Raw genomic sequence first — 72,089 nt, 5'->3', positions numbered from 1 at the left:
GGCAGCCATGATGGCCCTCTTCGGTCTCTTCCTGATGGTCATGGGGGCCATATGCATCACCACAGCCCTCAGCAAAGGAGAATCGTTCTTCCTCAAGCCTGCTTCGGTTTGCTTCGTTCTGTCAGGTGAGCGGGTAGACATGTGACAGCCAAGGTATTATACAGTGTGTGGACATAACATTAAGAATGCCTGCTCTTTCCATGTCATAGACTGACCAGGTGAATCCAGGTGAAAAGCGATGATCCCTTATTGATCCCTTGTGGGAAGCATTAGAGTCAACAGAGATAGGAGATAGGATGCGAGGAGAACACCATTCAGACCGTACCCATGTTGCAGAGAGTTAGGACTTAACCTGTGCAGGCAGCAGAAACAAAACAAAGCTACTGGTACTCAACACAATTATTATTTTTTAAACGAAAAACATAGAGCCATTGTTCAAGAGTATCAAGGGAGCTAACTAATTAGATACAAAGGGCATTAGTCATGGCTCCTGTACAGTCCTGATATACTCTGAGGCTCTGAGAAGTGGATGATGAAAAGGTCATATACTGTATATCAATACCACCTCCACCATCCCATCAGTAAGGTGTATTTACCATCTCCACACACACCAAGACCCTAATATCTCTCTCTCCTTTGTTCTTCATCCCTCTCTTTCTCTCTCTTAGGCCTCCTGATGCTCCTATCTCTTACTGTTTTCAACCAATCGGTCCTCTCCTTCCTAGCCAGTGACCACTCGGTGCCTTTGCATCACGAGCTGTCTTGGTCAGTGTCCTGTATTGGGTGTGCAGGGGTCATGCTTATTTTGGGCGGAATCCTCTTTCTCTTGCTTGCACTGCCATTCAGCCCCTGGCAAAGGTGTTTTCCCCCCAAAAACGAAAGTGACAGCTAGTGAAGAGAAGGAAGTATTGCACTTTATCTGTATGTCTTATAACTGTTGTTGAGAAATGGTGTCTCTTGCAGTTTTACATTTTACGAAGATGTTCCTCGTCATAAATGTTTTTTTCTCTCCTTATTTTGCATAAATCAGTAGAGCTCATTAACGGGACATTATACTGCTCTTGACCTATGAAAGCTGAATAATTAACACTGAATAATTAACCAGGTTTCCATTCCACATTTTTATGTGAGTAAAATGCATGTTGTATAACAAAATGTCATGACAGGCGTGAAACATATTTTTTGGGGGGGTAAACTTTCCAAATGTCAACAAAACAAAATATGGTGGGATCTTTCTTTGTCGGTAAAATGAATTATGCGAGAAATGTCGGTGGAAACGATTTTAACAATCATATCGAGTAAACGTTGAGTCACGCATTAACATGTAGTGTGGTCCTCCCACTACGACTCGTCGGAAAACATGCAGTCTATTAGGCTACAGATTAAATCATTTATGACAAACTTCACAGGCTGGTGAAAGTGCAAGGTGATGAGCTTGATGCTCCTTTCCAATAAATATTGAGGGTCTTATTCTGGTGAACTGATAATCGATGCTTGGCTGCCGTTTGACAAATAAAAAATAATAATGGTAGGCAATAGGTGCGCTCTAGGCAACAGCGAAATGCGCGTGCGTGGCTTCAAGCTCAAGTGACAATACCAGTGTAGACGAACACGCTATATACGCAACCTTTTTGTTGTTGTTGTGAGAACCATCAGTAGAGTCTAAAATGCGATGGAAACCCATTTAATTTGTATTTTTTATTCGGTACAAGGGAATGTAACAGCAAAATTTATTTTATGTGCACTACTTTATCACGCACAGCCTTTTATCTTCAATAAGTACATTTGATGGAAACATGTCTGGTGGGAAAATGCACATATTTGTTTTTATGAACATTTTAGAATACTCACCTGAACATCTGTCACCAATTGGAAGGAAGCCTAGCTACTGACACATATCTTGGGAGAATCGAAGGTGTTAATTGACAGCAAAAATATCACATTGCTTGTGCAAAAATGTAATGTGCTGGTATATTCAAACATCTCCCCAAGTGTGAAATTCAAGTTATTCAAAATAATATTAAATTAATGTAACATGTTTTTTTTAAATGTGTAAACATTACTTCTTAATTATTTTTGCCAAAACTTTGATGATATTGTGATCAACAGTCTTATCAGAGAGTATACTTTTAAAGATAGTAATTGGAATTCAGATGTATTACACAGAAAGTACAGTACAAAAATTCTAGAGTTTCTATTAAATAAATACATACACAATCCCATGATATTGTAATGTTTTTACAACTGCCTTTAATATACAGATATATACATATACAGCATTCGGGAAGTATTCAGACCCCATGACTTTTTACACATTTTGTTACGTTAAAGCCTTATTCTAAAATGTATCACATTGTTTTTTCCCCCCTCATCAATCTATAAACAATACCCCATAATGACAAAGCAACAACAGTTTTTTAGATTTTTTTCTACATTTATAAAATAAAAAAAACTGAAATATCACATTTACTAAGTATTCAGACTCTTTATTCAGTATTTTGTTGAAGCACCTTTGCAGCGATTACAGCCTTGAATCTTTTTGGGTATGACGCTACAAGCTTGGCACACCTGTATTTAGGGTGTTTCTCCCATTCTTCTCTGCAGATCCTCTCAAGCTCTGTCAGGTAGGATGGGGAGCGTCACTGCACAGCTATTTTCTCAAGAGATGTTCGATCAGGTTCAAGTCTGGGCTCTGGCGGGGCCACTCAAGGACATTCAGAGACTTGTCCCGAAGCCACTCCTGCGTTGTCTTGCCTGTGTGCTTAGGGTCATTGTCCTGTTGGAAGGTGAACCTTTGTCCCAGTCAGAGGTTCGGAGCGCTCTGGAGCAGGTTTTCATCAAGGATCTCTCTGTACTTTGCTCCGTTCATCTTTCCCTTGATCCTGACTAGTCTCCCAATCCCTGCAACTGAAAAACATCTCCACCGCATGATGCTGCCACCACCATGCTTCACCGTAGGGATGGTGTCAGGTTTCCTCCAGACATGACTCTTGGCATTGAAGCCAAAGAGTTCAATCCTGGTTTCATCAGACCAGAGAATCTTGTTGCTCTTGTGTGAGTCCTTTAGGTACCTTTTGGCAAACTCCAAGCAGGCTGTCATGTGCCTTTTATTGAGGAGTGGCTTCCGTCTGACCACTCTAACATAAAGGCCTGATTGGTGGAGTGCTGCAGAGATGGTTGTCCTTCTGGAAGGTTCTCTCATCTCCACAGATGAACTCTGGAGCTGTGTCAGAGTGACCATTGAGTTCTTGGTCATCTCCCTGACCAAGGCCCTTCTCCTCCGATTGCTCAGTTTGTCCGGGCGGTGTGCTCTAGGACGAGTCTTGGTGGTTCCAAACTTCTTCCATTTAAGAATGATGGAGGCCACTGTGTTTTTGGAGACCTTCAATGCTGCAGACATTTTTTGGTACCCTTCCCCAGATCTGTGCCTCAACACAATCCTGTCTCGGAGCTCTACGGACAATTCCTTTGACCTCATGGCTTGGTTTTTGCTCTGACATGCACTGTCAACTCTGGGACCTTAATTAGACAGGTCTCTGCCTTTACAAATCATGTCTAATCAAATGAATTTAAGACAGGTGTACTCCAATCAAGTTGTAGAAACATCTCAAGGATGATCAATGGAAACAAGATGCTCCGTAGTTCAATTTCGTGTATCATAGTAAAGGGTCTGAATACTTATGTAAATAAGATATTTTTTTGTTTTTTGTTCAATACATTTCCTAAAATGTATAAAACCTCTTTCCGCCTTGTCGTTATGAGGTATTGTGTGTAGATTGATGAGTAAGAAAATGTTATTTAATACATTTTAAAATAAGGATGTAACGTAACAAAATGTGGAAAAAGACAAGGGGTCTGAATACTTTCCGAATGCACCGTATATATAAATATATCAAAGAGACATTACCCTCTGAAATTGAAATATTTTCAGAACTCAAAGGTAATGTCACGATTAGTCTACGTCCCAGGCCATCATGTCTTGTAGATTCAGTTATATTCCGCAATTTAAAAGTAATGTAAAAGACCATGTAAATTCCAGAGCTGCGGTGCTTACCTTTTTCATTTATTTGTGTAGCTTGATCTACATAACCAAATGGCGTGGGATGTGTCGACTCACACTGACATCAGACTACTTTTGAGGTCTTAAAAACATCTGACAAATGTTGATTTTGGAGTTCAATGTCCCTTTAAATGTTAGACGCGCCATCTGCTCCAGGTACGTGGGTGACCATATTATAGAAATGGCCATAAATTACTAAAGCGGGCACTGTCTAAAAACATCTCTGGCTGAAAGAACAGGCAATTTCATCGTCAATCATATTGAAGAGGTAAAGTGGCACAATTTACTGCAGCATTTAGGCTACTAACCAGGTGCAGTGCCTTCTGAAAGTCTTCACACCCCTTTACTTTTCCAGATCTTGTTGCGTTACAGTCTGAGTTTACAATGAATTAGATTGCAAAAAATGTTTGTCACTGGCCTAAGCAGAACACCCCATAATGTCAAAGTGGAATTATGTTTTTGAAATGTTTACAGATGAATTAAAAAAACGAAAAGCTGAAATGTCTTCAGTCAATGAACTCTTTGTTATGGCAAGCCTAAATGAGTTCAGGAGTAAAAATGGCCTTAACAAGTCACATAATAAGCTGCATGGATTCACTCTGTTTGCAATAATAGTGTTGAACATGATTTTGGAATGACTGCCTCATCTCTGCACCCCACACATACAGTTAGTTATATGTAAGGTCCCGCAGTTAAGCAGTGAATATCAAACACAGATTCAATCACAAAGACCAGCGATGTCTCGCAAAGTAGGCCACCTATTGGTAGATGGATAAAAAAATGTTATAAAAAAGCAGACATTGAATATCCCTTTGAGCATCGTGACGTTATTAATTACACTTTGGATGGCGTATCAATACACCCAGGCACCATAAAGACACAGGCGTCCTTCCCTACTCAGTTGCCGGAGAGAAAGGAAACCATTCAGGGATTTCACCATGAGGCCAATGGTGACTTAAAAACAGTTACGGAGTTTAATGTCTGTGATAGAAGAAAACTGAGGATGGATCAACAACATTGCAGTTAATCCACAATACTAACCTAATTATCGGAGTAAAAACGAAGGAAACCTATACAGAAAAAAAACATTCCGAAACATGCATCCTGTTTGCAACAAGGCACTAAAGTAAAACTTCAAGAAATGTGGCAACATTTTTATTTTTGTCCTGAATACAAACTATCATGTTTGGGGCAAATCAAATACAACATGTTATTGAGTATCACTCTCCATGTTTTCAAGCATAGTGGTGGCTGCAACATCTTATGGGTATGCTTGTCATCGTTAAGGGCTGAGTCGTTTTTCAGGATAAAGCAAACCTGAATGGAGCTAAGCACAGGCAAAATCCAAGAGGAAAGCCTGGTTCAGTCTGCTTTCCACCAGACACTGGGATATGAATACACCTTTCAAAGTACTGACTCGGGGGTGTGAATACTTATGTAAATGAGATATTTCTGTTTTTAATTTTCAATACATTTGAAAAAACGTTTCTAAAGACATGTTTTCACTTTGTCATTTAGGGGATTATTATGTGTTGATGGGTGAGAGAGAAAAAAACCTATTTAATCCATTTTGAATTCAGGCTGTAACACAACTACATGTGGATTATGTCAAGAGATATGAAAACGTTCTGAGGTCAACATGTGTAAGGTTGCTATTCAGAATCATACGAGCCTTCAGTGTTGTAAATCATTAACCCAAGGACATTTCATGTGTTCTGTGTAACCGTTCATAAATACCGTAAGACGTTTTATCTATTTGATCTTTTTGTAGTGAGAGTTCAACGGGTATTGGAAGGTGAATTGTTTCTGTGGTTTTTAATGAAAAACAATTGCGCATGTAAGACTGGATGTAACTATTAAATGTGAAGACGAGACATATCCCCATGTCTTGTGCCTTTTTTCTGTCCCCATCATTCAGCTCTCCGTCATCTTAAACACACATCTCAGTCACCATCTTGACCTCTTTCCAGCTCTGTTTCCACTGTCTGCCACATGTTATCACCTTCCGCTACAAAATGTAGAGCTTGGCGACTACTGCTGAAGTGGATAAGAAACACAAAACCCCCCAAATCTCCCCAACACCAACTCAGCCCGCTCTTCCCACAAGTTTTTAAAAAAAGTCATTCCGGGCTGGTCCTCGTGTAGGCCTATCATGTATCTCTATAAATGCCACACACACTGTTACTCATGTCTCACCCTGCCTCTAGTGGCTGCTCCTGTGGGACGGGGTCCAGACGATTAGTGGTGGGGGCTACGCTGTGTTAACCTCTACCCCCGTTCTCCACCCTCCTGACCTGGCATGTAGACCTGAAACACGAACCAACCGTCTCTAGACACCTGACTCTTGGCCAAAGCTGTATATATAACACGTTAATCATTTTTAGTGTGGGTAAGTGACGTGAATGTGTCTAATAGTTTACAATGCGTTTGCATTGTAAGTGTGTGTAGCCTGTATATGTGTGTGTGTGTGTGTGTGTGTGTGTGTGTGTGTGTGTGTGTGTGTGTGTGTGTGTGTGTGTGTGTGTGTGTGTGTGTGTGTGTGTGTGTGTGTGTGTGTGTGTGTGTGTGTGTGTGTGTGTGTGTGTGTGTGTGTGTGTGATGGTGATCATGGGTGTTATGACCTTTTGTGTGTGTGTGTGTCAGCAAGAATCAAGATGTATTAAGAAGAACTGGCCTCTCTTGACATTACCAAAATAAAGGAAGCCCCACCACCTCTTAACTTAACTTGTTATGAATGTCGCACTGAGCCAGCAGGGATCACAGGTCTCCTTTCCATGTCACTGGTCCCTATTCCTGTCGGGGTGATTTCTAGGGACCAGGGGCACATTACAAATGTTCACACTATCGTGCCAACCTGACCCAAGGTATTTTCTCTTCACATTTACATTTATAGCACTGTTCCAGGAACTATGGTTCAGAACGGGAAAAAGTTTTACCTGACTTTTTTCCAAGAAGAAACACTCAAATGTTTTCAAATGTTTTGCTACAGTGTACCCTACTGAACACAACCCAGGGCTCTCCAGAGAGAAAGGACTAATTAAACTCCCCAACTAAATCACACATGAACTGTGCACTCCATGCTGTTGAACAAATAGAGCATCCCTCTCCCTCCCTAGCTCCCTTCATCCTCCAAAGTCATTGCTTTAATGAGATTAAAACAGTCACTTTCATTTCCATCCCAAGAGTGAAGAGATTCAGTGTTATTCAATTATTATTCAATTAATCAACTGTACTTGTAGTCTTGTGTTAAGGAATTCTGCTGCTTTTCTGGGCCTGTGTCTTTCTTAGCCTCAGCGTTCATTTCTGTGACCTTTGACCCCAATATCAACTGGACAATCAAGGTTACCTGTTAAGGTATTGAACAAACTTTACACATGTTTTTGTCACCTCAAAAGGGTTCATCTGTTGAGATGAGTCAATGTCCCAGTCTGTTTTGTAGATGTCACACCCTGATCTGTTTCACCTGTCTTCGTGCTTTTCTCCACCCCCCTCCAGGTGTCACCCATCTTCCCCATTAAACCCTGTGCATTTATACCTGTGTTCTCTGTTTGTCTGTTGCCAGTTCGTCTCGTGAAGCCTACCAGCGTGTTTTTTCCGCATTCCTTTTTTTCCTAGTCTCTGTTTTCTAGCCCTCCCGGTTCCAACCTTTTCTGCCTGCCCTGACCTCGAGCCTGCCTGCCGCCCTGTACCTTTCAGACTCTGACCTGGTTAATGAACTTATGCCTGTCCTCGACCTGCCTATTGCCTGCCCTTTGTATTTTAATAAATGTCAGAGACTCGCACCATCTGCCTCCTGTGTATGCATCTGGGTCTCTCCCTGTGTCGTTATAGTAGATCCAGCTATATGAATGGAAAAAATTTGCACCATTTAATTTCCAAACATTTTTACATTCATTTGTACTATTACCATCTAGTTTAGATGTCAAATAATACACTCCACACAATACATTTTCATATATAACTTTATTGAATATATTTGTTTTATTTTGTATTTATTTTTGAGGCTCAGAATGTTGTATTGCTTACCCATCACAAATGTCCTTAGTTTGATGAATGTGTATTCGAGTAGAAATATAATTTATTATGATCACAGGAACATAGGCTCTCAGACCCCTAACCCCAAGGTAGGATCTTTAAAGCAGTGGTTCTCAACTGGTTTTTCCTCTGAACCCAAATTAAACCAGGTTGTTTTAGTAGTGACCCAGTATTTGCATTGTGATAATATTCAAGAAGTTACAATGGGTATACCAATTCAAAACCTCCCGTGAACCAAATTTGGGTCGCGACCCACGAGTTGAGAGTCACTGCTTTAAAGAAGAACAATAAGAATACAGTACATACCATCACTAAAATAAAGCCTATAATCTAATACACTTGTCATGAAGAATAAAAAACACAGATTAGGCTATGTTGGTTATACCTGTAATAACAAAAACAATAGCCTTAAAAATGGGATGATAACAATAATTATAACAATAATAATAATAATAGTAACAATTATTATTAATAATAATAAAATATATTTAAAATAAAATACAAATACAATATTACACTCATAATTTGGGCACATGCTTCCTGCATGACGCCCATAGATTTAATTGTGATGGAGCTAGAAATCAATGAAAACTTTAAAATACAAAAATCATAGTTCAAAATGTACAAATTTACCCTTCATTTACGATTACAAGAAACAACAGCAATGTGATCATATTCAAGAAGTTACCATCTTTACAGTCTTGTAACCTGGCTATGATAATCAAGCACTCGGAATGATAAGACAAACCAAAGTTTACAACTATAGACATATTGTGCATTTCAAAATGAATATATACTCAATACTGTTGTTAATAATACATTTGATATTCTCGTCAGTGGAATAGATATATTCATAGTAGTCAAAAACAGACTGAGATGGCCCTGCACCTCCATGGCTCTTGCTCCTATCTCCAAGGCTCACACTGGCGTGGTTCTCCTGTTCAGCGTGTCCGAGTCAGTGTCCCTGTTCCGTTTGCCCCCGAGGCGGTCCAGGGTGCCCATGCCCCTCTCTCTCTCCATGGTGCCAGTGGACAGAGGTGGCTGCTGGGGGGTAAGACCGGAGGATGACAAGGTATTCAGGGGCGCAATGGCAGTGCCGCCGACAGCGGCATTCTGACCCGCCGCAGAGAGGTTGGACTTGGAGAGAGAAGGCAGTGTACCGCTCATCATCACCCCCACTTCCTCATTGGGGAAGTAGCTGTGCAGCTGGTAGAGGGAGGCCCGGTCCACCGTGCCGTAGAGGGGGGGCCCGCCGCCACCAAGACTCCCCATCTTGGAGTCCCGGGTCAGGGTATACATGGAGATATCGCCCCCTACTCCTCCACCAGCATGGTGCGGGTTGGGCAGGGTGGCCACAGAGAAAGGCGGGGCAGACGGCGGTAATGCAAAACTCTTGGCGTCTGTGGGTGAGGTGTCACGGGGGGAGCGTGGCGGGTCGGTAGAGTGCGAGCTGGAGCGGGAGCGCCGGCGGAAGCGGTAGCTGGGCAGGCGGAGCATGGCGTGCGTGGTGCTCTTGAAGAGTTCGGTGCGTGAGCGGCAGCGCAGCTCCTTGTTCTTCTCGATGTAGATGTTGACGGCAAGGACGCCCACCATCTCAGCCAGGATGAAGGAGAGGCCTCCGAAGTAGAAGGACCAGCCGTACGAGTAATGCCACTTCTTGTCCTCGTCCTTCTTGGGCGAGATGTCGCTTAGCGCCGCAGAGATGTACACTATCACGCCGATGATGTTGCTCAGGCCTGGGGGACAGACAGAGGTGAGATATAGACTCGAATATACACTGAACAAAATACACGCACAACATGTAAAGTCTTGGTCCCATGTTTCATGAGATGAAATAAAAGATCCCAGAAATGTTTCAAACGTAAAAAAAGCTTATTTCTCTCAAATTTTGACCACAAATTTGTTTGCATGCTTTTTAAGTGAGCATTTCTCCTTTGCCAAGATAATCCATCCACCTGACCGGTGTGGCATATCAAGAAGCTGATTAAACAGAATGATGATTGCACAGGTGCACCACTCTAAAATGTGCAGTTTTGCCACACAACATAATGCCACAGAGTTTTGAGGGAGCGTGCAATTGGCATGCTGACTGCAGAAATGTCCACCAGAGCTGTTGCCAGAGTTAATTTCTCTACCATAAGCCGCCTCCAACGTCGTTTTAGAGAATCTGTCAGTACGTCCAACCGGCCTCACAACCACAGACCACATGCAACCATACCAGCCCAGCAAAGGACCACCACATCTGACTTCTTCACCTGTGGGATCGTCTGAGAGTATTTCTGTCTCTAATAAAGCCCCTTTGTGGGGAAAAACTCATTATAATTGGCTGGGCTTGGCTCCCCAGTGGGTGGGCTTGACTCCCAAGTGGGTGGGCCTATGCCCTCCTAGGCCTACCCAAATCTGTGCGCCTGCCCAGTCATGTGAAATCCATAGATTAGGACCTAATAAATGTAGTTCAATTGACTGATTTCCTTATATGAACTGGAACCTCAGTATCATCTTTTAAATTGTTGCCTGCTGCGTTCTTTTTACATTTTTGTTCAGTATAATATGCCATTGATTTTCTCTGAGCTTTTCCATAGGGGGGTGAGGGAATGGCTCTAAACGAACCGTCTCAACTTGATTACTTCTCTTGTGTTATGTCTCATTGACCCATATCTCCACTTAGGAGGTAATATATGGCATATTACTAAATAAACAATATGTATTACTTCTGTTGTGTTGTGCCTCATTGACCTGAGTCTCCACTCAAGGGATGATATACTGTATGTGGTGGCAGGTAGCCGAGTGGTTAGAGCGTTGGGCATAACCGAAAGGTGGCTGGATCAAATCCTCGAGCTGACAAGGTAAAAATCTGTCGTTCTGCCCCTAAACAAGACAGTTAACCCACTGTTCCCCGGTAAGCCGTCATTGTAAATAAGAATTTGTTCTTAACTGACTTGCCAAATTAAATGTAGAAAAATCTCATTTACATTTACATGGGAAATCTAAGCCGCAACCAACATCATTAACATGAAACGAGTTATAGGGAGGGAAAAACAACACAAAAGTGAATATCATGGATGGATGAAATGATGGGGATAATTATATTAGCCTTAACAACAACACTCGTTTCCGAGTTCAGAGACCATTGAGAACATTTAAGGCAGAGTAGGGCATTCCATCATAACAAGAGGAAAAGGAGTATGAGACACCATCGAGCATGATTTGAACTCCAGAACTAGGCTTCATCTGTGTCCAGGAAACCAGCCCCATGTGTACTGAGTAATAGAGAAACTGTCAAGAACAAGACGCCGGCGCCTTACCAGCAGCCACAAACAGGATGCCTCCTCCTAGGATGATGTTCCTCTTGCTCTTGTAGAAGCTGCTGGATGCAACACATATCGCTCCCATCAGGAGCAGTATAGCACTCAGGATGGGGAAGATACTGGAGGCTCGGACAACACCTGCAGACGGAAGGTGGTGAAATGTTCCTTAGTTGCTGATCTAAGGTCAGCTTCTTGTTGACAGTGGTTAATGGTTATAGTTGTGATTTGGGAAGGGTAATTTGAGCCTAGATCTATGCCTATGGGTATCTTCTACCTGGACCTTTGCTTAGATAGGAGATCCTATCCTCTGATAATATTGGAAGCGACTGCAAACGTATTGTGTCGTAACCTGCTGAGCTTAGCAAATACGTATATTAAAGATAAAGTTGTGAAGGTGACTTGCAGGGGTAGAAACCCAAATTATTTCCCACTCGTTTCGTTCCGAACAGAACCATTATTTGTTAAGTTACGTTCCGCTGTTCCGACCAGCAAAATAAAGTTCTGAACCGGTTTGAACTCCCCAAAAAGTACCGGTTTATATTATTCCTTTCTGTTCATTTTAAACCTCTAAAATAGTTGGGGGGAAATTACATTTAGCTGTAGATTAAATTACTTCACCAATCAGTGCAGCTAAACGAGCAGGTAAGCGATTTAATCTGTATAGGAAAGTCACAAAGAGCTAATTATATTTTGCCGTAACAGCATGGTTTTAATCATAATGAAAGACAAACACAGACACACTGTGCTGCCAGTCACAGTGTAAGGCGCCAGATGCAACTGAAATGTTGCAGGGGAGGACAAAGCAAGAGAGGATGGGAGGAAGCTTGCCTTGAAGCGCTGGGAATCTTGTTATGATGCATTATCTGAATTACGCCCACAGAATTATACCTACGGAGGATCAGCTCTATGGAGGAACTTGAATGTCTTTGAACTTCTGAGTTGGTTTAATGTTGGACCAGAGCAAATGTACCTAGCTAACAAGCTTGTGTGTGCAGAGCAGCACTAGAATTAAAAACACATCTTACCTTTCTGTACTTAATACATCCAATGTGGTAACTATAGTGTATCTCCCCAATTTCTGAAACCATGCTTGTAACGTCATCAGGTGGCTACAGTAACCTATGCAGGTAGCCTACACACACACGTACACGCACTGGTAAAGATTTCCAGCTGCCAGGCAGACGCTGGAATATGTTTCTGAGTGACACAGGGGCTTTGTTGTGGACTGGAAGAAAAAAAATGTCCGGAATGTAAAAGAATGTTATTGACCGGTTCCCATGCTTTTAAAATAACGGTTCCGTTCTGGAACAGTATAGATCACGGGCTCCGTTACTCAGATAATTGTGTTATTTTCCAGTTTTTGATTCTGTTCCCTGAACTGGTTCCAACCCTTGCTTTTCCGGCTGCGTATGTGACATTGTCACCATCTGGGGTAGAGTAATATGCCACACTAAGCATTTATTTTGTAACACCTTTCATAAATGACTAAATGTATCCTACATTCTTATTCCAACCGATGTTCTGGTTGGATTGGAAGATCCCATTCCTTTGTTATAATTCCCTCCGGCAAATGAGAGATACTGATTGAGTTAGCTAACTCATAACCTTGTACCTCGGCATTCACTAATGCTGTTTCCCAGCATTTCTTTTCAATTCGACATCACATCTTTCTAGTGACATCCTCCCACTGCCCACGTCCCCTTACTCACGCAGGAGATACTCTGCTGCATCCCACGTCCCCTTACTCACGCAGGAGATACTCTGCTGCATCCCACGTCCCCTTACCCACGCAGGAGATACTCTGCTGCATCCCACGTCCCCTCACTCACGCAGGAGATACTCTGCTGCATCCCACGTCCCCTTACTCACGCAGGAGATACTCTGCTGGATCCCACGTCCCCTTACTCACGCAGGAGATACTCTGCTGCATCCCACGTCCCCTTACTCACGCAGGAGATACTCTGCTGGATCCCACGTCCCCTCACTCACGCAGGAGATACTCTGCTGCATCCCACGTCCCCTTACTCCCGCAGGAGATACTCTGCTGCATCCCACGTCCCCTTACTCCCGCAGGAGATACTCTGCTGCATCCCACGTCCCCTTACTCACGCAGGAGATACTCTGCTGCATCCCACGTCCCCTTACTCACGCAGGAGATACTCTGCTGCATCCTGATCATAGTCTGCATCGTCCGGGAAATGATTGATCTGAGAACACACTCCTCTCTTCAGCCCTGAGAAGGAGAGAAAGAGAGAGAGAGACCCTTGAGGAAGAGACGTGCCATTTCCAGGCCCAGGGAAATGTGCTCATCTGTGGGGACACAAATGTGCGTACAGGAACACTACCTGATCTAACGAGCACACTGTACTTTGTCAATGGTAGGTTACAGGGGGACTCTTTGGGAGATTCACCTACTGCTCACCTCGGCCACAGTACAGTAGACTATATGATTACAGACATTGACCCTTTCTCTCTCAGCTCATTCACTGTCAAGCCACTAACACCTCTGTCTGATCACAGCCAAATTACATTGTTCCTCAAAAGAACAGACATGGAAACAACCACACATTCACAGCCCAGTAAGCTATACAACATCAGCAATTCATACAGCTGGGCCCAAAACAACACAGAAGAATACCAGAAAGCAACCTGGAACCAAAATATCCAAACACTCTTAGATAACCTTCTGGATACCACATTCACTCACAATAAAGAAGGCATCAATCTGGCAGTACAAAATATCAACTATATATTCAGGCAAACGGCAAAAGAATCACAATTGAAATTGAAATAGATAAAAAAACGAAACAAAAAAGACCACAGATAACAACTGGTTTGATGCAGATTGTAAAATTATAAGGAAAAAACACTGTCCAACCAAAAGCACAAAGACCCAAATAATGGTGAATTACACCTTCATTACTGTGAGACTTTAAAACTCTATAAACGTGCACTCAGAACCAAAAAAACACAGTACAACAGCAAGCAGCTGACACTAATTGAGGAGTCCATAAACACACAACCTCTGGCAAAATTGAAGAAAAAAAAAATCTAAACAAGAGGAATTAGCGATACAAAATGGTGACATATGGACGACCCATTTTAAAACACTCTACAACTGTAACGGTCGTCGTATGAAGGAGAGGACCAAAGGTAAGTGTTCATCTTGATTTTTAATAAGAAACGTGAACACTGAAACAAAAACAATAAACAACAACGTGAAATAACTCAACCGAAACAGTACCGTGTGGACCAAACACTGACACGGGAAAACAAACTCCCACAACTCAAAAGTGAAACCAGGCTACCTAAGTATGATTCTCAATCAGGGACAACGATTGACAGCTGCCTCTGATTGAGAACCATACCAGGCCAAACACAGAAATAGCAAATCATAGAAAAACTAACATAGACAACCCACCCAACTCACGCCCTTACCATACTAAAACAAAGACATAATAAAAGAACCAAGGTCAGAACGTGACAACCAGACCGTTCAAATTGACACAAACGCAGAACAACGCCCAATTCATGAGAAGTTGAATGGATTAGAAAAAGCTATAAAGGACAATCAAAATCCACTGGACTCCCCAATTACTGACCAGGAGCTCTATAAGAAACTTCAGGCTCTCAAATTTAAAGAGGCATGTGGACCTGATGGTATCCTAAATGAGATGCTCAAACTCACTAGTGCAAAATTTCAATTGGCTATATTAAAACTGTTTAATTTGATCCTGAATGTAGGTTATTTCCCTGACATCTGGAATCAAGGACTCATAACCCCAATCTTTAAGAATGGAGACAAATTTGACCCTAACAATTACAGAGGCATTTGTGTGAACAGTAACTAGGGGAAGGTTTTCTGTAGTATTATAAACTTCCTTGATAAGCACAATGTCTTGAGTAAAACCCCAATTGGATTTATACCAAAACATTGCACAACTGATCATATTTACACCCTACACACCCTGATAGATAAACATGTCCACCAGAATAATACCAAAATATATGCATGGTTTATCGACTTCCAAAAAGCATTTGATTCTATTTGGCATACAGGACTATTCTACAAAGTTATTGAAAGTGGTGTAGGGGGTAAAACATATGATATAATTAAATCAATGTATACTGGCAATACGTGCAGCATTAAAATTGGTAAGAAAATAACAGAATTCTTTAACTAGGGGCGGGGCCTTCGCCAGGGTTGCAATCTGAGCCCTGCACTCTTCAATATTTACATTAACGAATTGGCCACTATTCTAGAAAAATGCTCAGCCCCTGGTGTTAGTCTCCACAATTCAGAAGTTAAATGCCTACTCTTCGCAGATGACCTATGCCTGCTGTCACCCACAGCACATGGCCCACAGCAGAGCCTGGACCTGCTAGAGCAGTACTGCCAGACCTGGGCCCTGGCAGTAAACCCCAAAAAATACTAAAATAATGATTTTCAAGAGAAGATCCAGATCTCAGGGAATTAAACCAAAGTTCTCAATTGGTACAAAATATATAGAGTACTGTACACACTACAATTACTTAGGTTTAAAAATAAGCTCAACTGGACACCTTAATGAGGCAGTGAATGAGCTGAGAGAGAAAGCACGCATTAAAAAGCTAATTCAAATTGAAATACTTATTAAAATGTTTCTAAAACTAATTCAATATCTCATTGAACCAATTGCACTTTATGGCAGCGAGGTGTGGAGTCCACTTGCAAAACAAGATTTCAACAAATGGGACAAACACCCCATTGAAACCCTGCATGCAGAGTTCTGTAAGATTCTCCTACATGTCCAGAGGAAAACTACAAACAATGCATGCAGGGCAGAATTAGGCCAATATCCACTAATAATAACAACTCAAAAAAGAGCAATTAAGTTTTGGAAACATCTCAAATACAGTGACCCCCTCTCATATCATTACCAAGCCCTGCAATGCCAAGAGCTGAGCAAAGAAAATAGTCCCCTCATCCAGCTGGTCCTGGGGCTGAGTTCACAAACCTGTTCAACTAACGCACTGAAGCCTCAGGACCAGATCATCCAATCAATCAGGATAAACCAAATTACAACACAGTCAAAACAAAACTATATTGCTTATTGGGAAACACAAACACAAACACAAGCACAAAGCAAAATGCAGTGCTATCTGGCCCTAAATCGACAGTACACTGTGGCTAAATATTTTACCATGGTTACTGATCAAAACCTTAGAAAAACCTTGACAAAGTACAGGCTCAGTGAGCACAGCCTTGCCATTGAGAAGGGTAGACACAGGAAAACCTGGCTCCCTGTAGAGGAAAGGCTGTGCAACCACTGCACAACAGCAGAACCTGAGACGGAGCTGCATTTCTTGACAAAATGTCAAAAATATAAAACAATTAGAGAGTGTCATTTTCCCAAATTTGATGGATGGATGGATGGATGGAGAGAGATGGACAGAGAGAGAGAGAGACAGAGACAGAGAGAGAGATGGACAGAGACAGAGAGAGAGATGGACAGAGAGAGCAAGATGGACAGAGAGAGAGAGAGAGATAGGCAGAGAGAGAGAGAAAAACGAACAGAGAGAGAAAACAGAGATGGACAGAGAGAGAAAACAGATGGACAAAGAGAAATACAGAAATATGGGAGAGAGATGGGTATTAGAGAGTATTAGAGACAGAAACAGGACAGGACAGATATCTGGGGCTTGGTGTATGGACATATTAAGTATTCATTTGAATCCCTTTTCAAGTCGGTTGTGACAGTCAAATGAACCACAAACAACCCTTTGTACTCTGAAGAGGACAACAGACTTCATCAATAATTAAGAAGCTGTAATCAGTATGTTGAGCATCTGCCACAAATATTATATATAATGGCTGTTGTTGTCCTCTTTTGCGGTCTATCACTTACTGTAGGTAGCAAATGGAGTCCCACTCCATCAGACTATAACTAATGACTCATCACTCATACTTCTGACTCGTTACAGGAAACTAGGCGTATGTCCGCGTCACTATTTCACAGGAGAGACATTTAATGTGCCTTAATATCTTTATTTATTTATTTTAATTTTACCCCCTTTTCTCACCAATTTCGTGGTATCCAATTTTTTTTTTTAGTAGCTACTAAACTCCTGTCGCTACAACTCCTGTACGGGCTCGGGAGAGACGAAGGTTGAAACATACACAACCCAACCCAACCAAGCCGCAATGCTTCTTAACACAGCGTGCATCCAACCCGGAAGCCAGCCCCACCAATGTGTCAGAGGAAACACCGTGCACCTGGCAACCTTGGTTAGCGCGCACTGCGCCCAGCCCGCCACAGGAGTCGCTGGTGCGCGATGAGACAAGGACATCCATACCGGCCAAGCCCTACCTAACCTGGACAACGCTAGGCCAATTGTGCGTCGCCCCACGGACCTCCCGGTCGCAGACGGTTACGACAGAGCCTGGGCGCGAACCCAGAGTCTCTGATGGCACAGCTGGCGCTGCAGTACAGTGCCCTTTACCACTGCGCCACCCGGGAGGCCCCATGTGCCTTAATATCAAACAAAAAGTCAGCAACCTTCCCGCTTGCTATGATTGGCTGAGATAATGAATGGCTTGACACGCCGAGAGATGAGTCTGGATTGGTCTGCCATGTAGCAGGCTTTTATCTATTTAAGCTGGTCAGTATGTGTAGGTAATTCTGTCTAATGTAGTTTACATATATATATATATATATATTGCGTAATAGAACTGCATAAGTGTTGCTCTCCACTTTCTCGAGGACCGAGTTTTGAAATCAGTGGAATGCATGGTGGAATTAGAGTATGATACAGTAGCTAAGGAAATGGAGAAAACACTCTGGATTACATTTTCAAACTAAGGGCAACCGTGACAGAGAGGGAGAAGCATCCATCCATGTATATGGGTAAGATAGTCTAGCTAGCTACATTTTCTGATATTACACGTTTCGAATTTAGTCAGAAAGTCATTTTCATTTCAAGTTAAAGTGTACTATTAGCTAGTTAGCTAACGTTACATGTATGATCTGTGTAATAATATTATTTGTATCTCAGAGCCATTTGCTTTGCTAGTTATAGCCTAATGTTAGCTAGCTAACATTGAACCTGATTGGTTAGCTACCTGCAGATTCATGCAGGGTAGTAACATCGTGAGTTGGGATTATGGTTCACTGTTTAGCTAGCTACATGTCTTAACCTTTTTGGGATAGGGGGCAGCATTTTCACTTTTGGATGAATAGCGTGCCCAGAGTGAACTGCCTCCTACCCTGTCCCAGATGATAATATATGCATATTATTATTAGCATTGGATAGAAAACACTCTGAAGTTTCTAAAACTGTTTGAATGATGTCTGTACAACAGAACTCATATGGCAGGTGAAAACCGGAGAAAAATCCAACCTGGAGGTGGGAAATCTGAGGTTTGTAGTTTTTCAAAGCTTGGCCTACCGAATACACAGTGTCTATGGGGTCAAGTTGCACTTCCTAAGGCTTCCACTAGATGTCAACCGTCTTTAGAAACTTGTTTTAGGCATCTACTATAAAGGAGTGGGGAATGGGAGCTGAATGAGTCAGTGGTCTGGCAGAGTGTCTCAGGCTCGTGACGCGCGGTCCCGACAGAGTTCGCTCTCGTTCCAGTGCTTTTCTTCAGACAATGGAATTCTCCGGTTGGAACCTTATTGATGATTTACAGTGCCTTGCGAAAGTATTCGGCCCTCTTGAACTTTGCGACCTTTTGCCACATTTCAGGCTTCAAACATAAAGATATAAAACTGTATTTTTTTTGTGAAGAATCAACAAAAAGTGGGACACAATCATGAAGTGGAACGACATTTATTGGATATTTCAAACTTTTTTAACAAATCAAAAACTGAAAAATTGGGCGTGCAAAATTATTCAGCCCCCTTAAGTTAATACTTTGTAGCGCCACCTTTTGCTGCGATTACAGCTGTAAGTCGCTTGGGGTATGTCTCTATCAGTTTTGCACATCGAGAGACTGAAATTTTTTCCCATTCCTCCTTGCAAAACAGCTCGAGCTCAGTGAGGTTGGATGGAGAGCATTTGTGAACAGCAGTTTTCAGTTCTTTCCACAGATTCTCGATTGGATTCAGGTCTGGACTTTGACTTGGCCATTCTAACACCTGGATATGTTTATTTTTGAACCATTCCATTGTAGATTTTGCTTTATGTTTTGGATCAATGTCTTGTTGGAAGACAAATCTCCGTCCCAGTCTCAGGTCTTTTGCAGACTCCATCAGGTTTTCTTCCAGAATGGTCCTGTATTTGGCTCCATCCATCTTCCCATCAATTTTAACCATCTTCCCTGTCCCTGCTGAAGAAAAGCAGGCCCAAACCATGATGCTGCCACCACCATGTTTGACAGTGGGGATGGTGTGTTCAGCTGTGTTGCTTTTACGCTAAACATAACGTTTTGCATTGTTGCCAAAAAGTTCAATTTTGGTTTCATCTGACCAGACCACCTTCTTCCACATGTTTGGTGTGTCTCCCAGGTGGCTTGTGGCAAACTTTAAACAACACTTTTTATGGATATCTTTAAGAAATGGCTTTCTTCTTGCCACTCTTCCATAAAGGCCAGATTTGTGCAATATACGACTGATTGTTGTCCTATGGACAGAGTCTCCCACCTCAGCTGTAGATCTCTGCAGTTCATCCAGAGTGATCATGGGCCTCTTGGCTGCATCTCTGATCAGTTTCTCCTTGTATGAGCTGAAAGTTTAGAGGGACGGCCAGGTCTTGGTAGATTTGCAGTGGTCTGATACTCCTTCCATTTCAATATTATCGCCTGCACAGTGCTCCTTGGGATGTTTAAAGCTTGGGAAATCTTTTTGTATCCAAATCCGGCTTTAAACTTCTTCACAACAGTATCTCGGACCTGCCTGGAGTGTTCCTTGTTCTTCATGATGCTCTCTGCGCTTTTAACGGACCTCTGAGACTATCACAGTGCAGGTGCATTTATACGGAGACTTGATTACACACAGGTGGATTGTATTTATCATCATTAGTCATTTAGGTCAACATTGGATCATTCAGAGATCCTCACTGAACTTCTGGAGAGAGTTTGCTGCACTGAAAGTAAAGGGGCTGAATAATTTTGCACGCCCAATTTTTCAGTTTTTGATTTGTTAAAACAGTTTGAAATATCCAATAAATGTCGTTCCACTTCATGATTGTGTCCCACTTGTTGTTGATTCTTCACAGAAAAATACAGTTTTATATCTTTATGTTTGAAGCCTGAAATGTTGCAAAAGGTCGCAAAGTTCAAGGGGGCTGAATACTTTCGCAAGGCACTGTATGTTAAAAACATCCTAAAGATTGATTCCATACATCGTTTGACTTGTTTCTACGACCTGTAACGGAACTTTTAGAGTTTTTGTCTGGACGTAGTGCTCGCGCCTCATGAAGATGGATTACTGGGCTGAACACGCTAACAACAAGTTGCTATTTGGACATAAATGATGGACTTTATGGAACAAATCAGTCATTTATTGTGGAACTGGTATTCCTGGGAATGCATTCTGATGAAGATCATCAAAGGTAAGTGAATGTTTATAATGTTATTTCTAACTTCTAACATGGCGGATATTTCTTTGGCTGGATTGGGCTCTGAGCGCCGTACTTAGATTATGCTTTTTCCGTAAAGTTGTTTTGAAATCTGACACAGCGGTTGCATTAAGGAGAAGTCTATCATTAATTCTGTGAATAACACTTGTGTCTTTTATCAATGTTTATTATGACTATTTCTGCAACAACACCGGATGTTTTGGAATCAAAACATTACTGCATGTAACGCGCCAATGTAAACTGAGATTTTTGGATATAAATATGCACATTATCGAACAAAACATACATGTATTGTGTAACATGGTGTCCTATGAGTGTCATCTGATAAAGATCATCAAAGGTTAGTGATTCATTTAATCTACATTTCTGCTTTTTGTGACTCCTATCTTTGGCTGGAAAAATGGCGGTGTTTTTTTTACTTGGCTCTGACCTAACATAATCATATGTTGTGCTTTCGCTGTAAAGCCTTTTTGAAATCGGACACGATGGGGAGATTAAGAAGAAGTTTATATTTAATTTGCTGTATTGGACTTGTTAATGTGTGAATGTTACATATTTCAAAAAAATATTTTTGAATTTCGCACACTGCCTTTTCAGCGGAATGTTGTCGAGGGGTTCCGCTAGCGGAAAGCCTGCCCTAGAAAGGATAACAAAAGACTCCACTATGCACGTAACCATTTCAATTGAATGTTAACGATGTCACTGCGACAACTGTTGATATACGTAGCTGGTAAATTCGCTCTGGCTATCTACTCCGATTTCAGAGCACTCTCGTCTGAGTTACCAAGGCTCTGGATAACATAAAAACAGCCTAACCAGCTCTGCTAGGGCGAGTAAAATAGTCAGAGTGAGCTGTTCTCTCATTTGTGTCTGGAAGTAGCTAGCAAGCTGGGCCAACATTAGCCAGTTAGCTTGGGTGCCCGACTGCTGTTGTTGGACAGAACGCTCGGATCAACTCTTAAAGAGACGGGTGGGGCTAAAGCTTAAGAGGGTGTGAACGATGTTGAATAGGTGTAAACAAAAAAGAGCTCTTCAATAGGTGCACCAAAACATTCAAAGGCCATTTTCTCAAAAGTGAGGTTACAAGTTTATCAACTTTCAAAGCAGAATTACATTCCCATTGTTCCTCAACTGTAGTGTATGATAAACCATTTTCTAGCTCTGAGTCTCTACCTGTATCCAATGTAAAAAATAAAATTAAAAAAATACAATTTCAAATTTGCTACATAAGACTGAACCGAATTGGTCGATCACAATTGCCTCTTTAGCATTCGCTGGTCTCACGAAGCCAAACCTTCAAAATCAAGTCATTGTCACGCATGGTTCTCGACAAGACTAGTTTCTCGCAGATGACAATAGGGTAAAAATGCTAATGTTAGATCATGTTAGATAAGCAGCTCTTGAAATGTGCCTTTTTTTCTCCTGACTGTCTGCCACTGCCCACTGGATGTCCTCTAAATGCACTCCAGGCAGCACTGTGTCGAACCGTGTCTTTCATGGTTGAGCTGCTCATCAGCTGCACAACACACACACTCTTGTACACACACCTGCACATGCACGTATGTGCACATAAACGTGCGATCCAAACACAGTGATCCACCCACCCACCCACACACACCCACACACACACACACACACACACACACACACACACACACACACACACACACACACACACACACACACACACACTGAGGCATTCATCTGACCCCACCAAAAGCCTGGAAATACACTGATCCCCCATCACCCCTCCCCACAAACATCTAGACCTCCCCTTACCCTCCAGACAGCAGATCCTCCAGAGGCCAGAGTGGGTGAGGGCACCAGGGTCTTTCTTGTCCTTGTTGTTGGGGTCGTCCTGGGAGGAGTTGGCCGTGCTGTTGCAGATGAAGGCTCGTGCGTACAGCCAGTAGTCCGTCCCAATGGCCACCGCCATCAGGGAAAAGGCTGCAAACGCCCCCAAAGTGGTGAGGACAACCTGGATCCCCTTCTCCCACCACACCATGACTGGGCCGGAGAGAGGGAGGAGAGAGAGGGATTGAGAAAGAGAAGAGCTGGTGAAATGGAAAAGATAACTGAAAAGCTACAAATCAAGAGTATCCTCTTGAATGGTGTGGGTGTGTCTGTGTTTCAAAGGAAACAACCGATATGCCACAATTGACCCGTTATTGACCTGGATGTCCAAAACCTGGTGTGTCGATTTCAATTCAATAAGACTTTATTAATCCCAGAGGGACAATTAGAAAGGCATTGTCAGTTCTTTGTCTCTCTGATGACTTGTAATTGTTTAAATACAAAAGCCCTTTGAGAAGGGAAAAAAACGAAAACTTCAGTATAACTGTCTAGTCTAGTTACAGAATAATTACTTGGGTAAATCATATGGTTTCATTTTGAATCCAGGCATCTGTTAAGCTGTCTTTGGTTAAGTGTTAACGTTAAGTGTGTGTGCGCGTGTGTGCGCGTTTGGTGAAGTGTGTTTCTAGTGAAATGTGTGTTACCTTGGGGCATGCCTCTGCCTTTTGCCTCCATGTCTGCAGCTTGCTGTTCCTCGTCAGTGAAGAGTGCGCATTCAGAGTCCCCTCTGTCCAAGCCGCATCCATAGACCGCTCTTCCTCTCTCGTTTCCTCTCTCGTTTCCTCTCTTCTCGTTCCCCTCTCTCTCTCTCTCTGCTCGCTGTGTTCCTCCCCTTCTCACTTACCTCCGTCTCTATGTGAACGTGGATCCACAACTCGAGGTTTCGTCCCTCTTCTCAGTAAGTGGCCATGGCATGGGTCTCAGCGTTGCTCCTGTGGGGTGAAGAATAAGAAGAAAAAAGAAAGGATTTAATAAATGAATGTGATGTGAGAGGGAAGCCAAGTAAAATGGTATTTCTTAACCTTACAAAAAGAATCATGAATCATTAATACAACTGGGTTTGAACATTATGCGATGACCAACCCAAAAGGAAAGAAGCTGATCCGTTTCCACATTTCACCTAGAGAGAGACAGAGGGATATATAAAGCAAGAGGGAACAGGAAAGAAGCGAGAGAGCGTGCTCTATTCCATTGCCATGGCAACAGCAAATTCCAAAGTCTAGGACGGAACAGAACACTGCAAGTGAGAAGCGAGTGGGGGGTGAGGGGCAGCTGAAACAGCTGAGGGGATTTTGCCGCGATTAAACAGTAAATAAATACTGATGCTGAAGATCTCAATATGATATATATTTTTAAAAGAGTGAGTCATTTCAAAGCCATGATAAAACATGTAGAATCCTAGTGTACTGTTCAATTAAGGGAAGTAATCAAGACCATTCAGATGATGACAAGCACTTCAGTATCATTATGTAGTTGAGCTAACATATGCTGTATGTGAGCATCTCTGGTACACATCATGGCCATTAATATGGAGTTGTTCCCCCCTTTGCTGCTATAACAGTCTCCACTCATCTGAGAAGGCTTTCCACTAGATGTTTGAACATTACTGCGGGGACTTGATCCCATTCAGCAACAAGAGCATTAGTGAGGTCGGGCACTGATGTTGTGCGATTAGGCCTGGCTCGGCGTTCCAATTCATCCCAAATATGTGTTCAATGGTGTTGAGGTCAAGGCTCTGTGCAGGCCAGTTAACTTCTTAGTGATTCCTTCACGCGCCAATCCCGTTAACGGGATTGATTTGACAACACCCAGTAAAATAGCAGCACACCAAATTCAAAAACAGAAATACTCATAATAATCATTCATAAATCATACAAGTGTTATACATCGGATTAAAGATGAACTTGTTGTTAATCCAGCCATAGTGTCAGATTTCAAAAAGGCTTTACAGCGAAAGCAAACCATGCTATTATCTGAGGACAGCACCCCATCAAACATTTAATAAATTACCTGTAATCCTGATCCAAACATTTCAAACAACTTTCCTAATACAACTTTAGGTATTTTTTTAACATAAATAATCAATCAAATTTAAGATGGAGTAAACTGTGTTCAATTGCAGATAAAAACAACGTGGAGCGAGCTTTCAGGTCGCGCGCCCCAACCACAACAGTACACTTCACTCGACCCTCGTTCTGAACTGCCCTACTTCTTCATTTCTCAAAGGAAAAACATCAACCAATTTCTAAAGACTGTTGACATCTAGTGGAAGCGATAGGAACTGCAACCAAGTGCATTAGAAATCTAGTTCCCCATAGAAACCCCATTGAAGAGAAAGTGACCTCAAAAAACAAAATTCCTGGATGGTTTGTCCTCTGGGTTTCGCCTGCCAAATAAGTTCTGTTAAACTCACAGACATAATTCTAACAGTTTTAGAAACTTTCCAGTGGTTTCAATCCAAATCTACCAATTATATGCAGATCCTAGCTTCTGTGTCTGAGTAGCAGGCAGTTTACTTTGGGCAAACTTTTCATCCGGATGTGAAAATAGTGCCCCCTAGCCTTTATTAAGTTCTTCCACACCGATCTCTAAAAAACATTTCTGTATGGACCTCACTTTGTGCACAGGAGTATTGTCATGCTGAAACACGAAGGGGTCTTCGCCAAACTGTTGCCACAAAGTTGGAAGCACAGCATCGTCTAGAATGTTGTTGTAAGCTGTAGCATTAAGATTTCCCTTCACTGGATCTTAGGGGCCTAGCCCAAACCAGGAAAAACAGCCCAGACCATTATTCATCCTCCACCAAACTTTACAGTGACACTATGCATTCGGGCAGGTAGTGTTCTTTTGGTGTCCATCGAACTACCAGATGGTGAAGCGTGATTCATTACTCCAGAGAACGAGTTTCCACTGCGCTTTACACCACGCCAGCCAAAGCTTGGCATTGCGTATGGTAGTCTTAGGCTTGTGTGTGGTTGCTCGGCCATGGACAATACTTTCATGAAGCTCCCGGAGAACAGTTCTTGTGCTGACTTAGCTTCCAGAGGAAGTTTGGAACTCGGTAGTGAGTGTTGCAACTGAGGACAGACAATTTTTTTCGCGCTACGCTCTTCAGCACTCAGCGGCCCCATTCTGTGAGCTTGTGTGGTCTATCACTTCCCTTGTTGCCCCTAGATGTTTCCACTTCACAATACGAGCACTTACAATTGGCCGGGGCAGCTCTAGCAGGGCAGAAACTTGACAAATGTACTTGTTGGAACATCACTGAGCTTTTCAGTACGGGCCATTCTACTGCCAACGTTTGTCTATGGAGATTGCATGGCGGTGTGCTCAATTTTATACACTTGTCAGCAACAGGTGTGGCTGAAATAGCCGTATCCGTTCATTTGAAGAGTTGTCCACATACTTTTGTTTATCATAAGATGCAAACGTACATACAGAATGATTCATGAGCAGCAAATACAGTTACGTTTACAGAAATGACCTAAAATGCAACTTTTTTCTATATTAAATTAGGTGATGGATGCATCATTCATCAAATGATTCAGTGTACTGCAGGAGGAGCCTTGTAATGATAATATAACAGCCCAAAAGTTAGGTGATAGTCATCAAACAGTGGTTTATGACTCACTATTCCTACCCCAGTTTCAAGAAGCAAAGTTAGTTCAATCCATACCTGAACCTACTGAAACGTGTTTAAATTATACACAAAGATGATCTTCCTCCATATTAAAAACCATTAGAAGGTTTATGTTTCTATAGTTGTTTCTGTACGTACTGTTTAGAAAGCAAATAACCTAGATGCACATATATGGAGGGGTTTTGCCATCGGCAGCACATCAACACAGAATGATGATAAAGGAAGAGATCGAGTTCACGGACAAACCAGAACCACATACTGAAATGCATGAATGTACAGCTTTGGGGTACATGGGGGGGTGCAGTGAGTGAAAAAGCTGTTTTTGAATAAAAGGTCAAATCAGACGTTTAATTCCTTTAATTATGTCATCCATTATAATAAACATTATTGCATAAATGAATAGGCTAGGATTTTTTTAACGATTATTGGCTCATTTATCAAGGTTTATTAGGGAGGGGGGTTATAGCCTATGAACGTAATGCCAGTCTCAAGTGGATTTATTAGGCCTACATGAACCATCTTAAGACGGTATAAAGGTCAACCATTTTGGTCCTGGAGTTGTTACACCATGCCTTGCAGTGCTGTGATATGAGACTGTCTAAACTAATGAATTTGAAGTATTCAATCTGCACTGTATGCCAATGTTTGTTAGCTAGCCTGACAGTTTTAGAGACATAACTTTTTCTAATTAACTGCCAATATGCCAACATTCCATTAAAACAATGCAGTCAATCCACAGCCAGACACTGGATGAAATCAGTTGATGATAGGACATAGACAAGTTGTAACTGCAACAAGTATCATATTGTATCATACAATAGCAGCCAGAGTTTTACAAGAAAATAGAAATTGAGACATTTATGGTCTGTTTGCATGTATGTTACAGGCTATTTATACAGAAAATTGGTAAAAACCTGTATAAACTGTATCTATATTTATATGAAAATACTGTAGCTTAACAATAATTATATTACACAATATCTGATATGTCACATGCCTTACTTTGATGTTCCTGCATAAGTAAATGTAGGATTATGCCTCTACTGACATTCATTCCAATTAGAACCATGGCTGCCATTTTCACCCAATTCTGGCCCCTCTAGTAATTTAATGTGTCCACCTCATTTTTGAACATTGCTATGGGCAAAGCCAAACAACAGAGTAAATCATTTGAAAGAGACAATTTGTAGAGTATACAAGTCAAGTAAACAATTATAAATGTGAGTGTACAGTTATAATTTTCTATGTATTTCGTTCAAGTTCGCTAACGCTAACGTCAGCTAGACTTACTAGTAGGCTAGTTCTGTTGTGATAATTAGTTGTGTTGTGTCAGAGTTAAGGCCTGAGCCATCCACCAAGTCAATAACTATAACGATAACTCTAATGATAAACTATAGGCTACATAACTATAAAACGTTGGAGGAAGGAAAGTTTGGAGGAAAGCTTCTCATGTATCGTTCAACAGCCCTACACCTGTCAATCAACTGATCAAGGCATCCTAATGCACATCTTCTCTAATACACAGATACTGAGATACTGGTTCAGACCGTTCAGTGCTTTCAGGGTGTATTCATTGTCATAGTGACAACTGCAAATAATACTTAAATGTACATGTAGGCCTAATGAAAATATAGTAACTCGTATTTAAATGTGGCAATTCAACAACAAACGCCCATTAGCCAGCGCATCTTTTACAGCATGTATTGGCCTCGTTGCTCAAGTGGTTTGCCAGTGATTTCCGACATGCATTTTCTATGCTGTAGGCCTGTCATACATTCAGCAATTAGCAAGAGCAAAGCCTGCTTCTTTCCCCGAATAGGCTGTTAGGCCTAGTATTAAAACATATTTTAATAAATGTCCTATATCGTTTGTAGCCGATAGCTTTTCCTGGGATTTCACGAGAAGAGGAATTGCCTATTGTGGAGAGGCTTGCGTAGTCTATCGCCTGTTGCGCACGGTAGCAGCTGGAAGAGAGAGGCTAATGATGTGACCCCGAGGGAAAAAGCGAAATATTAGCTACATATTAGGCTATTCATTAGTTAAATATTAGGACTATAAGCTAAATATTTACCTGGCAAAGTGCAAGAAAAATAAATTAACAAATTATGAAATTAAATTCATCCAGGCTGCACTCTGTGGTCCCTGGGCACGCAAAGCTCCACTATTGACAAGGCCCACATTTTTTGACAATTATTATCAAGTGAATACACAATTATTGTTCATAGGCTGTAAACTGCAGTGATGTATTGGGTCATTTTAATAACCACGCACACATCCTGTTTTGTTTCATGATGAAAAACTGCATAGGCCAACAGTCTAGGCCTCATTATGCAACTATTTGGATCAGTTTGGGTCTTTCCTCGTTAGTTTAGAAGGTCCCGAAAGGTACATTAGCAGGCCACTCATGGCGAAGGTCTATTTTGTCAGGATGTGACCCGGTGTTAAGATAGGCCTACTATAGGAACATATAGGTTTCTCCTTTCCAACTCTCAGCCCGTTAATGCTGGAGCCTATTTTACATTCAGCAAGCAAGAACAAGCTTGCATCTCTCCTCCTATAGGCTAGTAGGCTAAAGAAATCGAAATAAGTGTCCAACAAGCTTTTGTAGTGTGGCTTTTCCTGGAACTCCACAAGATTTAAAAGGAATAACCATGGCAGCCGGGGAGGCCAGGTGCATAATTGCACTACAGAACAATGAAGACAGACAGGCTGGGAGATGTAACATGTAGCCTATGTTAGAAGCGTATGCATATTAGCTCATTATTCATAAACTCAATGTTAGGCTTCATACCGCAGTGAATATATCCAGTCAATTTACAAAGAGAACGAAATGAAGTTGATCGTAGGTAGTTCACGTGAGAACAAAACTCTATGCTGTAAACTGCAGTGCCTATGTTGTTTGAATAACCTGCTCAAAAGCCTGGCGTTTTGAATGCATGTTCATTTCGAATGAACTGCATCTAGCCTGCCTGATTGGGCAACCATTTGCATCAGCAGTGGAGTACAGTACTCAAAGTAAAAATACTTTAAAGTACTAATTTAAGTTTTTTTGGGGGGTATCTGTACTTTACTTTACTATTTATATTTTTGACACTTTTACTTTCATTTCACTACATTCCTAAAGAAAATAATGTACATTTTACTCCATACATTTCCCTTGACACCCAAAAGTACTCATTACATTTTGCATTCTTAGCAGGACAGGATAATTGGTCTAATTCACGCACTTATCAACAGAACAAATGGTCATCCCTACTGCCTCTGATCAGGCAACTAACTAAACACAAATGCATAGTTTTGGAGTGTGCCCCTGGTTATCCATACATTTTCAAAACAAGAAAATGGTGCCTTCTGCTTCGCTTTATTTAAGGAATTTGAAATTATTTATACTTTTCCATTGACTTTTAATACTTAAGTATATTTAGAACCAAATACTTTTAGACTTTACTCACAAGTAGTATTTTACTGGGTGACTTTCACTTTCAGTTGCAGCGATGAGACAAGCCTGTAACTAGTACCAATTGGATACCATGAAATTAGGAAAAAATTATATTTTTTCTTTATCCTTTTTATAGTTAAGGAAACTAAGCAGCACATTCTCCCATAAAAAAATGAAGTCCTCAAGAATATTAACAATTATGAATATCACTATGAATATCTTTCCATAATTTCTATACATGTAGACAATGCCAAAATAAATGCAAAACAGTTTCTGGATGGTCAACCTAAAAAGTATAGTTAATATTAATGTATTTTTTTTGTTTCTTTAGGTAATGATTCGCAGGGTAATACTTATGGATCATTCTGTAAGAAACCTCTTTGACCTTGTTAACAAGCAGGTATTTGTGTGGTAATAACCAGACATTTTCCAACAAATATCATTGATGAATGTATTCCAGTAAGTTGTGAAATAAGGAATGGAAACAATGTCCCTTTGAAATAAAGTATTATAGATCTGTTGTTCTGAGGGAGCAAGGAGAAACACATTTCTCCTATTGGAGAGTCAACTGGACTAAACGAGGGAAGGTCAAGAAGGTGAGGTCTGGTTACACCTCTAAACAACATGAGAGTTCCAGATGAAATAGCATCAAAGACTATGACAAACTCTCTAGGTGTAACAGGGATATTGTTTTTATATAAAAAATATCCTTATTGTTCCAAATGAAATACCTATGCAGGGGGAAAATTTGGTTTATATATTAACGACCACGCTAGGAATACTTCTCTATGAAAAGCAGGTCATTTTGTAGGAATCTTATCAATGTTATAGTTACAAAGTAACATAAAAATGAAACCACCAAAACGGGAGAAGATATAACGAGGGATGAAATTCCAAATTGAAGTTGGATTCTTTAAGAAGTGTTTAGCCCAATTCATCTTAAAAGTATTATTCAAAGTTGGAAAACCTACAACATTGTGACCACCAAATTCTTTCTTATGTGTTCATAACGACAGATTTCCTAATATAATGTGTATGACTTTTCCAGATGAAGTTGAAAAGCATCTGGTCAACCGCTTTACCTATTTTGTTGTCAAGATGTGGGGACTGGGCTACATAAGTACGTCTGGAGATACCTTCAGCTTTAGAACGCAATACTACCTACTTTACCTTTCAAGGATAAATCCCTCTGCAAACAACCAATGATTCAACTTCTTTTCTTTTTTTTCAATAATAGGTATGAAATTGAATGAGCATCTTCCCTGTTGATCCTTAGATATGGTAAACCCAAGGTATGCTATTTATTCCTTGACTGGAATATTGCATATAGAAGGTATCACACAGTCTTTAACAGCAAACCATTCACACTTATTAAAGTTTAGGCAAAGACAAGAAAATATTTATCACATCGACTGCTCTAGAAATCTGGTCAGCATCTTTCAAAAAGAGGATTGTGTCATCTGCAAGCTGACTTATGATAATATCTGTCAGCATTAGAGATCCCTTTTATATCGCTGGATTTAACACAACTTGTAAGAAGTTGGGTTTGCAAGCAGGAAGAGGTAAGGTGAACTTGGGCAACCTTGCCTAATTCCTATTTTCAAATCAAATCTAGGAGAAGTGCCATGCTTTAATTTAATGGAACTGTTCCCATTTATATAAAGTTTTAATAGTACTACAAAATAATTCCCCAACAGTAGGCGAAGTTATGAGGGTGAAAGGCACCAAATTATTACGGTGAGGCACATGGGCTTCTAACAGCTTACTACACAAAGTACACTTAGTATTACGTTCTTAGCTACAGTATACATATCTCCCTGGCATGTTACATCCTTTATGCCTCAGCATATAAGACATTTTTGGACGCACCTTGTTGTGCTGTGCTCACTTGAACTGGAAGGTGGCTCGGCTGTTCTTGTGGGCCATGTTTGTCATCAAACTTTGGCATCAAAGTCTGGCATTCTCTGGATTTATGATGCTTTCAGAACAACTGGGAACTCGGAAGAAAACAAGGTCAAATCACGACGTCAGTGTTCTTCAAGTCGGAGCTCTAGAAAGAGACCCGATATCCCAAGTTGTAATTCCCGAATTTTAATGACCGTTCAAAGCAAATTTTCCCAGTCGAAGCTAATTTTTTTCAGAGTTTTTTTTTTTTCAGAACTCATTGAAGTCTGAGATTTCCCAGTTCCGAGTTTCCAGTTGTTTTGAACGAGGCATAAATCATGCTGTATTGACAGCATGGCCAATGTATTCAACTTTTTCTGGCCCATGGTGTTGAATGTTTATCTTTTTAAACTTGGACAAGAAACCTTTAAACACAGACCTGGACCACACACCCATTCCACTGAATAGCAGGCTAGTGATTGCTTTGCAACGCTTGCAGTTAGCCACTGATTCCTTCCAAACCACTCATTGTTGAATTTGTGATTTCCAACTTCCTGTGTAATGTTTATGTCCAATGGCCGATGAGCACCAATATATTTTCTTTATACTTTCTCTTCATATGGATTGAAAAGGATTTGCCAGTAGATTGTCGACGTGATGCATGATGACAACTGCTTGTCTAGTTTGCTAGCTAAGATTTTGAAAGTATGATGTTGACATGATCAGACCAATCAAAGCTATGGTAGATATAACATGATTTGACTTAATTTTATCTGTGGCAAATGACCTTGAGCCTTCTTGGATGGGCAATTCTAATGTAACTCTATGGCCGCACCCGAGGGGCTTGAATTTTTTTAGCTCTACCCGTAGATTTTGCGGTGATGTAGTATCCCCATGAGTGACCGAACCCTAAGCCAATCCCGGTGCAACTAGAGAGCATTACCAACCCATACGCTCCATATTTTTTTGCTGGCTGCCCCACCACTACAGAAAAAACTGAGCTAGGCTGAAACACCTGCATTTTGGAACTGCCTTACTCAAAGGAAACAAAAAAGAGACCATGTTTGTATGCGGCTTTATTAAGTCAATTATGATTTTTTTCCCTTGTTTGGAAACTGATATGTGACACGTATTAATGCCAAAATAACAAGCAACAACAAAAAAAATATATACAGTACCAGTCAAAGGTTTGGACACACCTACTCATTCAACTCATGTAGTAACCAAAATAGTGCTAAACAAATCAAAATATATTTTATATTTGAGATTCTTCAAAGTAGCCACCCTTTGCCTTGATGACAGCTTTGCAAACTCTTTTTTTGCTAAACAGGTCACCACTGTTAATAGCACAGATAGAACAATCGTTGGTAATATGGTGTATTTTGTCACAATGTATCACGGTGGATAGGATCTCTGTGATACAGAAGACATGGGCTGTGTTCATTCGCAGATATAGGCTATCATCAACAGTTCATGGTATTGGCTTCAGTTTGTACAACGTTTGAAAGACGTTTGACTGCGCAATCTGAAGTGATTTATAGTTTATGGTGGGTCAATTAATGAAGTCAATTGAGAGAAAAATTGCTATTCAGCCCGGCATAAGTCGTGTAACACTTAACTGTGACAATGTGTTGAATTCACCCTACGGTCTTTGTCAAATCAAATCAAATCAAATCCAATTTTATTTGTCACATACACATGGTTAGCAGATGTTAATGCGAGTGTAGCGAAATGCTTGTGCTTCTAGTTCCGACAATGCAGTAATAACAAGTATCTAACTAACAATTCCAAAACTACTGTCTTGTACACAGTGTAAGGGGATAAAGAATATGTACATAAGGATATATGAATGAGTGATGGTACAGAGCAGCATAGGCAAGATACAGTAGATGGTATCGAGTACAGTATGTACAAATGAGATGAGTATGTAAACAAAGTGGCATAGTATAAAGTGGCTAGTGATACATGTATTACATAAGGATACCGTCGATGATATAGAGTACAGTATATACGTATGCATATGAGATGAATAATGTAGGGTATATACTGTACTCTATATCATCGACGGTAAGCCTACTCAGAATTTGAATGATATTCCTATGGGCATAAAACATATTACGAGCCTGAAATAACTGTTCAACGCAAACTTCAATGGCTTTCCTTTGTATTTCCAGTTTATCCAAAGGTGATTCTGTATAGGTAATGTGTAATCTGTACTCTCCCATCACACGCACACACACACACACACGCGGACTTGTGAGCTGGTCATATATTTTTTTTAATTATGCCAGCATCCAAAACGTGCACTGTGCACCCACCAACTTTCCTTCAATTCGCATGGCTGAAACAATCTCACGGAGAAAGCATCCGAGCGAGTGAAACAGCGCCCCTGTGTCTTACCATATGTAGCCCATGTATCTGATGCTGACTGGCCAAAAAGAGTATGGCCTTCACTCGCTCGGATGCTTTCTCCGTGAGATCGTTTCAGCCATGCGAATTGAAGGAAAGTTGGCGGGTGCACAGTGCACTGTTCGGATGCTGGAATTATTTTGGATGAACGCGCAAAGGATGACCTGTAACGGTCGTCGTATGAAGGAGAAGGAGAGGAGGACCAAGGTGCAGCGTGGTAAGTGTTCATCTTGTTTTAATAAGAAACACTGAACACTGAACAAAACAATAAAACGACAAAACGAACCGTCCTGAACGGTGAAACAAAACACAGAACAGAAAATAAGCACCCACCACTCAAAAGTGAAACCAGGCTACCTAAGTATGGTTCTCGATCAGGGACAACGATTGACAGCTGCCTCTGATTGAGAACCATACCAGGCCAGACACAGAAATCCCAAATCATAGAAAAAAGAACATAGACAACCCACCCAACTCACGCCCTGACCATACTTAAAACAAAGACATAACAAAAGAACTAAGGTCAGAACGTGACATAACCTACTCTTTGAAGTGATTTGACAATCAGATGAAAACGTCACTGCTGGTTGAGTTCGTGGAACATTAAAAGGCAATACATTCTTACAGAGAAATTGCATCTTTACTATAAAACCCATGGGGGCCTCAGACTGGCCTCCTCTGCCTGGGGCCTCCAAACTCCACCCACCGCTTTACACACACACACACACACACACACAGTAATGTACAGCTAACCTTGTGGAGACCCACAATTCAGTCCCATTCAAAATCCTATTTTTCCTAACCCTAAACCATACTCTTACCCTAACCTTAACCCAAAAACCTAACCTTAACCCTAAACCTAACACTAGCTCCTAACCCTAAACCTAATTCTAACCCTAACACTAATTCTAACCTTAACCCTAAACCCCCTAGAAATAGCATTTGATCTCGTGGGGGCCAACAAAATGTCCCCAGTTGATCCAATTTTTGTTTGGTACTATTCTTGTGGAGACTTCTGGTCCACACACTACACACAGTTCACACACACGCAAAACATCGTAACACCCATTAACACCATTACACACACACACACACACACACACACACACACACACACACACACACACACACACACACACACACACACACACACACACACACACACACACACACACACACACACACACACACACACACACACACACACACACACTTGGAACTGCTACATTTCTTATGGCTTTAAATAAGCAGAGCTTTGGATTAAAACACAATAGCAGGGGGCATTACCAAGATACTGAGTATGTCAGTCTCCAGTCATGCTATTCGTTCTCTACTCCAGTGTGCAAACAGGATTTCATCTCAATATAGTTTAGCCATGTTGATCTTTTCAGCTCTAAAAGTTCCTGACATCAGTGGTAGGTGTGTTTGTGTGTGAGATTGTGTGTGTGTGATTGTGTTTGTGTGTGTGTGTGATTGTGTTTGTGTGATTGTGTGTGTGTGATTGTGTTTGTGTGTGTGTGTGTGATTGTGTGTGTTTTGTGTGTGTGATTGTGTGTGCCAGACATCTGACCACAAACATTAAGCACACACAGGTTTACCTCTAGGATTTATTCATTAGTTGTGGAACAATGACGTTAGTCAGCAACCCCCGGGCATCGATCCAATAACAAATGGTATCTCAGGTATGAACAATCTCTTCAGATTCATTAGTGCATTGCTTAGCAAAAAGAAAATGTCATTATTGTCATTATTACCATTAAATCGTTGATTTTGTGGTAAATATGGGTAACATATTTACACTAATAATAATAGTAACAACAATAAGAATTATATAATGATCATGATAATAATGAATAGCTTTGATCTCCGCTACTGTTGTTAGGCACAGTTCATTTTAATAAGCTCAAAGACAGGTTCTAAGAGAGCGCCTTAACAGAAGAAGAAAGAAATGGAGAAAGAGTGAAAAACGAGGCCTGCAAAGAGAAGAGACAGGTGGAACAAGTCTGCCCCACATTACATTAACGGGGATTTGAGAGACAAACCAAGACAAATGATCAATAAAGTTCAAAAGGTAGGATTTACCGGGGGTGGGAAGCAAGAGGAGAAACAAGTGAAGGCAATAAAAGGAGCTTGAGGAAATCAATGAATCTCACTTGAGCTACGGAAAAACCACAATCGTCCTCAACTCCAATAACATTCACGGTCTAGTCAAGACATGGCTCTCCGAAAGGAAACCTCAATTTAGCAGAGTAGTATAATGAGGAAAAACAACAGATGATAATATTTCATTGACAACATAAAATGTGATACAATTCTTATAGCTACCCCTTTCACCTCTCTCTCTCCCTCTCTCTCTCTTAATCAACCTCTCACACCAAATCAGAATAGGCCTACTATATTCTACACTATAGAGTTCATAAAACTACACCACTACACTATTCTACCTATTATGATTACAGAACAAGCTACAAATATTATTTTGTTATAGTTTTCCCTCCAGCAGGAGCCAGTCCTGTTTGCTAATGCGTTCATATATTTGACTCTATACTATATTATAGGCTGTATATCGCTGTCCTGGGTCCCAAACAAACGAATGCTACCACTCATCACATGTGTATGTGCATCTGCTACATAAAAAAAACAATATAGATATTAAAAAACATTTGATCAAGTTTTCTGGTCGCATGAAAAGATCTGGAATTCGGAAAAACAACCACATCATACTAGGAAAACAATTGGAATGCAATTCAATGTCTCAAATTGAAATGAATGTACATTGATCGGGAATTAGTTCACTATTTGTAGGCAGATATTGCAAGACTTTGTTATAAGTCATTCTTCTATCCCCCAAGTCCGGAATTGCTATCGGTTCGCTAGAAAAAATGAGCATGTCATGACACAAAAGGCAAAGTTCAACCTCGAGGGAGAGCAATCAGACTCACGACAAAAGCACTAGGTGGTGCTACAGAGACCCATTGGTCATGTTTTGCTCTCGTTTAGACCTTCATTCACTAAGAGACGCTATTGTGAAATTCACTGAGTATACAAAGCATTAAGAATATCTGCTCTTTCCATGACATAGACTGACCAGGTGAAAACGATGATCCTTTATTGACGTCACTCGTGAAATACACTTCAATCAGTGTAGATGAAGGGGAGGAGACAGGTTAAAGAAGGATTTTTAAGCCTTGAGATAATTGAGACACGGATTGTGTACGAGTGCCATTCAGAGGGTGAATGGGCAAGACAAAAGACGTACTGTAAGTGCCTTTGAACCGGGGTATGGTAGCAGGGTTATCCCACGCTCGACAGTTTCCTGTGTGTATCCAGAATGGTCCACCACCCAAAGGACATCCAGCCAACTAGACCAAACTGTGGGAAGCGTTGGAGTCAACATGGTTCAGCATCCCTGTGGAACACTTTCGACACCTTGTAGAGTCCATGCCCCGACAAATTGAGGGGGGAGGAGGGGTTTCTAATGTTTGGTACACTCAATGTTGATTTCTGTGCTTTATATTAGACATTGTTAAACTCTTATCAGCCTCTCACTTTCTTTCTCACACAACCTCTATGGTTTTATTATATATTCATATATAGTTGCATTTACTTACATTATTATAATACAGATGTTTATAAACATAGATAATGATAATGGTCACAATCTTTCTTTTGATATTAGTAGTAGAAATAGTAGTAATTGTAGTTATAGCAGGACTGTGGCAGCTGGTTTGTGTGTGTGTGTGTGTGTGCGTGTGTGTTGCATTTAGTATAAGGATACCAATAAACATCAGAATAGAATGTAAACATGTTGTGCATTAGGTAGGCTACATAGGCAGCATGTATTATATATACCGAGTCACAGTCAGAAGGAGAAAAGTCAACATTTCAAAACAAACACAGTCTTTACTTCATCAATCTACTCCATTGCTGTATGGGAAGCTCTTTTGGTAACTATGAATAGAAGGAAGATACTCTACTGGTAAGCAGCCATGTGCTACAGAATATGAACACTCAAGCTAATTAGCAATCAAAGGAGGATCATATGTCTCATGGAATCTGCAAATAGGCTCTCATTCTTCGTAGTAAAATGGGTGCTTTTTTTAATATTCTCAGAAATAAATATTTGTTGGAAAATGTTGGAAAGTTATGGATTTTCTTTGTTACCATGACATTTTAGTCAAAAACATGAAACAACAATTCAAGTGTTTTTTTATGGATGCTGAAGCCTATGACCTGGACATTTATACACACACACACACAAAAGATGCTAGCTAGAACCTTTTTCGGCTGTCCTCATTGGAGAAAAAACATTTTTCTTTCCAGGTAGAACCCTTTTGGTTCCAGCTAGACCCATTTTAGAATCCATGTCGAACCCTTTTCACAGAGGATTTTACATGGAACCAAAAAGGGTTCTACCTGGAACCAAAATGGGTTGTCCTATGGGGAAAGCCGAAGAACCATTTTGGAACCCATGGGGAATCTGAGATGTTACAGTATGTGCAGATAAGTCACAGAACCCTCTTGAATGATCTTCAGATGTCTCAGATTTCCGTCTTCGTACTCACAATTCTTGCCTCTCAAATACAAACGATGAATGAAATGATAGAACTAATCATACAGGAATACACATCTCATGAAAGACAAACATGGTTAAGATTTCAACATTTGTTTTTCCAGGACTTAGAGAAAGAAAAATGTCTATACAGTTTAAGTATAAATCTCTATGCATATACAATTTGTTCTTGATTCTTGTGTGTGTTAGTGCTTGAAATGCGAAATTCTTTTTCTTCTGAAACAGCATCACCCTTTCTTATAAACCCCCCCCCCTCCTCCCTCTTTTTCTTATTGTGTAAATGATGATCATATCCCTCCCTCTCTCTCTCCCTCTTTTAAAATATCTGTCTTCATTTTAAGCACAGCATCAATTGTGAATCATCCTCCACCCATCTCGTTTTCTTTCCTTCGTTCATTCCCTTCTTTCTCTTGATCTCCTAAATATCCTTCCTTCCTCCCCTCTTCCATCTCTCCTCCCACACTTCTGTGTGCACGTATGTGTGCATGTGTGTGTGTGTGTGTGTGTGTTTGCATCTGTCTCTGTGTGTTGGACGTACGACAGAGCCAACCCCTGCTCTGTCTATCCCCCCCTCCCCTCCCTCCCTCCCTCATTCCTCACTCCCCCCTTCTAGCACGGCGAGGCACTCATGTGCATGTGTTGGTGGTATCGGGGAGGGGGCTGGGCAGAGGGGGGCATGGCCATGGGCATGGACTGGGGAGGGGGCCCGCTGGGGTGGGAGGACATGGTGTGGTGGCTGGAGTGGAGGGGGTGGGAGGACATGGAGTGGTGGGGGTAGGAGGAGGAGGAGGAGGACGGCTGGTAGCTGGCGCCCGAGGAGGGGCCAGAGGACGGGGCCTGCTGCTGCTGCATGGAGCTGCCCTTGGGCGGCGGGGGCGTCTGGTTCAGCTGGATGGAGATGTCGCTGGAGACTTCAGACGCGCTGCGGCCCCTTTTTGGAGGAGGCCACGACTCGGGATGAAGGTATTGGCCACTGTAGTCGCTGCACTCGGACAGGCGGGGGCGGTAGAGGGATGGGTGGGGCCGGTACATCTCCTCCTCGGCGTAGCGCTTCATGAAGAGGTACACTGACATCACCCCAGCCCCCTGGGAGAGAGCAGCGCAAGCACACTATGAGATACCATGACTCATATTAACGCATGACATGAAACTGAAACAACATCATAAAGAAGTCATAAGTGACACATTGGGCCATCATACATACATCAGGCACACTCTGAACCACAGCAAAAAGAAGTCTAACTAAAAATAAATCATATTATATAAAAATTACATACAGTACTGGGCCATGAAATACAATAAATACTGGAACATTTAAAGGTCCAATGCAGCCATTTTTATCTCAATATCAAATAGTTTGTGGGTAACAATTAAGTACCTTACTGTGATTGTTTTCAATGCAAATGTTTAAAAAAGAAAGAACAATTGCTTCAAAGCAAAGAGCCATTTCTCAAGCAACAATTTTGCTAGGACTGTCTGGGAGTGGTCTGAGTGCCGAGGGGAAAACTGAAAACAACTTTCTTTCTGATTGGTATATTAACTAATTTGTCACCTAATTTATCACCAGACAGGCCAAAACTCCATCCCACCCAAACAGGATGACATTTCATGAGTTCTTTTCATACAGCCCTTACAGTAAAATGGCATTGTAATAATTTTCACAATTTCACAGTATTATTCCAACCTCACAGTTTAGAAATATATATAAAACACAGGAAAATCTCGTTTTTGACTGCACTGGGCCTTTAATAAAGCACAATACCCCTCAATACAACACGATGTAATATCGCATCCTGAAAGATCTACAAACATTTTTTTTTGAATCAATATAAAATATGAAACATTTTAATAATATGATGCACAAACCTCTTAGGGTCTTAGCAACCTACCCTGCAATGCACTGAAGAGACAATAATGCTCAGGCTCAACCAAACCGCTCCTCCGTGTAATAACTCATTATCAAAAATGCATTCATGTTGCGCCAAGCATTTACACCTCATCCACTATTCATCGCTGACATCTTGATACAACATCCTTGAAACTTGAGCACATCGGCGCTGGCGCTAAGCGCTATTCCCTCTCCTCTTCCTCCTGCCGCCGCAGAGGGGCTGGAGAAAAAGAAAAGCCCTCTAGCGAACTGTATATTCATGTGACGACAGCAGCGTTTTAAGCTGCCGCTGTGACAGAGCTGTCACCCTAAAGTGTGCGTTATTAACATTTATGAATGTTGACGCAAGGTGGTTGGGAGGGGGGGGGGGTCCTAACAGTGAAGTACTGCGCTAGACGTTGGTTAGCAGTTAGAAGAGGTTAGTAGTTAGTGGTCGGGCGCTACGCTAGCAGGCCACTGGTGTGCTGACCTCTTTGAGGAGGAAGGAGCTGGCAGCGAAGGCGAAGGACCAGCCGTAGTGGTAGTGGAAGAAGTGCTCGGGCTCACGTGGCCGGTTCATCACCTCGTCGTTGATGCTGCTGATGTAGAGGACCAGGCCCACCACCAGGCTCAGCCCTGAGAAGGGGGAGAGGAGGGTGATGGAGAGAAAAAGAGAGGGAGGGAAAGGGGGGGGGGAGAGAGGCAATGGAGAGGCAGAGAAGCAGAGAAAGACATGAGAAGGAGTAGGTGAAAGAGAGCGAGATGGAATGGAGAGTGGGAGAGAAGAGGGGAGAGAAAGGAGGAGGGGAGAAGAGGCGGGGCCAGTGGAGGGTGAGAGCGGAAGAGGAGAGAGGGAGAATGGAGAGAAGGAGTGTACAGGGTTGGGAAGATTATATGAAACAGTGAGTAACAGAGAAAGGGTATTGTAAATTAGAATGAGAGAGGGAGAAAAGGGTAGAGGAAAGAGAGAGGAAGGGAGGAGGGAAGGGACAAATGCCAGTGGCAAGAGTGGATGGGGGAATGGGTCAGAGAGTGTGGACGTGAAGGGGAGGGTGGGTGGTAGGGAGAGTGAGAGAGAGATTTGGAGACAGGGGGATACACAGTGGGCAAGATGGAGGGAGAGAGATGGAATGTTCATATGAGTTCATCTCTGACTGCTTGTTGCCTTGGCATCCAAATAGATCCTCTTGACATAAAGGGCGAGACAGCTGGAAAGTGGGACAGTATGTGGCCTATAGTCACACTGCTGGAATGGGATCAAAAACACCATATTTCGAGCCAAAGTCAATAGTCTACTCAAAGGGCATAGGATACAGACAGGAGCTTTGAGGACAACCCATTGTTATTGTTCTTTTATGAGAACATTATTTTACAAAAACAAGAATCATAAATTCTAGATTGTAAAATGTGATTACGATACACTGCAAATGACCAACCATTGCTACTACTACTACAACCAACCAACCACTGTATTACACTAGACTAGCTAAATTAGTGTCACCACTGCAAAACAAATATCATAGTTTCTCAAATGTTTTCTCAGTTAGCCTTCCAAAAGCCACCATTTTTGCTACGTGTTTCTGCCTTCACACGGAAAAGAGCTCGTATGGCCAAACATTTGAGCACATTTACCCTGACGCATTAAAAAGCAACAAGAAAACAACTGAATAATGTCCTCAAAACTTCCTCTTGAAGCACATGTTAACGATTCATTATTTGGAATAAATTAGCCTCATTGTACTAAATGGAAACCAAATCCCAACCACTGCCTGCGAATCTGCGATAAACAAGGACAACAGACAAGAGCAGTGGTGGAAGAGAAAGAAAACCTAATTAAAGGACGTGTCTGTGCTTTTCCCCAGCCGGCCAGCCTCAGCTGCTGCTGTCTCTGACCCTGAAATCCTCCTCCACCATTAACCAGCACAACAGCCCCACTGCATAATCAACCCTGACCAGCACAACAACAACAACAACAGCAGGAGGAGATTCAGGCAGCAAGCTCGAGCAGGCAGCAGTAGCAGCAGCAGATGCAGCGGCCAAAGCTCTTGGGAACCAGTGACCTGGCTTCCCCTTACTGGGTCAGCAGGGGGAGCTGTGTGGCTAGCTGCTGCTAGCTCCTCGCCTCGCCTGCTTCCCTCTCAGCAGCAGTCAGCCGTTCTGCGTGGGCGTGCTAGAAAACACTGTCCTTCTCTGAAGAAAGGCAGGCTGCACCGGGAGCCAGTTTGAAGCGTCGTCCATTCTGTTTCTTCAGAATGGTTTGGGTTAGGAAAAGGTGTATGGAGAGCTGATCCTGAATCAGGATGTGAAAACGTTTTGTTTGCGAGGACTTTTTTAGTCATTTGTGTTGTGAAACTATGATGAAATGTAATTCCATGGCAACCACATTTTTATAGAACAGACATTGAGAACAATGTCATGCAGAAAAACTAGAGAGCTGTCAGTTTGTTGAAATGGTTTCAGAATAACAGAATATTTTCTCAAGTCCAGTGGATTTCTCAAGTCGTTTTTTGAGACCCATTACCTGAAGCTGTTGTGGTTTTACAATATTTTAAGTTTTATTTGTAAAAAAAAAAAAAATCTCAGCTCACAGCCCAGGAAATTTCAAGTTGTATAAATTGTATGTACAGGATACACATGGTCTACACCGTCCAACGAAAGGCTTACTTGCAGGTTCCTTCTCGACAACGCAACAACAATAAGAAATAATAAAAGATAAGAATACGAACATAAAGTAAACAGTAAATACCTTTCATCGAGTTAACTACTAGAAAAGCACAATGTATTCAATTTGCGCCTGAAAAGAGTGCAATCGTTCACTGCTGCAGGTCAGTGACATGTAATAAGGACAAGATGGGCACATAACTGCTCCGTCAGCAGCGTCTCATGCTAGGCTAGCATCTGTAAGCAAGACATGCAATACCCCCAAATAGAAAATGATGTAATCTTATAGACAACTGAGGATCAGGATAAACTGTTAGCCAAGCCACTAAATCAGAAACTAATCACGGGGGTTCCAGACCCAGATCACACAGAACCTAATTTAGATACCATTGCCAGATTTCATCAACCAAGAAGCATCTTGAACACTGAACATCATTAAAACAACAGCCAATAGGAAACGTTTATGTGGCTCCTTACCTGAGAGGATGAAGAAGATTCCAGAGATGAAGGCTAGGATGGTGCGCTGGGGCCGGATGTGTCCGATGTTACTGATGACGAAGGCGGTGAAGACGAAAAGCAGCGAAACCATGGGGAACGGTGTGGCCGTCCGTACCATCTCTGATGAGGGAAACCGGTCAAGAGAAATACAGAAGAAGAGGGAAAGATATATTGAGATAAGGAGGGAGAGTTAAGTTCAACACTCCAGAAAAATATCATTTAGAAAAAACATGAAACATTTCTTACATCGTTTTAATCCAAGTTTCAGTGTCCCACTGGGATAATGAAGTGAAAAAAGCTTTATGTTACACGTGTCCTCTATTGATGAATAATTAAGTTAATAAATACAATACCAGTCAAAAGTTTGGGCACACCTACTCATTGTCACGTTCTGACCTTTATTTCCTTTGTTTTGTCATTATTTAGTATGGTCAGGGCGTGAGTTGTGGTGGGCAGTCTATGTTTGTTTTTCTATGATTTGGGTATTTCTATGTTTCGGCCTAGTATGGTTCTCAATCAGAGGCAGGTGTCATTAGTTGTCTCTGATTGAGAATCATACTTAGGTAGCCTGGGTTTCACTGTGTGTTTGTGGGTGATTGTTCCTGTCTCTGTGTTTGCACCAGATAGGGCTGTTTTGGTTTTTCACATTTCTTGTTTTGTTAGTCTATTCATGTATAGTTTCTTTATTAAAGAACCATGAATAATAACCACGCTGCGTTTTGGTCCGCCTCTCCTTCAACTCAAGAAAACCGTTACAGAATCACCCACCACAACTGGACCAAGCGGCGTGGTAACAGGCAGCAGCAGCAGGAGCAGCGAAATAAAGACTTCTGGACTTGGGAAGAAATCCTCGACGGGAGAGGACCCTGGGCAAAGCCAGGGGAGTGTCGCCGCCCCAAGGTGCAGCAGGAGAAGCGGCAGCAGGAGCAGCGCGAGGAGGAATGCACATGGGAGGACGAATTGGACGGAAAAGGACCCTGGGCACAGCCAGGAGAATATCGCCGCCCCAAAGAAGAGCTAGAGGCGGCGAAGGCGGAGAGGCGCTGGTATGAGGAGGCAGCACGGCGGCGTGGATGGAAGCCCGAGAGTCAGCCCCAAAAATGTATTGGGGGGGGCACACAGGAAGTGTGGCGAAGCCAGGTAGGAGACCTGCGCCAACTTCCTGTGCTTACCGGGGGGCGAGAGAGACCGGGCAGGCACCGTGTTATGCGGTGGAGCGCACGGTGTCCCCAGTGCGGGTGCATAGCCCAGTGCGGTACATACCAGCTCCGCGTATCGGCCGGGCTAGAGTGAGCATCGAGCCAAGTGCCATGAAGCCGGCTCTACGCATCTGGTCCCCAGTGCGTCTCCTTGGGCCGGCTTACATGGCACCAGCCTTGCGCACGGTGTCCCCGGTTCGCCTGCATAGCCCAGTGCGGGCTATTCCACCTCGCCGCACTGGCAGGGCGACCGGGAGCATTCAACCGGGTAAGGTTGGGCAGGCTCGGTGCTCAAGAGCTCCAGTGCGCCTGCACGGTCCGGTCTGTCCAGTACCACCTCCACAAACCAGCCCTCCGGTGGCAGCTCCCCGCACCAGGCTTCCTGTGCGTGTCCTCGGCCCAGTACCACCAGTGCCAGCACCACACATCAGGTCTACAGTGCGCCTCGCCTGTCCAGCGCTGCCGGAGCCTTCCTCCTCTCCAGCGCTGCCGGAGTCTCCCGCCTGTTCGGCGCTGCCAGAGCTCCCGCCCCTCATTCCAGAGGCGCTAGAGCCCCTCATTCCAGAGGCGCCAGAGCTACTCAGTCCAGCGCTGCCAGAGCCTTCCTCTCCAGCGTTGCCGGAGCTTCCCGTCTGCCCAGCGCCATCTGAGCTACCCGTCTGCCCAGCGCCATCAGAGCTACCCGTCTGCCCAGCGCCATCAGAGTCGCCAGTCTGCCCAGCGCCGCCTGAGCCACCCGTCTGCCCAGCGCCGCCAGTGCCGCCAGTCTGCCCAGCGCCGCCAGCGCCGCCAGTCTGCCCAGCGCCGCCAGTGCCGCCAGGATCCGCCAGTGCCGCCAGTCAGCCAGGATCCGCCAGTGCCGCCAGTCAGCCAGGATCCGCCAGTGCCGCCAGTCAGCCCAGAGGCGCCAGAGCCCCTCAGCCCAGAGGCGCCAGAGCCCCTCAGCCCAGAGGCGCCAGAGCCCCTCAGCCCAGAGGCGCCAGAGCCCCTCAGCCCAGAGGCGCCAGAGCCCCTCAGCCCAGAGGCGCCAGAGCCCCTCAGCCCAGAGCTGCCAGAGCTTCCGCCCCTCTGTCCCGAGCTGCCCCTCTGTCCCGAGCTGCCCCTATGTCCAGTGGGGTCATTGAGAAGGGTTGCCATGGTTAGAAAGCCATGGAGGCGGACAATAAGGCGGACTAAGACGATGGTGAAGTGGGGTCCGCGTCCCGCGCCAGAGCCGCCACCGCGGACAGACGCCCACCCAGACCCTCCCCTATAGGTTAAGGTTTTGCGGCCGGAGTCCGCACCTAATAATAAATAGTAATAAATACAATACCAGTCAAAAGTTTGGGCACACCTACTCATTGTCACGTTCTGACCTTTATTTCCTTTGTTTTGTCATTATTTAGTATGGTCAGGGCGTGAGTTGGGGTGGGCAGTCTATGTTTGTTTTTCTATGATTTGGGTATTTCTATGTTTCGGCCTAGTATGGTTCTCAATCAGAGGCAGGTGTCATTAGTTGTCTCTGATTGAGAATCATACTTAGGTAGCCTGGGTTTCACTGTGTGTTTGTGGGTGATTGTTCCTGTCTCTGTGTTTGCACCAGATAGGGCTGTTTTGGTTTTTCACATTTCTTGGTTTTGTTAGTCTATTCATGTATAGTTTCTTTATTAAAGAACCATGAATAACAACCACATTGCGTTTTGGTCCGCCTCTCCTTCAACTCAAGAAAACCGTTACACTCATTCAAGAGTTTTTCTTTATATTTACTATTTTCTACATTGTAGAATAATAGTAAAGACATCAAAACTATGAAATAACATATATGGAATCATGTAGTAACCAAAAAGAAGAAAAAAAGACTCAACACACTATTTGACCAAGAAGGAAAGTGACAGAGTGCTTCATCAGATGACTTGGCCTCCACAATCACCTGACCTCAACCCAAGTGAGATGGTTTGGGATGAGTTGGACCGCAGAGTGAATGAAAAGTGCAGGTGCAGGTGAAGCTGGCTGAGAGAATGCCAAGAGTGTGCAAAGCTGTCATCAGGGCAAAGGGTGGCTACTTTGAAGATCTTCAAATATAAAATATATTTGGATTTGTTTAACACTTTTCTTGTTTACTACATGATTCCATACGTGTTATTTCATAGTTTTGATTTCTTCACTATCATTATACAATGTAGAAAATAGTAAAAAAGAAAGAAAGACCCTTGAATGAGTAGGTGTTCTAAAACTTTACCGGTACTGTAAATTAATGCACAGTACATAACACATGGAGAGAAAAAACAAGAATGGTCGAAATTGTTATATACGTGCACGAACGATTTGTAACTGTTATGTTTTAGCTGTTTTACGCAAACCAATAACTAAGGCTACGTGTCTTTTTTTTAACGTCTGTCTGCTTGCGCTGCAATTATTTGTTACCTTGTCTATTTGTCTATTCAGTAGTGCTATGTTACTTGTATTGTAGTCTGACACTTTTTCTTCTAACAGGGTTTTCCTATTACACTTTGCTTCCCGTGCTGCCTACTTTGTTTCTCGTGCTATTGCCTGTTCCTACAACGTTTTGCGCTGTTGCCATAGATCTCCTGTCATGTAGTGTTGCGGTGGTCTCTGTTGTCGTGATGTGCGTCGTCTCTGCCTATTTTGTGCCTCGCGCTGTTGTTGTCTGCGCTTAACAGTGTTTGTGCCATGTTGAGCTGTTGCCATGTTGAGCTGTTGCCATAGGTGTCGTATGATGGTATCTCTCCTGCTTTATTTCCACTGTCTGTCTGCTGATGTTTCTGTGCTGTTGCCAAGTGTCTGCCAGGCCGTCATTGTAAATGATAATTTGCTTTTAATTGACCTGCCTTGGAAGGTTAAAGAAAAAGAAAAGGACAATGAAAAACGTCACGAGTGAACACTTGAATTATACAGAAGAAGAAAAATCTTCCTTCACTTCCTTTCTTACATGACTATAAAGTCTTTATGGAGTAGTCACAGAGGTTGACATGAACTGAGGTTGGGAGCAATTTTGTACCGACATAAATACTTTATGTAATACTAGCCCCCACCATTCTAAATTCAATTGTTTTACTTGTCAATCACGAAGAAAGGAAATCATACAAAATAAGGATCAAGTAACATTTCCCAAGAACACATTTCCTGCATCAGTTTATCATTCCCTACAGGTTGTTATGCCTGCAGCCAGCTGTACAAAACAATACTCTGTAGTAATGATAATGTCCTTTGTCGTAGCGTGTCAGGTCCCATTGTGGTCTATATAGTCCACTTTTGGGCCACAATGTTCTACGCCTTACAAGGTTTTCCCAAGTTTCCATATCTTGAATAATTTACATAGTTGATAAATAAAGAAAAGGGAACTTCAGCAGTGTTCAACACAGGTTTTAAATGAATGAGGTTGGGAACCATTTTGCCTCACCATGTTTCCTGGATAGAGCCATAAGGTGCATAAAGCAATGACACAATGACATGCATGGGTTATTTTCCTGCAAGTTTATCGCTGTTGTCACTTACTTAGTATATTTGCAGTGTTTTCGGTCACGATGTCTATCTCAGCTTCAGTGGTGAAGTATTCCGATGCTACACATCTCCCCTTTTCAGGTCCTGAGAGAGAGAGAGACAGAGACAGATGAGCAGAAGAGACACTTGGGGTGGAATAGGGAGTAAGTCGTTAACCTGGAATTTGGACAGGGAGCGGGACACCTAATCAGAGTGGCACAGAGGTGAACAGTCGGCGAAGAAAGCCACATTCCACCTTGTGTACCAGGCACCAGCGCAAACAACGACATTCTGCTGGAAGGCCACCAGTATAACTCTGGCTAAAGGAGCGCGCGCGTGTGTGTGTGTGTGTGTGTACATTCTTCCTTAAGCGTTCCTTTCAACTTTAGCAGACTGATGCCTCTGAGCCATGGGTAACAATCATCGTCTTACGTTAGATAGCGCGTCGATTCCGCCTGCACTGATCTGTCCAATAAAATGTATCATCGGACTGCAGTAACTACACGCTGGGACCACTACACGCTGCACCCAATACACACCGCGACCATTGCCATTGAGCGTACTTGTAACAGTACAACCGCCATTAGCATTATGTCACTACATGCATTATGTCCAGTGGCGGCCGGTGCCGTTTAAGATCCGGGAGGACAATTTTTGTTTTTCATGAGCATGGCCTTATTTATATTACAGCATATTGGATGACCGTCATTCATATTCCACTCACCCAGTTCAGTGTAACAGTGATAGGTTTAGGCTACTACATGATACTACTACTACATTATAGATTTTCCCCCTACCCATCATGAGGTTGCTACAATCTAGCCTATGAATGAAAGTTTACAATGTAGGTGCACACAAGTCGAGAGAAAAATTTGAGGCAACAGGCCTCAATGGACAGGTCTACAGTTTAATTTTTTACATTTTATTTCACCTTTATTTAACCAGGTAGGCTAGTTGAGAACAAGTTCTCATTTGCAACTGCGACCTGGCCAAGATAAAGTGTAGCAATTCGACACATACAACAACACAGAGTTACACATGGAATAAACAAAACATACAGTCAATAAATAATACAGTAGAACAAAAGAAAACAAAAAGTCTATATACAGTGAGTGCAAATGAGGTAAGTTAAGGAAATAAATAGGCCATGGTTCTCGAAGTAATTACAATATAGCAATTAAACACTGGAATGGTAGATCGGCAGAAGATGAATGTGCAGGTAGAGATACTGGGGTGCAAAGGAGCAAAATAAATAAATACCAGTATGGGGATGAGATAGGTAGATAGATGGGCTATTTACAGATAGGCTAAGTACAGGTGCAGTGATCTGTAAAATGCTCTGACACCTGGTGCTTAAAGCTAGTGAGGGAGATGTGAGTCTCCAGCTTCAGAGATTTTTGCAATTTGTTCCAGTCATGGGCAGCAGAGAACTGGAAGGAAAGACGACCAAAGAAGGAATTGGCTTTGGGGGTGACCAGTGAGATATACCTGCTGGAGCGCGTGCTACGAGTGGGAGCTGCTATGGTGACCAGTGAGCTGAGATAAGGCGGGGCTTTACCTAGCAGAGACTTGTAGATAACCTGTAGCCAGTGGGTTTGGCGACGAGTATGAAGCGAGGGCCAACCAACGAGAGCGTACAGGTCGCAATGGTGGGTAGTGTATGGGGCTTTGGTGACAAAACGGATGGCACTGTGATAGACTGCATACAGTTTGTTGAGTAGAGTGTTGGAGGCTATTTTATAGATGACATCACCGAAGTCGAGGATCGGTAGGATGGTCAGTTTTACGAGGGTATGTTTGGCAGTATGAGTGAAGGATGCTTTGTTGACACATTCAATACCGCTACTCTAGCCTGCATCTTGCTGATTTTGGGTGTAATTATTAGTTTAACAGTTGCAACAAGAGTTTGCATTTAAGAAAAATATTTCAACAGAATTGCCCATGATCACACATAACACAGTTCACTTTCATAGCAGCCACGTTGTATTACTTCTCGCATTTACGCGCTCTACTCCTCTCACCTTTTCTCTTCGCTTGTGGGATTCAACGCACAACACATCAGCTGTATGTGACCAGGCAAAAAAACATTTCCAAGCCAAACCATATCATAACCCCTACTCACAGCCTACATCATTTTTACCATATTAGCTAAAGTAGCATTATAGTCAACATAGCTAATAGAACTAACACGTTACAATCATGCACTAACGTTACAGTTACAGTGTACAGTCAGTAAGCAGTTTAGCACTTACACCGGCAGGCCAAGGTGGCATTAAATTAGTAAAACCAAAAGCTTACCTTGATTTGGAAAAGTTCCAGTGTTGTGTTGGATAGTCATAGCCAGCTAGCTAACATAGTATCCCTTGGTTTGAGCAGGGTGTTTGAGTAGGCTAAACTAGCTAGCTGTATTTGCTAACTAAGTAAGTGAAACTGATACCGATTTAAAAATGTTGTTTTATCTCTCTCTCTCTCTTGCTTCTTCTTCATTTTGGAAGATGGTCCTCCCCTTCCTCCTCTGAGGATCCTCCACTGATTACGTCACTACATGCACACTAGATAGTACACACTAGCTAGCTTGTACACATATCTGTCAGAGCCAGACCCTATTGAACCAAACTCTCGCATGGCACTACTTGGTAGGTGTGGTGTGTAATCAATCGTCACTACACGCCATGCCCCACCTCCCTCTCTGATATGACCTAGGTAACATTGCCTAATGAATCCTATTTCACCCTAAAATTGGTCCGTAATATGTTTGGTTTTTTCAGAGGAAGTCTTAATAGCTAATTTGTACATCTAGCTAAGATGTTTGGTGCTTGACAGGACAGTATTTCTGGAGTTTGACAATGTGTGCACAACAACTAACTTAAATTTGTCCATGGCATTAGCTTGCTAACGTTGTTCGAAGCCAGTCACTTCGTATGAAAATAATAGGAAGCTAACCTAGTCCACACATTCAATGCTGAACAAACGCCTGAAGGTACCACGTTCATCTGTACAAACAATAGAACGTAAGTATAAACACCATGGGATCACGCAGCCGTCATATCGGTCAGGAAGAAGACGCATTCTGTCTCCTAGAGATGAACGTACTTTGGTGCAAAAAGTGCAAATCAATCCCAGAACAACAGCAACAGACCTTGTGAAGATGCTGGAGGAAACAGGTACAAAAGTATCTATATCCACAGTTAAACAAGTCCTATATCGACATAACCTGAAAGGCCGCTCAGCAAGGAAGCCACTGCTCCAAAACCGCCATAAAAAAAAGCCAGACAACGGTTTGCAACTGCACATGGGGACAAAGATCGTACTTTTTGGAGAAATGTCCTCTGGTCTGATGAAACAAAAATAGAACTGTTTGACCATAATGACCATTGTTATGTTTGGAAGAAAAAGGGGGAGGCTTGCAAGCCGAAGAACACCATCCCAACCGTGAAGCACGGGGTGGCAGCATCATGTTGTGTCGGTGCTTTGCTGCAGGAGTGACTGGTGCAATTAACAAAATAGATGACATCATGAGGTAGGACAATTATGTGGATATATTGAAGCAACATCTCAAGACATCAGTCAGGAAGTTAAAGCTTGGTCGCAAATGGGTCTTCCAAATGGACAATGACCCCAAGCATACTTCCAAAGTTGTGGCAAAATGGCTTAAGGACAACACAGTCAAGGTATTGGAGTGGCCATCACAAAGCCCTGACCTCCATCCTATAGAAAATTTGTGGGCAGAACTGAAAAAGCGTGTGTGAGCAAGTAGGCCTACAAACCTGATTCAGTTACACCAGCTCTGTCAGGAGGAATGGGCCAAAATTCACCCAACTTATTGTGGGAAGCTTGTGGAAGGCTAACCAAAATGTTTGACCCAAGTTAAACAATTTAAAGGCAATGCTACCAAATACTAATTGAGTGTATGTACACTTCTGACCCACTGGGAATGTGATGAAGAAAATAAAGGCTGAAATGTTATTACTTTATTCTGACATTTCACATTCTTAAAATAAAGTGGAATATTTTGCAAGGATTAAATGTCAGGAATTGTGAAAAACTGAGTTTAAATGTTTTTGGCTAAGGTGTATGTAAACTTCCGACTTCAACTGTACGTATTTAGTTGGTGCTGTATAGTAACTAATGTACATGGTTTCTACCTTGAAAAAGTATTTGTTAGTATAGAATTGTACAATTTATGCTCCCTGCATATAAAAACCACGAAGACCGCTGGAACCTCCGAACGCAAAATCATAATTTCTATGACTCACGCGGTGGAGGAACATATCACTTGTAGCCTACTGTATTTGTTTTATCTTTATTTAACTAGGCAAGTCAGTTTAGAACAAATTCTTATTTTCAATGACGAACAGTGGGTTAACTGCCTGTTCAGGGGCAGAACGACAGATTTGTACCTTGTCAGCTCGGGGATTTGAACTCTAACCACTAGGCTACCCTGCCACCCTATACATTGTAAACTGGTGTGCACTTTTTTTATGGAAAAACAATGACAACATTGATTCTAAGATCAAGAAATAAGCTAAATCCACAATCCACCCCTCCAAAGAAATCCTGTCTCCGGGGCTTCTTAGAAATGCCATCAGATCCAAGATCGGATCCAATGCGAAGCGAAGCGGCAAATCCCCCCCAGAGCCACAGAATGGCCACCTCAACGGGCAGCCAGCCCCAACATATTCAATTTTCCGTTCCTAAAATCTGCAGTCAATCCAGTGTAGGGAATATCTTCGTGATGCCCTAGCCCTGTGGTCACCAACCTTTTCTGATGTAAGCATATGCAACATTAACCTATTGAAAAAAGTTATGTAACAATGAGGTTTGTGCAGTAGGCTATAGGTTTAGTACATTATCACTGCATATGGGCTTTCTTGAATTGCCCCGCCAATGTTCTTCTCAGACCATTTATATATATATATATATATATGATCACACTTGTAAAATATCAATTGTTTCTTTACTGGACTGATGGTGCCTTCATCTGTTGGTTACTCTCAGTACAGAGAGAGAGAGAGAGAGAGAGAGAGAGAGAGAGAGAGAGAAAAAGAGAGAGAAACAGCAGCAGAGAACTCCACTGAGTGCTGCTGATTGACTCAAAATGGGGCACCGTCTTCGAGCTGATGGCAAAACTCGAGTCGTACTTCATTATTTCTGACACATGCACCAATTCATGTTGTTACTCGCCTGACCGGAGAACGTGAAATATTCCTCAATATTAAATAGACACAAGCTGCTAACAATAACAACGCAACTCAATCAATACACGTTGTATCGCGAGTGGATAGGGAGAGGGCGTTTTATGGTTTAAAAAAGTATTCAATTAGTGCTTAATTTGAGCCGGATCCTGGCACTTCTCCGTTTTGGACTGTTTTGTTCAAGAAGCTACTTGGTCGGATCCGGCAACTCTTGTGGCATGAAAAATAATTGTCACTTTTTGTCATGTAAAAATCAAAGTTCATTCAAGTTGCCTCTTCATTAATTCTCCTGCCCCCACAAAAAAAACGTAATGTTAAAAAGTCGATTTCTGCACAGGCATTGTAACCTACTGTAGCCTATGTGTGAGACCAGCGCGTGGCAGTGATTGTGTTATAGAAGCATGCCTGTATCTCTTACATAACTAAAATGAGATTCACTTTCTATGATCTCTCCCTCTCTGCCCTGATAGACAGGAGCCTGTATCTCTCATCCTCCAGCGTTGACATCACCATGTATTTCCTTATAGAAATCATAGAATCAAGGACCTGCAGCACCCCTAATACATTGAAATACAGTACATTTGCCAAAGTTATAGAATAACTGCTGTCTGTTCAGAAATTAATGGAATCATCCAGAATAGCCTACTACACCACGAGAAGGACTATCATTTAGCCACGGAGGATAAATAGCTTCTTTTAAAAATAGCCTAGCTGTGGATTGTAGCCCAATAACAAGGAATAGCCTACAGTCGGGAACGTGCGGCAAATCTGTCAGTGACACAAACAGCATGCAGACAAAACCATTTCAAATACAATCAAGGGAAAACACAGGTTGGAAAGCAAAAGGCTACTGCTGAAAAGAGAAGACTGTGCTGTAGGCTACCAAAAGATTTGATCAACTTCCAGATAGTGTTATACAAAGTAAAACAATGAGCGAGGCTTTTGGCATGCGCACATCGGCCATCAACAGCGAGTGAGCTGCGCATCATTGGGTAAATCAGTGAAACTGGCATTTTTAGTACTAAAATGTCCTTCTCGTATTGTAGCCTACAATATGTCTCCACACACCTAGGCCTAGGCTTTTGATAGATTCAAGACAAGGTCGTTTTTATTGATGTCAGTTTGTCAGTGTCAGAGGCCTGCATCTCTATCATTTGTGCGGTATTAAAAAAGATTCCGCCAAAGATTCTGCCAAAATGATGTAGAATTGCATGAAATACATTTCGAAAAAGCCACATTTTTCCCAGACCCCATGTGTGCAACTTCTGTAAGTGCCTCTACTCTACTGCTCTATGGCACTACGCAAATGCGACCATATGCATGCAATGCTGATGGTACCTCAGAACTCCCTCCCCCTCTCGAGCTCAATTTTGGTTCCGGCACCTCTCAATTAGCAAATTATGCTCTGTTGTACGGATAAAAATGGTAGATTATCAGATACTCAACAAGGTCTGATTTCATTATTACTGAAACAGGACCCAAGTGGTAAATACTGTATAAAGATCCAGTCAATCTAAAAACACTCCAGTGTTGTGATGCAAAAATTCTAACAAAGTTCATAGCGCTTAGAATTAAAAAGGTATTGTAGGATATTATTCATCCTAATCAGTCAGGTTTTTTACATGGATGATACATTGGAGATAATATCATGCAAGTACTGGAAACAATAGAACAGTATGAAAAATCAGTCAAACCAGTTATGGTATTCGTAGCTGACTTTGAAAAGGCTTTTGATAAAGTATGACTGGAATGAATATTTAAATATTGGAGAATCTCTTATGCAATGGGTTAACATTATATACAGTGCCTTGCGAAAGTATTCGGCCCCCTTGAACTTTGCGACCTTTTGCCACATTTCAGGCTTCAAACATAAAGATATAAAACTGTATTTTTTTGTGAAGAATCAACAACAAGTGGGACACAATCATGAAGTGGAACGACATTTATTGGATATTTCAAACTTTTTTAACAAATCAAAAACTGAAAAATTGGGCGTGCAAAATTATTCAGCCCCCTTAAGTTAATAATACTTTGTAGCGCCACCTTTTGCTGCGATTACAGCTGTAAGTCGTTTGGGGTATGTCTCTATCAGTTTTGCACATCGAGAGACTGACATTTTTTTCCCATTCCTCCTTGCAAAACAGCTCGAGCTCAGTGAGGTTGGATGGAGAGCATTTGTGAACAGCAGTTTTCAGTTCTTTCCACAGATTCTCGATTGGATTCAGGTCTGGACTTTGACTTGGCCATTCTAACACCTGGATATGTTTATTTTTGAACCATTCCATTGTAGATTTTGCTTTATGTTTTGGATCATTGTCTTGTTGGAAGACAAATCTCCGTCCAAGTCTCAGGTCTTTTGCAGACTCCATCAGGTTTTCTTCCAGAATGGTCCTGTATTTGGCTCCATCCATCTTCCCATCAATTTTAACCATCTTCCCTGTCCCTGCTGAAGAAAAGCAGGCCCAAACCATGATGCTGCCACCACCATGTTTGACAGTGGGGATGGTGTGTTCAGCTGTGTTGCTTTTACAGCAAACATAACGTTTTGCATTGTTGCCAAAAAGTTCAATTTTGGTTTCATCTGACCAGAGCACCTTCTTCCACATGTTTGGTGTGTCTCCCAGGTGGCTTGTGGCAAACTTTAAACAACACTTTTTATGGATATCTTTAAGAAATGTCTTTCTTCTTGCCACTCTTCCATAAAGGCCAGATTTGTGCAATATACCACTGATTGTTGTCCTATGGACAGAGTCTCCCACATCAGCTGTAGATCTCTGCAGTTCATCCAGAGTGATCATGGGCCTCTTGGCTGCATCTCTGATCAGTCTTCTCCTTGTATGAGCTGAAAGTTTAGAGGGACGGCCAGGTCTTGGTAGATTTGCAGTGGTCTGATACTCCTTCCATTTCAATATTATCGCTTGCACAGTGCTCCTTGGGATGTTTAAAGCTTGGGAAATCTTTTTGTATCCAAATCCGTCTTTAAAATTCTTCACAACAGTATCTCGGACCTGCCTGGTGTGTTCCTTGTTCTTCATGATGCTCTCTGCGCTTTTGACGGACCTCTGAGACTATCACAGTGCAGGTGCATTTATACGGAGACTTGATTACACACAGGTGGATTGTATTTATCATCATTAGTCATTTAGGTCAACATTGGATAATTCTGCACTGAAAGTAAAGGGGCTGAATAATTTTGCACGCCCAATTTTTCAGTTTTTGATTTGTTAAAAAAGTTTGAAATATTCAATAAATGTCGTTCCACTTCATGATTGTGTCCCACTTGTTGTTGATTCTTCACAAAAAAATACAGTTTTATATCTTTATGTTTGAAGCCTGAAATGTGGCAAAAGGTCGCAAAGTTCAAGGGGGCCGAATACTTTCGCAAGGCACTGTACGTCATCATGAAGTGCTTTGAGAGACTAGTCAAGGATTATATCACCTTCATCCTGCCTGACACCCTAGACCCACTCCAATTTGCTTACCGCCCCAATAGGTCCACAGACGACGCAATCGCAATCACACTGCACACTGCCCTAACCCATCTGGAAAAGAGGAATACCTATGTAAGAATGCTGTTCATTGATTACAGCTCAGCATTTAATGCCATAGTACCCTCCAAACTCGTCATTAAGCTCGAGACCCTGTTTTCTCGACCCCGCCCTGTGCAACTGGGTCCTGGACTTTCTGACGGGCCGCCCCCAGGTGGTGAGGGTAGGAAACAACATCTTCACCCTGCTGATCCTCAACACTGGAGCCCCACAAGGGTGCGTTCTCAGCCCTCTCCTGCACTCCCTGTTCACCCAGGACTGCGTGGCCAAGCACGCCTCCAACTCAATCATCAAGTTTTCAGACGACACTACAGTGGTAGGCTTGATTACCAACAACGACGAGACGGCCTACAGGGAGGAGGTGAGGGCCCTCGGAGTGTGGTGTCAGGAAAATAACCTCACACCCATCGTCAACAAAACAAAGGAGATGATCGTGGACTTCAGGAAACAGCAGAGGGAGCACCCCCCTATCCACATCGATGGGACAGTAGTGGAGAAGGTGGAAAGTTTTAAGTTCCTCAGCGTACACATCACAGACAAACTGAAATGGTCCACCCACACATACAGCGTGGTGAAGAAGGCGGAACAACGCTTCTTCAACCTCAGGAGGCTGAAGAAATTTGGCTTGTCACCAAAAACCCTGACAAACTTTTACAGATGCACAATCGAGAGCATCCTGTCGGGCTGTATCACCACCTGGCACGGCAACTGCTCCGCCCACAACTGTAAGGCGCTCCAGAGGGTAGTGAGGTCTGCACAACGCATCACTGGGTGTAAACTACCTGCCCTCCAGGACACCTACACCACCTGATGTCACTAGAAGGCCAAAAAGTTCATCAAGGACGACAACCACCCGAGCCACTGCCTGTTCAACCCGCTAATGTCATGCCCTGACTTTAGAGAGCCTTTTTATGTCTCTATTTGGTTTGGCCAGGGTGTGATTTGGGTGGGCATTCTATGTTCTGTTTTCTATGTTTTTGTATTTCTATGTTTTGGCCGGGTATGGTTCTCAATCAGGGACAGCTGTCTATCGTTGTCTCTGATTGGGTATCATACTTAAGCAGCCTTTTTCCCTTTTGTTTTTGTGGGAAGTTATCTTTGTTAGTGGCACTATAGCCCTTGTAAGCGTCACGGTCGTGTCTTTGTTTCTTGTTTTGTTGGCGACATTTACAAAATAAAAGTAACGTACGCTCACCACGCTACACCTTGGTCTACTTCTTCAGACGGTCGTGACAGCTATCATCCAGAAGGCGAGGCCAGTACAGGTGGATCAAAGCTGGGACCGAGAGACTGAAAAACAGCTTCTATCTCAAGGCCATCAGACTGTTAAACAGCCATCACCAACATTGAGTGGCTGCTGCCAACATACTGACTCAAATCTCTAGTCACTTTTCTAATTAAAAATTGGGTGTAATAAATGTATCACTAGTCACTTTAAACAATTCCACTTTATATAATGTTTGCATACCCTACATTACTCATCTCATATGTATATACTGTACTCTATACCATCTACTGCATCTTGCCTATGCCGCATGGCCATCGCTCATCCATATATTTATATGTACATATTCTTATTCGTCCCCTTACATTGTGTGTATAAGGTAGTTGTTGTGAAATTGGTAGATTACATGTTAGATATTACTGCACGGTCGGAACTAGAAGCACAAGCATTTCGCTACACTCGCATTAACATCCGCTAACCATGTGTATGTGACCTTTTTATTATTCTTTTTTTTTATTTGACACTAGGGTTAGGGGAAAATAATAAAGGGAAATATATTACGAAAAAGGTATATATATATTTACAAACAATGATATGGGGGATTGGAAATGATGCAGAAAATTAAGCTGATGGAAGCCACAATCCATCTGCAATATTAAAGCTGATCTACCCCCCCCCCCCCCAAAAAAAAAATGTTTTATACAGTATATATATATATATATATATATATATATAATAAGTAAGCAATGTGTTGAATAAAGTGTTGACAGTGCTGAATACAATCTTAAACATGAACTCACTCATAAAAACAGCAGCTCTTTGCTGTATTTGTCAGTCTTTAGTGATGTTTTTTAAAGATTTGAAATCTCACACAGTAGAGTTGACTATCGACTTTGCCGTGGGCTCGTGAAAGCTGCAGACCAATGACATACCGTATTTTCTGCAGACACTGGGATCTGAGCTATCTGATTGGCCAGCGGTAATCTGTGCACTTCATTTGGTGCAGTTTGTACCGTCAGACGCAATGAAATGGTTAAAAATCCATGGCAACCCGAAACGCGTGCCGCTACCGCAAGCAGCGCAAAACTAATAAAAAACAGGAAAGCAAGGCTATCGTTGGGTTTTTTACTGAAGTATTTGGCGATTGACTAGGAAAGCCTTGGAGACCACTGCCCAAGTCCATGTAGATGTCAGAATAAAATTCTACTGGAGGTGTTGCATCAACACGCGCGGATCCATCCGACAAGTCATCCACGCACATCGTTTTGGCCCCAGCCATAGGGCTCTCTACCGTAACAGTGACCTCTGGCATAGACAAAACTACTCTTTCCCATACTCGTACTGAACTCGGCAAAAAAAGAAACGGCTTCTCACTGTCAACTGTGTTTATTTTCAGCAAACTTAAACTTAATGTGTAAATATTTGTATGAGCATAACAAGATTCATCAACTGAGACATAAACTGAACACGTTCCACAGACATGTGACTAACAGAAATTGAATAATGTGTCCCTGAACAAAGGGGGGGTCAAAATCAAAAGTAACAGTCAGTATGTGGTGTAGCCACCAGCTGCATTAAGTACTGCAGTGCATCTCCTCCTCAAGGACTGCACCAGATTTGCCAGTTCTTGCTGTGAGATGTTACCCTACTCTTCTACCAAGGCAACTGCAAGTTCCCAGACATTTCTGGGGGGAATGGCCCTAGCCCTCACCCTCCGATCCAACAGATCCCAGACGTGCTCAATGGGATTGAGATCCGGGCTCTTCGCTGGCCATGGCAGAACACTGACATTCCTGTCTTGCAGGAAATCATGCACAGAACGAGCAGTATGGCTGGTGGTATTGTCATGCTGGAGGGTCATGTCAGGATGAGCCTGCAGGAAGGGTACCACATGAGGGAGGAGGATGTCTTCCCTGTAACGCACAGCGTGGAGATTGCCTGCAATGACAACAAGCTCTGTCTGATGATGCTGTGACACACCGCCCCAGACCATGACGAACCCACCACCTCCAAATCGGTCCCCCTCCTGTTAGTGTCTTAACGACTGTTCCACAGGTGCATGTTAATTAATTGTTCATGGTTCATTGAACAAGCATGGGAAACAGTGTTAAAACCCTTTACAATGAAGATCTGTGAAGTTATTTAGATTTTTACTAATTATCTTTGACAGACAGGGTCCTGAAAAAGGGACGTTTCTTTTTTTGCTGAGTTTATGTATAGTATGATAGCACCAGCAGTTAGCTACCAACAGCTGGCAGACATGTTAACATTTGGTTTGTTTTATCAGTGTTATTTAGATTAAAGTCGTGAGCTACATGCGGTAGCTCTATAGCTAGATAACGTTAGCATAGAGGTACAGTAGCTCTTTCACTTACCCAGTTCACTTCCATGCTCACTGAAGCCCGTGATAATGCTCAGGTGATAATGCACGCTCAAATCCACCTGCCTCATTCTTACAAATTTTTCCCACTTTTTACAACGTTTTTCAATCCCTGTGTGATCATGAGCTGCTTTAGAGAAAACCTCATTATAATACTATAGCAATTGATTTAAGAGTTTTTAATTAGAGTTTTGTTTGGGTGCTCTAAGTTACTATTCTTCGTCTCGGGTGTAACGGCACCCTTGCCAATATATCCTCCAAAACACTGTCTTCTCAGGCCTTATCACTTAATTATACACTGAGTGTACAAAACATTAGGAATGCCTTCCTAATATTGAGTTTACACACCTTTTTGCCCTCAGAACAGTCTCAACTGGTTGGAACATTGACTCAATGTGTTGAAGACGTTCCAAAGAGCAGGTTTCTTAAAGCTTTGTATACTCAGTGTATTACTCTTTAAATACACAGTATAAGTATACAGTGCATTCGGAAACTATTCAGACATTTTGTTACGTTGCAGCCTTATTCTAAAATTGATTAAATAATTGTTTTCCCCCATCAATCTACACACAATACCCCATAATGACAAAGCAAAAACTGGTTCGAAATTTTAGCAAATGTATTAAATAAAAAACTGAAATACCTTATTTGCACAACCCTTTGCTGTGAGACTCGAATTGGAGCTCAGGTGCATCCTGTTTCCATTGATCATCCTTGAGATGTTTCTACCATGTGATTGGAGTCCACCTGCGGTAATTTAAATTGATTGGACATGATTTGAAAAGGCACACACCTGTCTAATTAAGGTCCCACAGTTGACAGTGAATGTCAGAGAAAAAAACAAGTCATGAGGTCAAAGGAATTGTCCGTAGAGCTCCGAGACAGGATTGTGTCGAGGCACTGATCTGGGGAAGGGTAACAAAACAATGTCTGCAGCATTGAAGGTCCCCAAGAACACAGCGGCCTCCATCATTCTTAAATGGAAGAAGACTGTTCCAAACTGAGAAATTGGGGGAGAAGGGCCTTGGTCAGGGAGGTGACCAAGAACCCGATGGTCACTCTAATAGAGCTCCAGAGTTCCTTTGTGGAGATGGGAGAACCTTCCAGAAGGACAACCATCTCTGCAGCACTCCACCAATCAGGCCTTTATGGTAGCGGCCAGACGGAGGCCACTCCTCAGTAAAAGGCACATGACAGCCTGCTTGTGATGAGTGATGAAGCTTAAAAATAATTATTTAACCCGTCTCATCCCCTTCATCTAGACTGATTGGAGTGGATTTAACAAGTGACATCAATAAGGGATCATAGCTTTCACCTGGATTCACCTATATCATGGAAAGAGCAGGTGTTCCTAAAGTTTTGTAAGCTCAGCCTATATCCATAGCTAGAACGATTGTATATGGTGTGGTATTAAGGTTTAGCAGTGTATATTAACCACACTGCTAACATTATGCTTAACCCTAACCATAAATTAAGACCAAAAAGTACATTTTTGTTTTTTAAGAATTTTTACAATATAGCCAATTTTGACTTTGTGGCTTTGGTAACTAGTGACAACCATTGAGGGATGAGCTCCGTGTATGAGTGATGCGATCTGACGCAAGACAATGGGGTAACAATAAAACACGTGTGTGTGTGTGTGTGTGTGTGTGTGTGTGTGTGAGTGACAGAACGAAATGTGAAATATAGCCTATGTTGATTCCAGTACCTGCCACAAAGCATTACAGTAAGGTACTGTGTGCCTGTGTACATATGAACTACTGTTTATACGTAGCGCTTTCCTCACGTGAAACCTGCCACAAAGCATTATGTGTACAATACGTTCATGCGTGTTTCTGTACATATAAACGAAATGTGTCTATTCCAGCATACCTGCCACGAAGCAGACCCTCCACATGCCGGAGTGCAGGGCCATCCTGACCTCCATGCTCTGGTTCTGCTGCAGAACCACGCCCTCCTCCATCAGTAGCCAATAGTCTGTGGACACAGCCACGCCCACCAGGAGCAGGCCGCAAGCCCCAAACACAGAGGACAGGAGCGTGAGTGCCCGCGTGCTGAACATGCTCGTCTGAGGGAGAGAGGAGAGAGGATAAGAAAGAAGAGAGAGATGGAGGTGAGAGGACAGGTGAGGTTTGGGGTCGAGTCGATTTCAGTGCAGCTAATTCAGCAGATGAATGGGAAAGCCTGGTTGAAATGGAGTTGGCCTCTCCCCTGGTGGGTTTTCTCATCAGAATAACTGAACAGAGACCAATTTACAGTAGAGGAACCACTTGGTTAGTTTTATCACTTGGTTAGTTTTAGAGGAAGAGAAAGCTTCTCCACGTGACTGAATGATCCCTTTTATGACATTGCTTCACGTTTCATTGAAGATAATTAACCAAATAACTGTTTTCTGTCTTCAACTCATCTTAAAAGAGAAACAGACAGTGTAAAGTGGAGGATTATCTGCCAGTGTCTTTGGATACATAGCGGTGACTACTGGTACATATCCTGTACATACTAACCTGGTTAAACCAAGCTGAATGTTGCAGTCAGTCAGTCTGGTTTAACTACCCCCCTGGGCACACACTGGTTGAATCGACGTTGTTTCCACATCATTCCGACAAAATTACGTTGAACCAACACGGAATAGACGTCAAATTGACGTCTGTGTGCAGCGGGTAGGCTATAGGTAGCATAAGCAGTGGTCAAAATGCAACACATGACCGCACAGCCCGCTATGCCAGTGAATGGGAACGACCTCACCGCCACAGAGCAGCGTGCTGCAAATTACAGGTGAGGCTCCTCCACTGATGACAGTGTGGCTTTACCCACTCAAACCGTTTCACTGGTGAGAAGAAAGAAAAAGAGAAAACCTGCACGAGGAAAAGAGGAGGAGAGGAGGAGAGCAACTGTGGTGCCCGAAAACCAATGACCTCATCACCGATTTGAGATGCAGCACTGCACATTCACGAGTGTCACAATGGATTTTTCTCACTCATGATGACTCACCAGTTACAAATATTTGATATGGTAAGAAGCAGCCCCCCCCATCCTGTCTCCCTCGCGTGAATAGTCTACCCAGACCTTCAGAAATCCGTTGAATAAACATTGTCAACTCAAGAGGACAGTGACCAAGGGTAAAAGGAGGACTGTGTACGTGTCAAGATTCCCTCACAAGATTCCCTCAAGGCGACCGATGATGGTGGTAAGGAGGTGAAACCGTTAGCATCTGTTGTGCTCGGGAGTTGTGTCTGCAAGGTCAAACAGAATGTGAAGATGAGGCACGCCATCGAATTTGGATGGGAGCTGAGAAGAGGCTTCTTTATAAACAGTGTTGACTGTGAGTGCTAGACACGGCAGCCCGAGAGAGGGAAAACACCATTCTCAAACAGATACTATGACAATTTGCAGTAAAATGTCCGTCACACTACTGAGCAACCGAACCAAGCCAAACCAACCTACAGTGCATTCGGAAAGTAGTCAGACCCCTTGACTTTTTCCAAATGTTGCTATATTACAGCCTTATTCTAATGGATAAACAAATACCCCATAATGACAGCACAAAAACAGGTTTTTATACATTTTAAGGACATTAATGACAAATTCAAAACTGAAATATCACATTTACATAAATATTCAGACCTTTTACCCAGTACTTTGTTGAAGCACCTTTGGCAGCGAATACAGCCTCGAGTCTTCCTGGGTATGACGCTACAAGCTTGGCACACCTGTATTTGGGGAGTTTCTTCCATTCTACATTGCAGATCCTCTCAAGCTCTGTCAGGTTGGATGGGGAGCGTCGCTGCACAGCTATTTTCAGGTCTCTCCAGAGATGTTCGATCAGGTTCAAGTCTGTGCTCTAGCTGGGCCACTCAAGGACATTCAGAGATTTGTTTTCCAAAGCCACTCCTGCGTTGTCTTGGCTGTGTGCTTAGGGTCATTGTTACTGTTGGAAGGTGAACCTTCACCCCAATCTAAGGTCCTGAGTGCTCTGGAGCAGGTTTTCATCAAGGATCTCTCTGTACTTTGCTCTGTTCATCTTTCCCTTGATCCTGACAAGTCTCCCCAGTCCCTGCCGCTGAAAAAAATCCCCACAGCATGATGCTGCTACCAGCATGCTTCATCTTAGGGATGGTGCCAGGTTTCCTCCAGACGGGCGGCCAGCTCTTTGGCCGGGCGGCCAGCTCTAGGAAGAGTCTTGGGGATTCCAAACTTCTTCCATTTAAGAAATGTTTTGGTACCCTTCCCCAGATCAGTGCCTCGACACAATCCTATCTCTGGGCTTTACGGACAATTCCTTCAACATCAAGGCTTGATTTTTGCTCTGACATACATTGTCAACTGTGGGACCACAGGTGTGTGCCTTTCCAAATAATGTCCTATCAATTTAATTTACCACAGGTGGACTCCAATCAAGTTGTGGAAACATCTCAAGGATGATCAATGGAAACAGGATGCACCGGAGCTCAATTTCGAGTCTCATAGCAAAGGGTCTGAATACTTATGTAAATAAAGTTTTTCTGTTTTTTATTTTCAATAAATTTGCAAAAACATCTAAGAACTGGTTTTCACTTTGTCATTATGGGGTATTGTGTGTAGATTTATGAGGAAAAACATTAATTTAAGATATTTTATAATATGGCTATAACGTAACAAAATGTGGAAAAAGACAAGGGGTCTGAATACTTATGGAATGCACAGTATACATAGTTGTTGGAACCGTTCTGAAAAGGGCAACGTAAAAAATAAAATATCCAAGCCTGCACAGTTTGGTTGGGGTCGGCACGATGTGTGGAAAGGGTAATAGATACCATCTGGCCTTACGAATGGACAAAAGTAAGAGTAAGAGACGTGGATCGTGGACCGGGTCAATCCCTCATGGATCATTCATTATGGGCTCTCACATTTTGAAGCGAGAAAAGAGACGAGAAAGAACAATTCCCTTGATTCTTCATTCCCTTGAAACACTCTGGACTTCAGTAACATGAAGAGACCTATGTTTCTCTAAGATGGGGCATTGGGGTGGATGAGATTCCCTTTGTAGTTAAAGCCTACAGAATAAACCACAATTCCCATGAGGCACCCATTACAGCTAGGCAATTTGGACATTCATCTATATTGCAATGAATTGCCTGAATTGATGTGATAATGAGAAATAGAATGATAAGTTTATAACATGAATTTGCACCACAGTTTTTTTTTATGATCCTTTAAACTACTACTACTAGTTTGATGGTTGGTCAAATCAATTGTCCCATTAAAAATTACCAATATTAGCAAACTTATTTCTTGTTAAAACTTCACATTTCTCTAGTATAGGCTACTTATCATATTGATCAGCAAAAAGCCTGCGTGAAATGATGGGTGCGGTCAGTGTTGATTCTTTTTAGTCTATCGTCCCAGCTCTAGGCTCCACCACTTTGTGTTGGGACTGGGAGAGCTTAGGTCTCTGGGAGCAAATGTACGGAATGCCACTTGAATGTGGGGGGTGAATAGTGAATGGTGGCTTATGTTATAGCATGGATGGGGGAGGGAATCCATGAAGAGATAAATAAAAGGAGGGATCAGTAGAGGGAGAGTTTGGAGAGAGAGAGAGAGAAATAGAGAGAAGCTTCAAAGGAAAAAATGTTTGAGGTCAGTGAGAGTGTGGATCTGTCCACTAGTATGGTGCTGAAATAACAGAATAATAGAACGCTTAAAACTAAGAGAGAGAGAGAGAGCAAGAGAGAGAGAGAGAGACTGGCTAAGGGGGAATATGTTTGAGGTCATGGTTAGAGTGTGGAGCTGTCCACGAGTGAGGTGCTGAAATACCAGAAAACTAGATAGCGTAAAACCAAGGACACTATTAGCCTATAGTCTCATGTATGGGTCCAAGCACACTACTGTACTGGGACAGCTTTTTTTAGCTTAAATAACAAATGTCACACTTAATTAATTAGATAGGTTTATTCATTAAGGTAGTAATGTTGGGTCATTAGCATACAGGTGTTAATAAGTATGTAATAATATTAATATGTTTTAATAATTGAGACCTTCCACCAGTGAGAAATGGAGTCTGGGAATAGGCACTTTACTTGAGGTATTGTGCCCTGCAGCATGCAGCATATAGGGCTGTCATACGAATAGCATGATCCATTATCTTAACATGTCATGATGGGACATTAGTGGCGAATCCAATGTCAGCCTGCATGAAAACATTGGTGTTGAAAACATCACCACGTGTCATGACAAAATGATATAGCTTGACATGAACCGTCATAGCGTGTTATGACAGGTCTCGTAATTCTATTGAGTGTGTGATGACATGCGTGTAGGTACAGTCCAATGGGACTAGGCTTCTCTCAATGAAATGTGGCTGATACAGCGACTTTCAAGGACACACGGCAGTTTATAGAATCCAATAGGGAGAAATACTTGGAATACTATGGAGAGTCAGAGTGCTTCATTGTGCCGTTGTCTCCCTAGAACAGCATTGGATTAAACGCCGCAGGACAGTATGATGGAAAGAAGAAGGGATGGATGGGTAAGGCAATTTGGAGCGATTGTGGGTCAAGTGGACAAAGACAACTGCTGAGTGGTACAGAAACTACAACTCCCAACACCCACTACTCACTCTTTCTGACCAGCCCCACAGTTGATATTCCCAGCTAAGCGGCCAATGAAGGCTCAGGAAGGGTGTCGTTTTCTGTTGAGGCGGCAATATGTTCCACTGTCAGCAGGCTCGGCCAACTGGCATGAAGAATGCAGTATTTAAAGCAGGGACAGGAAAGTAGGTCTGACATCAGCTTCTTGAGTGAGAAAAACCATGCACAGGAGAAAGCACATGAAAAACACAGTAATGTACAGAGTGCAGTACATTGTATAAATGTACAGAGTAGTACATTGTATGAATGTACAGAGTAGTACATTGTATGAATGTACAGAGTGTAGTACATTGTATGAATGTACAGAGTGTAGTACATTGTATAAATGTACAGAGTGTAGTACATTGTATGAATGTACAGAGTGTAGTACATTGTATGAATGTACAGAGTGTAGTACATTGTATGAATGTACAGAGTGTAGTACATTGTATGAATGTACAGAGTGTAGTACATTGTATGAATGTACAGAATGTAGTACATTGTATGAATGCACAGAGCGCAGTACATTGTATGAATGCACAGAGTGTAGTACATTGGAATCCATGAATGATACAGAGATAACGAACATCAAATGTGCTCAATGAGGGAAGAAGATAAACCGTAGGGAGAGAGTGATGGAGAGAGGGGCGGGGAGGAGACATGTCTGGGAGGGGGGGGGGGGGGGGGTGGACATGTCTAGGGAAAGACCTTGGCCCCCCAAAAATGTAGGAGCATCCAAGAGCTCTGACTGAACCTACACATGCCTGTACAGAGCCAACTCTTCTTACAGTTACGGGCACCAACCACCATTCACAAATACATCCAGGATCTATAAACAGCCATGTCTGTTTTCTTTAGCATTATATGCAGAGGCATTGAAAGCTATTAAAACTGACTGATGGAGACAGGGATAACCCATCCGAGCATTTCAATTGGACACCCAGAGCCACACTCCCCCCCCCCCCCCCCCCCCTCTCTCTAGCTCTCCTCCTCCTCTCCCTCTCTTTCCTCCTGGCAGCCACACCCCCCCCCCCCCCCCCCAATCAAAAACTCGACACACACACACACACAGTTTTAAACATGCACATGGACCCAGATAGAGAACAACTAGGCTACTGCAGCACACATCATATACCATCACCTTCCCCCCAGGTTTCACCAAGTAACAGGCATTACTTTTAGTCTCCCATACCAACTACATAACAAAATTGTCGTGATTCCCATTCCCTTCACACTTCCACACAGAGCTTCACCACACACTACAGTGCGCTGTTGCACTGCAATGAACAACGCTCACCAGTGGCAAAAGCGACACGAAAATGATTCTAATCATCAAGAAATGTCTTGGGAAGGAAATATTCACGAAGGTAACATTCTCAGAGCCTGCCACACGTACATCTTGCGGGGAGCGAGAGAGAGAGAGCGAGAGACCAAAGGCAGTATATTATAGAATGATTGACTTCTTTTTCAGATGTTTCAAAACCAAATGTCAGTCGCATGCATTTCCTGTGTGTATTCAGCTAGACTAAATAGATGCAGCAAATGTTACAGACAGACTGACTGTAGCCCACAACACACTGACAGACGGACATCATCATGAAACGTGTGAACTGCTATAACCCAAAATGAAAACTATGATGATGTATGATGAGACATTTTTCAAGACGGTTTATGAAACGAATGGTCATTTGTATAGCGTAATGATGACATATAAGCAACAGGCACTACTCACTCTTTCCGACCGTCCAAATTAATGGTGCAGCCGTCGAAAGATCCGCGCGCTAGGGAGCTTTGACGGATTGTGCAATTTTCCTTTGCCCCCCCCCCCCCTCCCCCTCTCTCTCTCTCTCCCGCTCTCTCTCTCTCTCCCTCTCTCTCTCTCTCGGACTCTCTCTCGTGTGTTTCCCCGTATCGCCCCTTTGCTCCTCTCTCTCCCGCTCTCTCTCTCTCTCTCTCTCTCGCTCTCTCTCACTATCTCTCTTGTGTTTCCCCGTATCGCCCCCTTGCTCCTCTCTCTCTCTCTCTCTCTCTCTCTCTCTCTCTTTTGCCACCCTCCTTTCACTCACTCTCTATTTCAGCACTGCGGAGAATAGGTTGAATGGGCTACACCGAGGAACGCGCAGAAGATGCATTGAAGCGCGGGGAAAGCGCCACACAGATCGAGGGACAGAAAGACCGCGGAGAGTTGCGAGCGGAAGACGTGCTACTTTTGCAAGGAGACAGCCAAAATCCTACGACACAGAAGCAGGCAGGGACACGCAGTTGGGTTGGCTATCGCACTCACGCAAGCACGAGCCCGCACGCAACTAGCAACACGTACACACACATTGCATTCAACGTGGTATGGAGAGGGTAATGAGGACAGTGATTATTCTACCAGTCTCGCGCAACAACGCAGTGCTAATTGGAAACATTGCATTGGTTCATCCAATTAATGTATCCTTTGAATTGAAACAGAGAATGAACAGGGAAGCATATAGAAACTGCTCCTGAGTTAGAGTCTAATTTTTTTTTTTTACGGAGAGGAGTGATCAGAGACAATATATGTATGGTTTTGAATCATATATCAATACTATTTCATGCTCATAGATATACTGACAAAAATACAGAAACGCAGCATGTAACAATTTCAATTATTTTACTGAGTTACAGTTCATATAAGGAAATCAGTCAATTGAAATAAATTTGTTAGGCCCTGGAGGCGGCTTATGGTAGAGAAATGAACATTGCACTCTCAGGCAACAGCTCTGGTGGACATTCCTGCAGTCAGCATGCCAATTGCACGCTCCTTCAAAACTTGAGTCATCTGTGGCATTGTGTGACAGAACTGCACATTTTAGAGTGGCCTTTTATTGTCCCCAGCACAAGGTGCACCTGTGTAATGATCATGCCATGCAGGTACTTCTACACCTGCATTGCTTGCTGTTTGGGGTTTTAGGCTGGGTTTCTGTACAGCACTTGGAGATAACAGCTGATCTAAAAATGTCTATATAAATAAATAAATAAATACCTATAAAATCATATTCTTGGTATGCCACACCTGTCAGGTGGACGGATGATCTTGGCGAAGGATAAATGCAAACATAACAGGGATTCAAAGAAATGTGTGCATTAAATCTGAGAGAAATAAGCTTGTTGTGTGCATGGAACATTTCTGGGCTCTTTTATTTCAGCTCATGAAACATGGAACCAACACTTTACATGTTGCCTTTATATTTTTCTTCAGTGTATATTTGATGCATGCTTAAAAAGGCAAGCGAGTGAGCTGCGCTAGCTTGCAGAGGGAGCTGAAGTTGTATAAGGGAAGGGGAGGAGGGACTGGCAGTAGTAGCTCAGTTCAGGCTGCTGCTCCACCGCATGACGTACACCGCTCTGCTTCTATGCCTACAGCCAACTGCACAGCCGCACACACACACTGGGCATACCTGACTTTGTGGTCATCCAGATGTATAAATCGCCATGGTGTGTGTGTGTGTGTGTGTATGTTCATGCATGCATGCGCCCATTCATGCCCGAGTAGCCACAATAACCTTAACAGACTGATAGGAATGGCTGTGAGTCACAGAGGTGTGTGCTCAGCATTGGACTCTATCCCTTTCCAAACCACACACAACCACACACAGGACCGACTGTACCGCCAGTCCTGCATAATAGACTGAAAGGTCACAAAGTAGATCAGAGATTATTTTATTGATGGGGGAAATTAGACCTTTCAACCCTATGGATGCTATCACCATAGCTGTCAATCATTGGTCCGATCTGATGCTCTTTGACATTTAGTAAAGTTTTCATTGAGTTGCATGAGTAGTTAGCCGTTAGCTATTTCCAGGTTCTATGTTGCTTATATTTAAGCAATGAGGCCAGGGGAGGTGTGGTATATGGCCAATGTACCACAGTTAAGGGCTGTTCTTATTGGCCATATACCACAAACCCATGAGGTGCCTTATTGTTATTATAAACTGGTTACACACGTAATTAGAACAGTAAGAATACATGTTTCGTCATACCTGTGGTATATGGTCTGATATACAGCTTTCAGCTTTCACAGCTTTCAGCCAATCAGCATTCAGGGCTCGAACCACCCAGTTTATAATAATGGGTAACTCCCTGTTTGCTGTACTTGAGTATAACTGTTTACTGCTATGGCACCAATGCATTAGAACAAGGGGATTGGGAACTGCAGAACATGCTTGGTCACAGAACTGTTTTGTGCTCTCATCCCAACTCCTAAGGTGACAATGACCAAAGGAGTTGGCAAAACAGCACAAACAGATCTTGGACCAGGCTAGTAGAATCATCAAGCACTTGGGGGGGAAAAAAAACAGAAAATCTGAGATGACAAAATAGGATTCAAAAACCAGAAAAAAAAACGATATGTTTCTGAAATATGTTAAAAAGAAGCCTTCATTTGAACACAGCCCCCTTGAGAGAGGGGCAAGTGGGGCCTCATTGACCCAAACACCCCAAGCCAGCTCATGGAACACCAACAACACTAAGAGGACATATTCTTTTAATCGTTCATCATCCCTCCCTCTTCCTTCCCCTTTGTATTTATTTTTGGTCCCCTTCCCCTCCTCCTTTCTCTATTTTTTTCAGTCTATTTTTAGATGCATGCTGGGGAAATCCAATACATGAATAGTGATATAAATAGCATGCTGTACATTGACC

At 42.5% G+C, this 72,089-nt stretch overlaps 3 protein-coding genes across 4 annotated transcripts in view; 1 reads left to right on the top strand and 2 right to left on the bottom strand.

Moving 5' to 3' along the window:
• Positions 1-5,938, top strand: part of LOC139373427 (voltage-dependent calcium channel gamma-6 subunit-like) — a 10,760-nt gene extending 4,822 nt beyond the window's left edge. Inside the window, exons 4-5 of the mRNA XM_071113908.1 lie at positions 1-125; positions 669-5,938. The exon at positions 1-125 is cut by the window's left edge and continues 13 nt beyond it. Of these exons, the coding sequence (XP_070970009.1) occupies positions 1-125; positions 669-892 (349 nt within the window). The 3' untranslated portion in view covers positions 893-5,938. The remainder of the gene's footprint in view (positions 126-668) is intronic.
• A 2,639-nt stretch (positions 5,939-8,577) lies between these two features.
• Positions 8,578-23,626, bottom strand: LOC139372610 (voltage-dependent calcium channel gamma-4 subunit-like). Its single transcript, XM_071112376.1, has 5 exons — positions 23,463-23,626; positions 22,744-22,971; positions 13,553-13,636; positions 11,401-11,541; positions 8,578-9,831 (listed from the first exon to the last, which is right to left on the bottom strand). The coding sequence occupies exons 1-5, from the start codon at positions 23,491-23,493 to the stop codon at positions 9,014-9,016; spliced, it is 1,302 nt and encodes a 433-aa protein (XP_070968477.1). The 5' UTR covers positions 23,494-23,626; the 3' UTR covers positions 8,578-9,013.
• A 15,746-nt stretch (positions 23,627-39,372) lies between these two features.
• Positions 39,373-69,217, bottom strand: LOC139372609 (voltage-dependent calcium channel gamma-7 subunit-like). Of its 2 annotated transcripts, none has more exons than XM_071112375.1 (6): positions 69,154-69,217; positions 62,689-62,884; positions 48,484-48,573; positions 43,769-43,909; positions 41,121-41,266; positions 39,373-39,849 (listed from the first exon to the last, which is right to left on the bottom strand). In XM_071112375.1, exons 2-6 carry the CDS (start codon positions 62,876-62,878, stop codon positions 39,373-39,375), a joined length of 1,044 nt encoding a protein of 347 aa, XP_070968476.1. In that variant the 5' UTR covers positions 62,879-62,884; positions 69,154-69,217. The 2 variants fall into 2 exon arrangements, with proteins under 2 accessions (XP_070968476.1, XP_070968474.1); XM_071112373.1 differs by lacking the exon at positions 69,154-69,217 and adding an exon at positions 67,412-67,570.
• Between the last annotated feature and the right edge of the window lie 2,872 nt (positions 69,218-72,089).

This window comes from Oncorhynchus clarkii, chromosome 18, assembly GCF_045791955.1.
Source record: "Oncorhynchus clarkii lewisi isolate Uvic-CL-2024 chromosome 18, UVic_Ocla_1.0, whole genome shotgun sequence".
NCBI classification, from domain to species: domain Eukaryota; kingdom Metazoa; phylum Chordata; class Actinopteri; order Salmoniformes; family Salmonidae; genus Oncorhynchus; species Oncorhynchus clarkii.
Note: the sequence above shows the minus strand (reverse complement) of the source record. Positions and strands in the feature narration are given on the sequence as shown.

Excerpts from the sequence above, each read along its gene's own strand:
- LOC139372609 (XM_071112375.1), bottom strand. The coding sequence starts at position 62,878 with ATGTTCAGCACGCGGGCACTCACGCTCCTGTCCTCTGTGTTTGGGGCT. Across the intron at positions 48,574-62,688 it reads GAGGGTCTGCTTCGTGGCAG|GACCTGAAAAGGGGAGATGT; the intron begins GTATGCTGGAAT and ends TCTCTCTCTCAG. Across the intron at positions 41,267-43,768 it reads AATCTTCTTCATCCTCTCAG|GGCTGAGCCTGGTGGTGGGC; the intron begins GTAAGGAGCCAC and ends CCCCCTTCTCAG.
- LOC139372610 (XM_071112376.1), bottom strand. The coding sequence starts at position 23,493 with ATGGAGGCAAAAGGCAGAGGCATGCCCCAAG. Across the intron at positions 22,972-23,462 it reads AGGCAGAGGCATGCCCCAAG|TCATGGTGTGGTGGGAGAAG; the intron begins GTAACACACATT and ends TCTCCGGCCCAG. Across the intron at positions 9,832-11,400 it reads CATCCTGTTTGTGGCTGCTG|GCCTGAGCAACATCATCGGC; the intron begins GTAAGGCGCCGG and ends TCTGTCCCCCAG.